Source organism: Danaus plexippus, chromosome 11 (assembly GCF_018135715.1).
Source record: "Danaus plexippus chromosome 11, MEX_DaPlex, whole genome shotgun sequence".
NCBI lineage: Eukaryota > Metazoa > Arthropoda > Insecta > Lepidoptera > Nymphalidae > Danaus > Danaus plexippus.
In genome coordinates this window covers 8,772,945-8,845,033 of record NC_083544.1, presented here as the reverse complement: position 1 = coordinate 8,845,033, position 72,089 = coordinate 8,772,945, and the positions used below count along the sequence as shown (strand labels likewise).

The 72,089-nt window shown below is 31.5% G+C and overlaps 1 protein-coding gene across 2 annotated transcripts; it reads left to right on the top strand.

Moving 5' to 3' along the window:
• The first annotated feature begins 30,941 nt into the window (after positions 1 to 30,941).
• LOC116765560 (netrin receptor UNC5B-like) lies at positions 30,942 to 65,044 on the top strand. 2 transcript variants are annotated; one of them, XM_032655069.2, is made up of 13 exons: positions 30,942 to 31,160; positions 37,120 to 37,205; positions 41,057 to 41,629; positions 45,749 to 45,948; positions 48,266 to 48,344; positions 52,913 to 53,083; positions 53,989 to 54,042; positions 56,363 to 56,515; positions 61,091 to 61,228; positions 61,331 to 61,478; positions 61,674 to 61,795; positions 62,070 to 62,303; positions 62,744 to 65,044. In XM_032655069.2, the coding sequence occupies exons 2-13, from the start codon at positions 37,145 to 37,147 to the stop codon at positions 63,913 to 63,915; spliced, it is 3,105 nt and encodes a 1,034-aa protein (XP_032510960.1). In that variant the 5' UTR covers positions 30,942 to 31,160; positions 37,120 to 37,144; the 3' UTR covers positions 63,916 to 65,044. The 2 variants fall into 2 exon arrangements, with proteins under 2 accessions (XP_032510960.1, XP_032510961.1); XM_032655070.2 differs by lacking the exon at positions 53,989 to 54,042.
• Positions 65,045 to 72,089: the final 7,045 nt, after the last annotated feature.

Sequence of the window (72,089 nt, the reverse complement as noted above, 5' to 3'; positions counted from 1 at the left end):
TCTAAAAATATAGTCATTAAAGACGTCGGACGAACCATAAAGCACTGGAACAATACTTTGGTTTTGGTTATCCTGACTCAGTTAAGGAAATCTTAAAGGAGTGAAGTACTTTTCAAAAAAACGTCTCTCTCTGTCTCTACTCTCTTATATGTTACTTCTTTATTTTACTGTAGTAATACGATCTTATGATTCAAATTAGAGCATATATATACTGAAAACCACAAGACGAGAAGCATAATAGTTATTTCTTCAGTAATTATTCCATTATAAAGAACTAAATTCATTGTATTGTAAGATAACGTTCATTTTATTAATAGTAACGTATGTTGGAACGGACATCGATCCTCAACCTTTGGCTCCAAGTCGCATACAAGGTGCTGCATTACTGTATAAGCGGACAGTTTACTTTAATATATGTTAATCAGTTGTACAGGTATAAGTACGTTTTTATAAACAGTAAAATACTTAATGTATTATATTTGTACACTGATATGTTGTATAAATTATATATAAACATGAACACTTCCAGCAGAGCCAGGCGAAAATATATAATATATGTATACTAACGTATCAATTTTGTATACAGACGCAGTATGAAAAATATTTATAAATGAGTAAGCCTGTTTTGTTTATAGACTTGAATGAATTTTTTAACCTACTCTATAATTTTTAAAACGCGAAATTATCCGGCGGTGAGTTTTATAAGTATAAGGTAATACGATAATTACCATATCATTTTGTATGTAATGTCGAAACAAATTTTATTCTTCTTGGGTATGATAATGCTGTAATAACAGTCATTGTATTATAATATGAAAGTGCTGTCACAACACGATTTTTGTTTTATTAGCCAAATCAGCTTTCGATTGCTGTAACTGCTGACGGTGCTGCTATGAAGGCACGTAAACATTGAGGCCTCATTACCAAGTAATTAACGAAGCTAGAACAATAGCCATTGTTGCATGATGACGTCATAAACGATAATTTGGTCTCAGCATTGAAACCCATTATATGAGCTAACATTACCGCTGACTTTGAATTTTTATCCCGTTCCCAAGCTGAAAATTTCATAAAAATTATTATTAAACTAACGAGATTTTCAACTCTCTATTCAACTACAGCGAGAGATTTCAGATACGAAATTGAAATTGATTCTAAAGTTGGATTGTAGTCAGTATTAAAGTTTAGAGATAAGCCCAGTAAAGTCTTAATGGAAGTTTCTTGATATGAAAAGGTCGTTAGGAAGTTTTACTTTTACCGATTCCATTTCATCTGAAGATTTAGTTTTTCTCTCGCAAAGATTATGACTTTAGTTTTTATTTCATATTTCCTTCATACAGTTAGAAGTTCAGTTATTTATTAATCTGGAAAATAGTGAACATTTCATATTAGTTTCTATGTGAATGAGTTATATGTGAAATGTATGTAATAGAATAATGAGGACGAATATAACAGAAACAGAAATTTCGGTTATAAAAAAGAGGGTCAAATTTAAAACAAAAGATGCGAGCGTAAATAAAACAATGCATGCAATCTATTGAATAAACAAACGTTTTTATATAATTAAAGAGCCAGATGCCGCGTGGACGGCGGAACAAAGAAATATTAAAATAAAAGCCTCATTAGCATGCGTGTATCGGAATCAATAAACACCTTTACCATTCAAACTGACTGATTAGCTGCCCTAGTATAATTGAAAGTGAAGAACTGGTGAGCTACAGTTGACTCAAGAAATGTTGCTAGTAAGAAATAAGAACCCATTTGAATGGCTTGCATAGATAAATGTTATTATTAAACAGTTTAGTTCTCGACGTCATATATTTCAACCGATAGTTCGTTGTGAGTTTGTGATAATCGATATTGTAATGTTGATAATAATTTCACCCACGGTTATATATTTGAAAAACATTATGCAAGCCTCATTATGAGTAAAATATGAGAAGGGAATTTAAACAGCGTCTAACCTATTAATGTAAATTAAACGTCGTTTAAATCACAGTGCTTAATAGATATAAATAAATACTCTACACTTATTGAGCCCTAGCCCCCCGCTGTGTGAGGGCTTTGCATATTAATAATTTTGCGTACAAATAACCTACAAGTCCACTTACCGTTTTCTTCCCACGACAATATTTTGAATCGGTTATAATTAGTTTAAATAACATAAGTATCAGAATAATGACGACAATTTTAAACTTGTCAAGAATATTGTATATATCTCTAAAGCATATTTTATATTTGTCAAAAATTTATAATACGATTTCTAACTCTTTATAAAGAAAAAACTAATATAACATAGTCCGCATTTCTCTGATTTTAATTATCGTCCCAGACTATTATTTCCCTAACCGCGTGTCAATAGGACTTGCTCCTGTAGAGTTATAATATTTGTTGAATACTATATAAGTCATATGCGTTTATATTTTTTAATTAGAATGAACGACAGTCTTTATAAATAGAGCAAAGATGAAAGAGACGAGGTAAGAAATATATTAGTATAAAGTTAAAAAACGATGTCTTTTGAGTATTTGCTTGTACATGGTAAGTGAATCAGATTTTTTATAATTTTATTTCTAACAGATAACATCTTTATATTATAACAATGGGTATGAAATGAATAAAAAGACACGTATTCGAAGTCTTTAAAGAAATTACCTTAAATGTGTACGATCAGTCTCCTTAAAATTTCTGTAATTTAAAATTAAAATATTTGTTGCAGAGCTCTATTATCAATCTTTTCCTATAAATATAGGGAATAAATATTTTAATAGTAATAGTAAAATTGTGTATTCTGAATTTGTATATGTGTTTAAGAGAGTACTTATCTACTTATGACTCTCTCAAGTAAAAACTAAGGCATGGACTTGTATGCATGTATGTACGTAATAATGCTAGCAACTTTTAAAAAGGGAAGCTTTAAACTTATTATCGAAGTAAAACTACAAGAATGTATGTACAATAAAAAGTTATAAATATAAGGATATTTCATATGTATAATCTTTATGTACACAAAGTGAAAATGTCTAAATTTGATGGGAAAAATTATAAGATAAATTCCCGTTGACGTAGAAGTGGTAAGAAGCTTATTTATATAACAATACCAGTTGATTTGAAATAGCCTTTACAACAATGATCATATTTTGTTTATTAAATTAAATAACCATTTCATTATTTATAATGACCAAGTTAGTTTTTCATCATCCCACGTATAACACCTACTCAGAAATTAATCTCTCGTCAAATTGTCAACCGATCATGTAGCTGTCACCGCTCACAGATACCGGGTTAGATTAAGACTATTCAATTTTTACCTTTACAACGTACGATTTATATTTTATACTTGTATTTTCTTTCGGTTTCGAATGCTTTGAAATATTTGTTACAAGTTCTCTATACACTATGAATATCTAACGTGCGTTATGATAAACAGATAACAATTACAACTAAAAATTTTCAATTTTTTTTTTCTAGTGATACGTAGATAATTGTCTAGTTTCTAATATTTAATTCACACAGTTTATAAAATACAATTATATTGCCTCGACATTCCCCACAGCGAGATTGTAGTTGTTCTCCATAAAATCGAATATTGTAAACGGAGTATCCATCACGTTTAAAATACACGACACATTCGTTGTCTGATGTCTATAGCATGTGTTTTATTTATGTTTCCTAAATAATGGATAAATATGTTTTCTTGTTTTTGAATTTTATTAATATTAAACACTGACGTCCAACATCGATTAAAGTATTTTTGATATTCAATTTAGACACATGTATATTATATATGTTGATATTACTTTATAAGTATTGTGTATATTAACAAGTATTCTAGAGATAATCTCATAGAATGTGCTGGTTTAATTGTATCATTGAGCGCGATCTTAATTAAAACTATATAAATACAGTTATAGTTAAGTTATGTTTAATTGGAAGTACACTATTAACAAGAACTTAATTAACTTAGCGTATTTAGATCTAGAATAATATCATAAAATTTGTGATAAAATAATATCGAGAGTAATTTAAATAGTACAAGATTTTAATTTTATATTATTATTATACAAAAGTAAGGCTACTGAGGCATTAGCACGCGAAGTTATGGCAACTTCCTCTTATATATATAAAAAAATACCGGATCAATAAAAATGAATACATTACCATTTTTCTTGTCATTGACTCACACAACTTGCAAATGAGTATTAAACATCTTCTATTACAATAAAGACTACCATATCAGCACAGGCCACAACGAGGACAGTGACCCAAGGAACGTGCGGTAAATAAAATAATAGCCAACATATATTATCCATTGAAACTAAAAGCCACGGCCATTTAATAGAGAGCCTCGGTGATTTCAATAAACGAATCGGTTTGCGAAGTGACTTGAAACATAGAAAGACCATCAAACAATAGCCAAACGAATATCCAGAATCGAACCTTCGATTTATAACGCTTCTGATCGATTCCTAGAACACAAATAGTTTAAGTCCATTTCGACATATATCTCATATTATATTCTCAGCGGATACGCAATTCAAATCGAAAATAATCAGATATCGATACGTGATATTGTTTTAAATCGTATTAATAAAATAAAATAGGCTTAATAACGATCTCTACAATCTCTGTTGGAATTTTGATGTATCGTATATTTTTCTATTAACTTACCATTTGTATGTTAAAACGCATCATATTACAGATATTCTTTTGAAAGTAATAAAATAAACAAATATTATGAATTTATATGAATGTCTTTTATCACATCAAATTACCCAAATTTTTAGAAGAATAATAATTTCGATGGTGACACGTTGTACCACAAACACTGTATAATATTATCAAAATGGCATTTGACCTTACTATCTGTCTAAGAGTGTCATTACACGCTGTTACACTATCTCGCAGAAATTGCAATTATTTTATGTGTAATACACTGCAGTGGCGCCTTGTCCTTAATTACGTCATTACAAACAAGGGTACCAGTGCACATGCATGCATAAGATAGAAATTTATTATCTGTTATTACAAAAATCATATAAACTGTGTGTTAAATATATTTACTTGAATATAATATTAGATATCATAAAAAAAAAAATTGTGTCGATAAGCGCTTGGACATTTTGGTAAAAATCCAACGTGTCTTGAATACTAGTGTCGTACTAATAAGTGAAACACATATATATTGATACAGATTCATGGATCAACAACGCAGAGCTGTTTAAGGCATTTGTAATATATTATAATAAAATTTTCAACTGCCCAGAATAGCATATAGAAATGTCTCTACAGGAAAAAATATAAATGACAGCAAATAAATGAGCATGTTCTCTCTGCGATTTACTTCACGGACGCGTTATCAAAACAGAACAATGTGTTTGTGATTAATTCCTGTTCCCTTTGTGTCGCTAATTTAATTATCTATACGAATATAAATCACCACAATTATTACCGTTTGATTTATCTAAACGCAGCCATTAGTGGTTGGAAGCGTAAATTTCGCCTATATAAGTCCGAGTTGATTTATACGTTTGAGTAGGACGCCAGCAACAGGTCGCGTTGTTTAGAACCAAATAATGTACATCAAAGATATATAATAATAAATTTAAATATATTTTATACATATTCAGTGGTTACGACACATTATCGTCCGTGTTTATTACATGGTTATAAAAAACACGTTACTGATTTATGTATTTTTATACTCTTAAAGTAATTATAAGGTATTGAGAATGTTACTAACAAAAGCCATGAATTAATATTAGATGACAACTGTGATATATAACATCAAAGGCGAAATACAATTGCCTTTAAAAGAACAAAACCTATAATTCTGAAGTATCAATCATAAATACAACTTTTACTCGACTTAGAGACCATTAGTTTTCCAAAGTTACGTAGTTAGGAACTTTTACAGATACATCTGACAATTTACTAGCTAAATGGCTCCTACAATTCTACGTCAACATTCGGATTGTTCAACTCGGTCTTTCGCCAAATGCCTTCCGACGGGATTTTTTTTATTATTATTTTCGGCTATTCTTTATAGCGGACCCCCTCGGCCCTACTACATATATGCATAAGGTGGATTTATACTCTTCTGAAATATTCCCAGCAGTTAACTAAAACGTTGTACACTGCTTTTGCTTTCAACCTTTATATTTTTGCAGATTCTTATTATTACCCAAGAATTCTGCTCATTATACGAGATATACTGATAATGGGTGAGCACTGACTTAGACAATCCTAGTTTGTTAGTTAGGCGCTGAGGGAGCCGCTAATCTGACAAGTAACAAAGCACAATACAGCCTGCGGCCGCAGGATTTATTAAGGGACCACTGTCACTCCGCCGAGTAACTTTCAATTAGGACCATCCTTCCAAATGGATTCACGAAAGGTTGCATTCAATGGCATTGAGCATAGACATCTCGTACATTACTGATTCTGAAACTAAGACCTTCCGATGTAAAGCTTTTCGAAGGGTCAATGGTGATCATATGAGTAGAGATATAGTAATCTTTGTGTTCCTAGTAAGGGGAGGACATGTAGAAGATACAATTAGAGCATGCTGAAATTAGCAAAATGGAAACAAAGAAGATATGTAAAAACAAGCACAATATTAGTTGTCTTTAGAAATATAAATAATTTTCTTCTCTTATAGATAAATATAATTGCTGATTACAACAAAATAATAATACATTCCAATACGATGAGCCGGCATTTTTACTGTGATATATAATAATAAATACTCCCCAAACAGTGTGAGATGTGAAATCAAATTAACAATGATCGTTTATCACACATTGTAAAACATATATACAAAGAAGCGCTCAACGTTTTTAATAAGAATATACTCGTGCTAGGAACGGAACAAATAATTCTTTCTCCGCTCGAAATTTTGGTTAAGAAAAAGTAAAGTTATAAATAACATCACCGATTTAAATAAACTTACGATGCTTTGGAAATAGACTTTCTTATCAGATCGGTGCATTGGAACAATTCGATTCTATGGCCTGGGAAGCTCGCTGTAATGCGTATAAATGTACTTCAGACTAAAAAAATAATCGTAAATAGATCTGAATAGATTTTAGATACCGCTGTGGTTCTTACATTGTTTTAGTTCGTTACTTCCATGCGATTGCATTAGCTAGCTATCTTTAAAAACATTTCAGGCCATTTTATATCTGTATTCGTAAAACCACAAAATTTTATATGAAGTTTGCTAGACTATCTGAGTAGCAAAATTTTGGGTACCAAAAATTATAATTATGAATTGACACTTTACTGTAAAATTTACATGTCAACAAAGGAACACGAACTGTCGAAATTGTTCATTATTTTAAATATTAAATAACGTAAATCAAGGTGAACAATACACGGTGGGCTTTAACCCATGGTTTTAATATTGTGTTTGTAGTCATGCAACTCGTCAATGTCCAAGTTAGCTAGGTTATTTATGTTTTAAATTGAAAAGTTTATCTGAAATTATATAATGCTGTAAATTATATAGATTTTAACCACTCTTTAATTTAAAAAGATACTCACAAATCACTTGACCAAAACGTTACTGATATATTCAATTACTTTTATTTTCATCAATATATTATGTTTAACAATAAGTCTTAATTGGGATAAGAAGAGAGATTTTCGAATATATATCGAACAACTCTCATTGTTTATACGTGAATAAAATAAAAGCTTCAAGATTTGTGTCTTATACAAAAAAATAGATATGTTTTATACGAATAGTTAAGATAAACATAAAATTAAATACAAATTCTCAGACTTACAAAACGCCTCATCTCGTTTCTACTCTGACTAGTTTTTACTTTACAACTTGTCCATCGAATAACAATATTGTTAAACATGTCTTCCTAAACGAACATGGATTTTCATTTAGGAATATTTGAATAACAGCCGTTATTTTTTCCTTAAACAAATTCTTTAGCGTTTTTTCTAAGAACAAAGAGGTTATAATATTTAAGAGTTCTCTTCAATTAAATATTTATTTTATACAAGCAATTTATTTTGTTTTTAGTGAAGAAAAACTTATGTTGGACAAAACATGTTACTAACATTAGTATGTCCTGTCTTCGGGATTTTAAAGAGGTTCGAAAATAACGAAATTTATTATAATAACGTACCTCCAATATCCATCAATTTATTCTTTCACGGTACAGAGGGAGGCATGCTCCAATCAACCAATTACAAAACTTGACGAAGAGGATTTAGCCCATTAGCTCATTGGAGGAAATTAACAATTGCTTGAACTCTAAATAAAGTCGTCAGGCTAATTCCGTCATGTCAGTTATCATTTGACTTGGTTTGCCGTTAAGAGGCTGAGTTGATTGACCTGCATCTGTAGCATCTAAAATATTTGATGCTTTGATAATTGTTGGCCAATCAGACAGCTGCATCAGCAGATTTGAGAGTTCAGATTGATTAATAAAGAGGTTTAAAAAGTAACAGCATTCAATGTTATATAATATGTTACTTTCAACATAATGTACCATACTAAATACATAATGTACTGTGCAATCGTATTTTTTTAAACTTTTTACTATCTTACATTCGAAAAATAACATTTTTTACCTTTCTGTTACATACCGTCATGGGTAACATTCTTTTGAAATAGCTTTAAAGCCACTTTGAACACACCGCGAATATTTTTTTCATGTCCACACGTAACTTGAAAGTTAAAAAAGATGCAAGCGCTCGAGACAGCCACCTGTGCTTTGATTGTGACTGTTCGAGACCAACTGTGAACGCTGACTTATGATTTGTCTGCATTGTTGAAAATATTTTTAAACAAAATTTCAATGTGTTAAATTATTATTATTCCCTGTATTTTAATAATATTATGAATTATAATTAGATCGCACGAATTATGGTTCGAATCATTAAAATTTTTTAATACAATTATAGCAACTACAATTACTCTGTAAAACTTTGAAATATGTTACTATTCTTAGAGTTGTCTATAAACTTTTGATAAGATTTCGAAGCGAAAACTTGAGTTGCCTGGCTGATAGCGTAATTCCTTTCTTAAGGCTACGGGAATTTAAAAGTAAGTAATTGGTAAAAGTTATTAAAATCACAGCCTGTTCCGAAATGTTTTCAAAACAAGCAAAATACGTAAATAAATGGAAGAGAGACCAAATTCATCTTAAACGGCCAGGGCTATATTTGAAGTGTGTGACAATCCACTTCGGCATTGTTTTTAAGACCATAATCATAAAAGGATTCCTTTAGACAATGTCAGATACATGTCCTATAGTTTATGGTTCCGCTGTATCGCATGAGGTATTTGAATTTCCATATAAATCGTCGTCAAGATAATTCTGCGAAGCAATGTCAACCTTTCGTAGAGCCTCTTCACATATTCCACGACCGCCGCGGACCGAAGGTCACCGTAATCTCCATAATAATTCACTTACTTAAAAGATTAACAATAGTAATGATTCCACCTTATCCAACAACTGTATTCATCTTTAATAAAATACTTGGCGGTGTATATTTTCATATGTTATATCTGGATGATAAATTCTCCGAAATTTTATTCTTCGTTGTCGGTATAATAACGAACAGAGCAAAAATTTCCATCTAAATATAAAGTTAAGCGTAACTCTGAAAAGCTATCATAGTAAGGTCACATGTTTTATGCATATAACTCGACCTAGCTCGAATACGAATCAATCCCGGAATGCTTGACACAACACGCGGGTGAAACAATATGAGGCTACCGAATCAAGGGTCGCATATTATTGATCTCTATTTTGATTTGGTAGAGTCATTTGTAGTCTTTCTGTAGGATGTTTTAGTTTTTATATCAAAACTCTGAACACAAAAAACTGTAACGGTTATAAACCATTAACGGCTTAACTATTGTATGAAAAAAATACTCAAACAGACTGTCTCACTTAAATTGTATTTATATCGACTGTTAGGTAAATATAATTTACAAAACTAAGCATAAAGTTTAGCATATACCCGCCATATTTGCTACACCGCTAGCTCTTCTTGTGGTTATTTCAAATAACAGTTTATGGTAATAGACAGGGAAATCGCAATGAATGCATTTACTTAAATGCCATTAGCATAAACATGTTTAGATATCCGATATAAACAAAAACTGCAACGAGTAAAAGAAATATTATAATAAAATTTATAAACAAGTTTACCAAAGCCAATTTAGAACCTGATTTTGATATGAGAAGTGTCGAGTGAAATATTATTAACATCAAATAAATCTGATGATGGCGATCTTGTTTCGCTTGCGCTTGGCAAATTGTGCTAATCTCCATGGATCCCTTCATCCGGATATGAGACCCTCATGGTATTATCCACTAAGCAATCTATGGGGAGAGACGATGCCACGATTAGCGAGTGCGCTTGCCGAAGCGTATACAAGGCCGATAAGGGTTTGATAAAGCCTAATGCAACGTTATCCAGTCCCTCATATCTATATATGCACATTCAATCAAAATAATCATTGAACTTCCTCAATGTTGTGCTGCATTTAATGTTACAATGGTCATTTAACGCACATACTTTTACTCTTTAGCACAGACTTAGTGAATGAAGTAGGTTTCATAAGCAAATTATAATTATCCCACTTTTATTGCAAAAATACAACAATACAATTTTAATAACAATTAAATTTTAAATGCTCTTTTTTATTCTCAACCAGAATTTGTTATTATTTAATATGAGATTTAAAAATATCAATCAATCAAAAATATTCATTTGACCAAAAAATTTGACAAAAAGACTTTATTGTCGTCAATGTTCTGTGTTTGCTAGGTGGTGCAAGTTTTTACTGTGCACATTGTTTGGGAAACAAAAACCCGAGTCACTAATTTTTGTTATTTGTTCGCGAAAACGTTAAAGTTTTTAATATATGTAAACTTTTCCATTAACACATTGGCTGTTAACTGAAAACTTTAGATTCATACCTCCGTGTTAAAATATTATACGCCCTTTTGAATTTCTATAAGCTTATATTTAACAAAATTAATGTATAAAATAATAGGCATAAAGGGTGAAGAGACGATTCCAACTAGCCATAAACCCTTGTAGATCATGAATACTTGGGAATAGTATCAATAAATTTGAGTAATTTATTGATACTTGTATTGTAACATGATTGTTAACTAATAAAAATATCAATTGAGCGAAATGATTATTTTAAAATGTATAATTGAATTTTGTATTTATATTTCAAAAGTTATCGTGAAAGAAATCTTAATATAATTGTTATAGGTTTCAGCGCAGACATGACAAATTACACACATGAAGATAATGACTAAAAGTGACTTGAAGTTACAAAGAATATAAGAATATAAGAGTTGTTTGTTCATTTTCAAGTATTTTGCTCAGTCTTTTATCTTGGCAGTTGAAAGTGCAATTCGACAACCTGCACTATATTTTATCTCTATTCTTTTACTAACAGATAAATGGTCGCTTACAGCGCACTGCGCGATAACTTTGATATTACAGACGGATAAATGTTTTTTCTTCGATGGGGGAAAACGAAATAATTTCCAAATCTTACTGCATCCAAATAGAAAACATTTATGTCTATATACATACGTATGTATTCACTTATTAATTTATGTCTTCAGTAATATTAACTTACTTGTTTTCAGAGAAGATTTCTTAACATTTGTGTCATACATTACGTCATTATTTAATCATAGTATTTTTTTATTTAAACGAGCAAATGTGACAAGTTGGAAATTTTTCAATGCGAACATAAAACAATAGTTTAGAGTATTATTGAACAGCAGTTTGTTATTATTTTAACGTATAAAATCATGTCTTTTGTTGTGGTTTGTGCCACAAGGTCCAATGTCATAAGAGAAAGCGTAGTGACTCTTAATAAATGATTTCTTTCAATGAAAACCATTTCCTACTGATCATCATGTAGTGTTTTCGTATAATATTTTTTACAAAAAGATGTAAATGTACAATTAAGTATATATTAATATGGTTAAACTAATGCACTGAATATTAAAAATATTTACTTTTATTTTTTCGTTTTATTCGTTGCGCTTTCTTTGGGTATTATATATTTTTTAATTTTCAAAACATGCTTAATTTAATTCAACATAATATTTTTACTAAATAAACACTCCATATATTGAGTACATTTCTTGAACCGTGAACTCTCATGCCTTGAGCTCATACATGTCCTTTGTTACAGCGAATTTCATTGTTAGCGATTCATTGAACGTTTTTTTAAACGTTTCGAAGTGTTGAGTGCTGAATGATTTATTTTAGGCTTTTGTTATGTTCTGTGATTTTTATTTACTGCCTGTTCTGTATTAAACTCTCGTTGTGTCATAACATTTCTAACGATTATTCCTATAGGCTTAGAGTATTAGTCTTGTGGTCCAAGTTTTTTCAAGCAACTACTTTTTAACTATGTGCTATTTAATCAATTTCTCTTTAATGCACAGGTTTTTTTGTATTCATTTGCTATATTATTTGAACAGTAATTAATGAATATTAAAGCAAAAAAAATCCGTAGTAAGATACAAAATATTATATTATGTAAGTAAAGAAAGTATTAAAATTATTGAACGATAACATTATTAAGGGAAAGGGCTTAGACTGATGCAATTGATCTTACAAAGAGTCAGTAGGGTCACCATCATGTTTTAAAGATATGTTTAAATTATTCTTAATATATTTTCTACTGAATTTATAAAAATGAAGATAGAAAAACATATGTTTTAAAGATAAGACAATTTTTATGTTCAGACATATTTGAGACTTCCACTTACCTTATTACATATCCTCTAAGTCGTCTCTACCATGGCAATCCTACTTTAAAGCCATTATCACGATACTAATCGATTTGAACCCTACTATTGTACCGATCAATCCATCCAACCGTTTTATTTCATTGTATGTACTTACCCACACATTTCATTTTGTATCAACCCTAACTATTTTAACTCGTTACATTTTAATAATGCACTTTATTAGGTCATCATAAGCTACAGTTTTGGACAATAGAGCATTTATAATAAAAGTTTATTAGGTTTGATTATGCAGTGTTTGTTAATTTAGAAAATTAAGTCATCGGTGTTCGTAAAATGTGTGGTCTATCCGCAGATAATTGTTATTGTTCATAATAATACATTCAATGTATGTTTACTATTATGAAAGTTAACATTTTCAAATATGATGCGATATAATAAACATTGTGAAGTCATTGTTCAATATTAGTACACCTAAAATTTACACGAGCAATTTAAGGTGTTATTATTTAATATATTTTTTTAATGCTTTACCCATTTCATACGATTTTAGGTTTAGTTTTTTTAAAATGTTCAATTAATCTAAGTCTTAACATAACTGATTGTATATGTTGAACGTTTGGGGGAGTGACAAAAATGTATGAACTTTTACATTGATAACTTTTTTGTAAAAAATGTATCCTTCTTTAATTATCCCAAAAATTTTAAAACATTTTTTGATAAATGACTCGCTGCTTGGTTTGGGTATCAAAGTAACTCAAAAAAATAAATTAAACCTTATTGAGTATTTAAAAACATTTCTTTCACTGAATAAGTATTTATTCGTGTGTGTTATCTGTTCCATTTGTCATATAACCATTTACCATTAAAAAACTAAGTAACAAAATGATATTTCAATTATATTGTTTTAACTAAGCGTAAACGTGTCAATTACTATAAAGTTTATTCATGTTCAAAAAATGTACTTAATATAAGATGTCAAGATAGAACCCTGACGTAAAATATAACCCTAGCAATTAGCCACACACAATTAAAACAGCCATAATGGACCACCCGAAGTGACTTTCACTATTGCGCTATTATTTTTATTCCGATAAAGACTAGGGCGTCATTGGCAGAAGAGAAGAGAAAAAAAATCCACCAATAATAAAATTATCGGGGAACCGACGGCTATTAAATGCAGACCGCCCGTGAAATACGGATGGCCGTTGTAAGATTGGCATTTCACTGTAAGGTAGAAGCGATTTTATAATAAAACAGACATAGTTGAACCTAAACCAGCACTATTTGAATAAGGAATTAATATTGCAAAGAACATTTCCCGCGATACATAAACATAACTGACGCAACCTTTACTTTATAAGGCTTAGGGAAACAGGATTTAAGCTATAAACAACTTGATAGACTCAAAGAGCTGTTATTCATAAACACCAGATAACATTAAAACGTCCATAAATCTGTGACCTCTCGCTCTCGCTCTGAGTCCATGTCCTTATCGATAAAACCCATGATATTTATGCTTACTTTATGCAGGAGGCTGAATATTCTCAACCGTGGAATTTCCGCGCTTAATTCATTTAGCGAATCAAAAACTAACCCCGGATATTATGATGTTTGTAGGAAAGGTTAAGTCTTAATGAAATGAGAATAAAGTTCAAAATATATTTTTGCACCCAAGTTTAAAATGGGCGTTGATATGAAAAAGTCCCATGGAATATGCAAATTAATGGCCCTCCGAATTATTCGTCTAACTTCAACTCACAAATAGTTCAGTAAACCTTGATTTTATTAATAGGTTTTTTAAGATTCTTTCAAGATGGTTTTAGAAAAAAAAATTGTAAATGCCAAAATAAAACACCGTTCACGTGTTTGGAATACATCTGTTGAAGGTTAAATATGTCTTATTATAAAGTGATTATTAAGAAAATATATTTTTGGTAGAACTTAAAGGTACGCGTTTGCAGATCTCTGAAAAAAAAACTAATTTTATTTTTAATAACAATGAGCATGAGTACCTAAATCTATAAATGAACTTTCTCTTACATATCAATCTATACTTTTTCAAACAATACGTATAGGGAGCACTATATCTATTGTACCTTCATTTGAACCCGTCATTAAATGTCATTTTTTAAATGAAAGAACACCCCAGTATCGTATGACATTTTATTTCTACGCCCTTGTATTTGTTCACACCACCCACGAACTAAATGATAAAGTGACTTTAATTAATTAGAATGAAACCCTAGAAACGTGAGAACTACTGAACACCTCAACCTAAATGTAAATATTTTAGAATATTCATAACAGCTTTCTATAAATGTCAGATACGTACGTTTGTATTCCACTAACAATGTATTATATTATTTAAGTTACACTAACAAACAAATACATTTTAGAAGTATTGAGACAGTGTCATCTCTTGTCTGCACCATCATTATCGTGATTGTTAACTAAATGTTCATATGGCTTAAGCATGCAACTTTATAACGAGCTCATTAGACGCTAAAGTCGTAGATAATATCTTATTGATTAAGCTTCGTAAAGATCTTACGTAATAGCTGGAATTGCTCAATCAATAGATAGTGAGAAGTTTTTAATTGCTTCTACTTCACTCTGAACGGAAAACTTGTACGGAAGTGTAAGAATTTCTTTGTTAAAATTTACGCTTCGGACTGATATTCTGAAATTGAATGACGTTCCAAGTTAGATAGTTGCATGTAACTTTGATTACATAAGGGAGAAAGATTTTATCAATAAAATAAATATTATCATTAAAATGTATAAATATAAGACATATTTATAACAAATTATAATAAAGAACCAGAAGAATACAATAATTTAAATTAATATATGAAATTTTAGCTTTTCACACGGGGACCTTGTTAACACGCCACGTGCGACTACGAACGTGACATTGTCGAGTATAAAATGATATTTTTCGTCCGTCAGATGCCTCGGGCCGTCAATTTATTTGCATTGAAATCATTTTATGCCACGTCGGCTTGTTTTAAGTCCTGTATGTGACACCTCGGGAACGTTTTTGCGGCACTGATACGATTCATGTATCTTAAGTAGATTTTTTTCGGTGTTTCGCTATGCATTTTAATAACATAAATTTATTATATATCAATAAATTATTATTGAAATGAAATTACTTTATTTGAGGATAAGAACAGAATTTCATAAAAAATTAATAATATTATTTATCACGTATACAAAAGATTGCCGACATTTTATTTAGGAATATAAAACAAACTATAACGCATATTATTTTAAGTAATAATTAAGAGTTATTATTCATAATCCACGCCATGTATCATTGTGAAATTTAATTCAAAAAAATGGTGCTAGCATAATCTAATACTAGCGTTACTGACAATAAAGTGTCACACAGCAAATCGAATTACAAACTTCACATCAGATAGGATACGAAACAAAAACGAATTCACTTGCAGTGCATAGTCGAAATTTTTTTGATAAACCGCATATCCTGTAGAGTTTATTACAATCACAAAAGGTTCCAAATGCAATGCTGGATTTCAAAATCTACTGGTCGAAATTAAAATCCTAGCTGGTATCAAACATAAATCTGGAGGCATACAGACGGTCAGACGTCCAAAACAAATACTACACTTTTATAGGGGGACACAAACTAATTTGCATATGGAAAAGCGTCACATGTATCAGAGCAGAGCGTGTTTGTAAAAATTCACACGATCAATACCAACAAAACACATCTGACTCCGTCATGGAAGTTCAGATATAAACAGTAATTCCAGAGACACCTACTAATAAATTTAAATGAGTGGCATTAAGCTTTCAAGAATACAAAAAGGTTTGTTACTTTAATTGTAAGCCCTTTACATATCAATAGTTCTTATGTCACATACTAATAAATATTAGTGTGACAATTTCCATAATTTTTTGTTGCTCACTTCTCAAATACATGTTAATAAGCCTCACGCCTAATATATTACCTAACGAATTTCAAATATCAACTATACCTATAATTACCACAAACAGTCTCAAACCCCATTCGTTATATCAAAGTCAAAATCATCAAGGGAACTTATAAAAGCAACACTTCATATTTGTTATTACGAGGACCGCGCGGGAGGGTCCCATTCATATTCAAATTACTTTCAAATCTACAACTATTATTATCCCTAAACCATTGTGTAGGTCCTTAGGGACCTATATCATTATTCCTCCGCGTCCTTCAAATCGTGCCCAATGTAAGAGCATTGTAACGCACTGCGCCTCGGACAGAGCGTGGGCCAAATAATTGTCACGAGGGTGATTCGGAACCGTTTTATTTCAATTTACAACCTATTTACCTTCCTATCCCATTCACAGCAATTGTTATAACTTTCACTGTTTGTGTTGAATGAAAATTATAGTTTGTATCCACAGGAATTTTAAACATTGATTTAGTGACACTAAAATTTTTAATTCCAACGTGAGAGGCGATGCCAATAAATTTTGGAAACAAAATTATAGAGTCTGCTAACATCCATTAGTAATAAAACATTAGTCGTAGACTCGAGAATTCATCGGCTTCTTTAGAGTATAATTTATGTGACGGTAAACATTTTTATGTTCCATTAATGTTTAATTCGATTGTGATATCGGTTTTTCTAATGCAAGTGGCGCCTCAATTCCGTATCAACGACGGATGTCCTCTACATAAAATTTTGTCCCGAACAAACACAAAATTTTGGCACCCACCCCGCCTGTTGTTTTTTAAATAAACAGCCTTTGTTATGTCAGGATTAACTTCGGGTAGTTCTAAAAACATTAACCCATTTTATCACTACTGGTTGGAATTTCTTAACTAAATAGTTATGTAAAGGGTTAGGTTATGTAACAGTTCGATACTGTGTTACATGTGATAATTGTCTAAAGTCCTAAAAATATATATAGAACAATTTTATAGCCATAATGAAATGTTTAACATTGTAATGGATATTAAATAAAAGATATCCAAGACTAATAGGTATTTATTACAAAAATAATGTTCGTCGAACAAGCTATCCAGCAGTTATGGAGTAAATCAACGATGATATCACATTACAAACTCATATCACCGTTTCCGCTGATGGTGTTAGAATGATAAATTCAGGATATGACAACACTATGGCTATTGTTTCAAAGGTAACAATGCAGACAGACAAACAAAAAACACGGGCGAGTGGAGAGAATAAATCTAAATCGCATTTAAGCTTCGAGAACTGGTCTAGCGACTTTTTTGTCGCTGCATCGGTTATCAAAACCACGGACCGTTTAGAGGGGCTGCGTCAGAATATTCTACTGCAACATTTCTTAGCGATGTTTTTCGGCTGACCCGAGCTAAAATTCCGCAGTTCAGTTTTATCTTCTATTCGGTTATTTCTGAGAACGTTTTAACAATTTTTTTTTGTATTTCCAGCCGACTTCATTCGTCAAATAAACTAATTTCAAAACTGTTCTTATTTTAATTAATCATGTCAGGATTACATAATCAGAAACAAGCGCGTAATTATATCATTGAAAAGTTTTAATTAAACAGATTATAGTCATATCTCTTTCAATATATATTTTTTGTCAAACTCGATACAGCCTTGTCAGATTAATTCTCATTTGACATATATATTTAATTATCGAAATAATATTGGATACAAGTTGATCAAAATTTTAATTAGAATTTGTACCAGGAATTATTAATTTTACTTAATAAATCATATGTACATATGATGATAATAACATTTTTGATTTATCTAATCAAGTTTCATGTCTTAGCGACTTATAACGAACAACTTTCAAAATTCATTTAATTAAAACTATCCACGTCAAAGTTTGATCCATCTGTGGCAAGTTGAATAACTCTCTTGGTAATAGCTTCATTTATTCAAAAACACTTAACAGTAATTTTAATTGAAATCGCGGGAGGAAGTTGAGTTTTAACACCCTACCAACGAACGTGCCTTATCTCAGGAAACTTCAAAATTGACGCTATCTCACAAACATCATCGCAAATGCGTACACCGGAGGTATAGCTCCATTATTAAATAAAATATTTTTCACTTATTACAATTACTAATAAAAAAACAAATATACGTCTTTATAAACTAATAAAATGAACGGAAACATGTTAATAATGCCTATTTTGTATACAGAATTCGTGATAATATAGTCGATATTATCATGTGTGAGACTAAATAAAAACAGATCGTAATATTTTTATTGGATACACTAATTTAAAAGAACGGCAATAATGTCGTCTAACTATGGACACAAACTCTAAACCACTTGCATTATAAAGTCGATGTCGACATTGGATGAAATTTGAACGTGAATATGTTTTAGGGTATGTGCCCTGTGTACTTGATTATTCGTGATTCAATGCACTTAAATAAATACAAAATGATTAAGAATATATATTTAAACAAACTGTCTGTTAGAATTAATAATGTTCACTGATAGTAAAAAAAATCCTAGGGAAATAAATAAAATATTTTTTCACACAACACACTTTAAATATATATATAATAAATAAATTTATTTACTATAGCATTGACAGTTTCAAAGTTAGTTAAAAACATTTGAAAGTTATCTGATAGGTGCACATTTCCGGGAATTTGTTATTAACACAGATGTTGTGCGGTTCATAGAACTGGGGCACTGAATTATGCTGATGAAATCACAATAAACCAATATATTTTGATATAAAGGCAAACAAAAACAGAGGAATATATAATAAAGTGATTATAATCTTATGTCAATAAATACTTCATGTCTCTTAATTTATAATATATATATATATATAGAGAGTAGAGTGTGTTAAAATAATTAAAATGGATCAATACTCTTGAGAATTGCCCACAAGCTTGATTGATGTTGGAATAAAGTGAGAGCAAGATGTAAAGGCATTTGAAACAATGACGGAGGATGTTGGTACAGATTGCTTCATCGTTTACAGAGCGCTTCAAACCGATCGCCCTTTAGCCATTGTCTGGCGTCGTTGACAACCAGCCGTGTATTTATTTTCACATCTTAATGAATATTTGTTACGTTTGTCGGATTATAGCCGTAATATATTGGGTTTAATTTTATAGCGGTTTAATATATATAAAAAGCACAAATATTGTGTATTATTTTCAACTTAGAATAACATACGTGTACATTAGTCATATAATTACAAATTTCAGGTAGTTAAATGGCTATTGGTTATGCTTGATTTTAAAATTATAATGAAGGTTATATATTTTGTAATGCAATATGTATGTATATATTTGTATGAAAAAAAGACAAAGACATTCAATTCAAAAAGATTATATAATCTTTTTGGAATATAATATTTGTAAACAGTAAGTAGTAGTGAGTATATTTTTTTCCTGCCAGGGATTATCAAAGTTATGGATAGTAACAACGCAGCAAGAATTATAATACATACGATTCATGACTCGACGTATACGAAGATAACTTTTATATGAAATGTAACATTTGTCTTCAAATAAATGTTGTTATTGGTAATGTGATCTGAAGGGAACTGCGGGTTAAGATATTTTACATATTTGATTAAGGCCCGCACTAAACTAGTTCCCATGAGAAAATTTTACTGATACATCAATATATTACTTGTTGGGATTCGATTAAGATACTATATTTTAACTGTCCAGTTTTGTAATACAATATATTTATTGCATATTAAATAAAGTTGAAATGATTGTAATATAACGCATGACTTGTTGTATCGGTGTTGGGTACTTAGAAACTTTTACATAAAGAAATAGATGAAGTGTAACGACATTAAATAGTTCAAGTTAAAGATCAATGAAATAAATCAAGGTTGTGGCAATTAAAATCGCTTATTTAAAATTAAACAATATATAAAAAGAAAATAATAATGGCGGTCGTGAGAGGGCTGTACTCATAAAAGTTACGATGCTCACAAATAGATGTGCTGATAACAAAATTATACTTGGTGAAGCTAGCTCAGGTATCGGAGATAAACCGCTGAAGCATGATTAAATTGCTTTTTGTGAACACTTAATTAAAATGCTTGCGATACGCCTATTTGAATTTGAAATATTAATAAAAATTTTAACTCGACTCGAACGTTAATTGGCGATGGATGGATGCGATAACGATCGTGTGTGTAAATGAAATAACCGTTGGTTCAGACGTTGCCACAGGATTTGATGTTTAAGTGAATACAGTTTTATAACTTTTATGTAATAGTAATAAAATATCAAATAAAGATAACAGATAAAATATTATGACGTCCTAAATAAAGTTTAGTGTGACGATTATAATACAGAGGTCGACGAATTCCTGAGTTTCCAAGATCTGAAAGTGTAATGAGCGATACACATGCCTGTGTTTTTCACAATCTTTCGACCGTCTATATTTGGCGGCTCGGTGTCAATTCGTGAATCCAAATTCATCACTAATGAAACTCAAAAGTAGACAACTTTTTGTTTTCAAATACAAGAATCGCTCATCACATTCCGAACTCGTGGCAGGTATAAAACGTAACAAAAACGATAAAAATCTCCAGACTTAATAAATATTCATTCTAAGGATCATGGTGCAAACCTTTAGGGGGCGTAAGTGCTGTATATATGGGGTTTGTCAAAGAGAAAAGTAATCATAATTTTTATGTAGAATGTTGGGTATGTCAGATATAAGTATCGGATACATTTACATGAATCTGATAAATGAACGGGGGAATAAATGAGAGCATCTCCTCTTAATGCCATAGCAGAATTCATTGCACTATCTTTTTATTCATTAATACGTGATGTAGCTGTTGACGAATATATGTTATTTTAAATGTTACTCAATTACTCTTAATAAGGATTTTACTATAAACATTTGTCAATATATAAATCTATGTAACCAAGAATTTCAAATATAGCTTTGGTTTGGGAGAAGTATAAAATAAAAATTTCTACTCACTCCACTCGGTACAAGATACATGATCCCAAGAAAGCTACAACAAATTAGCGTTTTGAAATGTAAGTTTCTGATCTAAAACGGGTGTCTAATTTGAAACTGAAATAGAATTTGAAACCAAAATCATTAATAGGTTCAAAACGAATCTTTGCCGCGGCTGGATACAAAAAACTTCCACACAAACAATTTTTTTTAATACCCCAAGTTTACGTGGGTCGTGTTATGGGCCCACCTTTTTTATTTTTGGGGACATTGATTGATTGAACCTTATGGTACGTCTATGAGAATCTTTGTAGGGTATTGTTTTTTCTGTGTAGTTTTTTATAATTTTGGTTTGAGTTGTGTCCCGTAATATATTGTATCTTCATTTAGATGTTGTTGATTTCATAGTCGCCGCGGGATTACGTTGATGGATTAAAAGATACTTAATTAAGATTGTTAGCATGCGATACTGTGTGAAATGTAATTTCTTATTTACAAAAACGTATATTTGGACACTGTGTAGTGTGAAAATTTAATAGTAAAACAAAAATACAACGTAAAGTTGCATACAAAAAAAAACAGCTTTTAACATACATTATGAATAAATATGATAAATAAAAATTATCATCGTAATAATTGAATAACTTCGTCATACATGACTGGACGTGTCCGTATTCAATATAATAAATGGATTCACGGACAAAATGATCGAATAGATATCGCAAACAAAACTGAGAGCAGTGCCGCGGGCCGCAAATTTACATAAAGATCTTCAACGCATTTTATATTCCAACAATAACATGCGAAAACAAAATATACAAACACGAATTGTGGTTAACCACGAAAGAAGAGCATTTAAATTTTCATAATATAGGAATTATAATTAATGTTGAAATTACAAAATCGCATTTTAAAAACGTACCGTAAGACTATTGTCTTTTTCTGTTTAAGTATTTGGTAGTGTTTTTTTATTATCATTGCTAATTTTACTCACAATTAATATTATGGACTCGTTTCCTTTCATATCTCTGCCTTATTCAAATATAATTGCCGCATACATATCAAAAAGAACTAAATAGGATTTTTAATAAACTATTCCATATATAATTTTAATGTCTCTACTAAAATGGTATTCCTCTCAGTACAAAGACCTTTCACAAAAGGCCATCAGAGCTCAGATGTAAAAGGAAGACAATTTCACAGGGCCATTAGCTCTAAGGGAAACGATATAAATCTACAACAATGAAAAATTGGAGCATAACGGGCACCTACGTGACGCTAACCAGTACTCAGGTCGACCGCTCCACCTTTTTCCTTAAGAAACTTGGATATTTCGCAATGTGACAGAAACTTACAATATATTTTCCACCGTTATTACGCCTTTTAAAAAAGTTATAATAATTTTATATTTATTTTCAAGCACTCTCAAAAATTTAAGTTACAAACAGCTTCGCGAACATTTTAAAATATATTTAACAAAAATTCATAAATGATGACTTGTTTTGATATTTACAGCTGTATTTTGATATTCCATTAATTGCATTAAAAATGTAACTTTACGTACATTATTAAAATTTAAATATATTGAATTTTTAGATGCTCTGTTTATCACTCCTGCAGACAGTTGTCTTATTTTTATTTATGCCCTTTATTGAACAAATAATATTATTAGTTGTAGCAAATTATACAGTAATCATTTTCAAGATTCTTTACATATAAATAGAATTAAAATATGTTGAAAATACTTAAAATATGAAGTCTAAGGATCTAAAGAATCTACTTATAGTTTTTCATATAACTTGCATGTATTAAATATCACTAGCATTTAGAGACAAATAAAGCGAATCCAAAACATAAATAACGGTTGCCTAAAAAACTCCGTTCAATTTTTTCGCGTATTTTCCTTATATTTCACAAGTTGTAAGCATTTGTTTCCTTTGTTAAATAAATCATAATATTTCCAGCCGCTGTCCTCCGGGATTAGCAGTGATGTTTTATTTGACGTTTGCCGTATTTTATTTTGATCACGAGAGTGCTAAATATAATGTTTAAAGCAGATTCCTTTTATGTTCACCATTTTATCTGTTTTGGTTTGATTCACGTCGGATTAATTTTATCCCTTTTCAATATTTATGAGTAGGTATCGCTAGGCATTCAGAAATATGAAATCAAAGATTGTAAAGTGAATCTTACACTGAGTGGCGTGGTTTATTTGTCCATCTATTCCATGTCGCATTACAGACTTCCTTGCAATAGAGGTAAAGTGAGAAGCGCTCGGCAAAGCAGCCGAGGCTAGTGTAGTAGCACTAATTATAGCTGACCTACAGGGTCCTTTTTATTCTCACCCGTTCATGCACATCATTATTTATTAACATTTTGATATTAACAAATATGTAGTACGATATTTTGTAATACATTTATGATCCGAAGTATTATTTGAAATAAATAAATTATTAAGTAAAGATTAAAAAGCAGTTGGATACCTTGAATAAAATAAATATGTGATAATTTCAATGAAATCTGTGTGAGAGATTTTCTTAATCATACCACATTTTTCTAAGCAATAAACTATGTTGATGGTACTTAAATATACGCGTAACCAAATTATATAATAACGTTTTTAAAATTAATTTGTTCTGTTTACCTTATTTTGTGCATATAATTTGCGACTGTATCATTATTTTGCATTCTCCTCCATCATTTCCTCATATTCCGCGCCATATAAACAAAATTGTAAGAGATACAAGCTGTAAAATATTAATACCATTTATCTTTGACGCTCCATGAGCCCTTAGCCGTCCTGTAGAGTGACGGTTTATGAGCACACCATAGTGCATACCATGAAACAATATCATTCATACGTAATAGTACAATCCATTTTAATCCCTATGCCGTAAATTATTTGGATTACTTTTCTCTGTAGTATTTTTTTTCTTAAGATCAAAGCTTCGAGTTTAAATACATCGTTGGGAGTTGTATGAAACTTATAATTAGCAGTTGATTACTACACGTACTTTGATTCTTGTATATTTTATGTTAATGATGGAAGTGTTGGCCGCTTTCGCTCAGACACCGTCATTATTATGACTACAAGGTATATTGAAATTTTATTTTATGCAATCATCTTGTATCTTATGATTTAAGTATCAATATCGTTTTATATCGTATGATTAAGTTGAGGGGTTTTCATTGACAAAATAAATACAAACTAAAACAATGGAATGGTATCAGTTTTAATCGCTCGACCCGTTCGCGAAATTGGCGCCCAAAGTCAGAGTTGCGTGACTGCAGCTGCAATCTGATAACAAAATAGGTCAAACTTAAAATAAATACGTTCAACGTGAACTGTTGCAAAGAAATTCTGTTAATGATATACAACCTAGCGTCGCCGTGGCGATGAGAATTCATCAAACGTCACGTATCGCAAGTGGAGGTAGATTTAAAACATTGTTTTAATCTTTTGATAACACAATTACATTCAAAATCTGAAGAGCTATTTATTCATAAGATGTCTAATTATATATTCAATATAAAAAAATATCTGCCTGAGCACATCAAGTTTCGCAATGTCAGCAGTTTATTAAACCACTCACCATTATCGTTCATAACAGAACAAATAATCCATTTGCAGCGGTTATGTTTATCAACGAGTCATGAGGCGGACATGCAAATGTCACTTCTAGATCGAATAACGACCGGTCAAGAGCGAGCCGTTTACTATACACGGTAAAGAATTTATAGCTGAAAGAATTTAGTTACTTAAACAACATAAGTTACTTTTTAATTTTTGTGAATGCAATATTTTATGTGATTTCAATAATCCTCCTCCTTCCTTATGTTAAAGTTTCTCAAACCAAAAATCATCAAACCGCAACAAAACAATATCAATAATAATACATCACAAATACAGCGTAATGCATCTGTTGAAATAAATTAAAATAAATGTATGTATAATGTAGTGACAGCGGAGCGGGACTCTAAAACTGTTGTAGCTAGTGTAATGTGGTGGTAGGGCGTGGATGCAAAATTGTCGAGCCTCAGGCGCTAGACAAATGGTATTCGTGATCCGACCTCACCAGTAGCACACGGCCCGCCGGCTTGACTTTAATATTCCAACCGGGAACATCGCCCTTTTGAAACTTTAAAGACGCTTCTATACATTTTCTTTCATCAATCTATGATGATTTTGATGATGGAAGTAGTGTTCAAGCGAACTCAGTCCCTTTCCAAACATAGTTCCCTTTACGAGCCATTGCGTTGAACACTATACGGTTTATTGAATGTTAATACAAAACAAAAATACTAACACCAGTTTAGATCTCAATAAATAAATTGTTCGCTGTCTCAGTACCTACAAGTTTCTAGTATAACGGTAAGGAATAAACCTCCCAGATCGTAATATTATCGAGTATCGAATTCAAATAAAATGCGAATAATAACTTCGGGAGACAGTTGGTTTATTACCTACATAAAACTGCAATAAGCCACCGTTAACGTTAGCCTTGTCACCTTCGCCTTGGAACTCTGTCTTCACACATTTTGATAATTGAATTGTAGGATTATTTTATTACTAATAAAATATTAATAAAATCCGAAGCAAGCAGAAATATAATTTCCTCAACATATAAATGAAACACAAGACTCGAATAATATTTTAAAACTTAAGCTTATTGCGATGTAAAGGTGCGTGAATATTCACGGAGATTTATCTCTTGTGAATGACAAAAAAATTGAAGTGTATTCAAGCCGTGTTTTTGTCATCACTTAGCAGCAAAAAAAGCGTGAAGATTAAAGATAGTAAACGACTTGGAGATAAATGATCTACAGGCAATTATTCCTATTAATATGTAACGGTATTTGTCTTTAACGTATATTAAACTTTAAAAAAAGGGTGAAGTTTATCTTATATTAAAGTTGTAACCTTATATTTAAACATAGTTTATATAGATAATAGCCTAGTCCAAATCCCAAACACGGAATTTCTTATAGAAACTTTTTATTCGTTATGTTAACGAAATACTAAAATTAAATTGCAAACGGAAAAGCATAACCGTAACGAAAGATCACTTTTTTAACAAAGGACAGTCGAGCGACAAAAAAGTCCCTAAAGGGCGTAATGGATTCTCGACATATTATCAACAAAGTCACGTAAAATATTAGATATTCAGTAATACTTGAAAATTTGCAAGAACATTCTGAAGCAATAATTAAAGTTGGTAGTGACCAACAAACTCTGCGTAGCGTAAGCAAGATTCAATAGCTCCTATTTCATCAATTTTGTGATTCTGGGTTTGAGTTTGGGCAACTAAAACGTCAGAGCGGAATTAATTTAAGCGCTCAATAATAATATTGATTGTCAAATGAATGAAGTAGATATGAAGGAGTGATTTAATTGAAGACAGTAACAAAACCATATTCATTATCGAAGTACATAATTAAGCTTCATTCATTGATTAGACGCAAACATTTTTTTTATTTGTTTGTTGAGTTAAAAATGCATAGAAAATTTGACAGACATAATCGTTGATCTAAATATATTGTATATAAATTTTTGTATGTATGTCCTTAATAGCTGACGCATTTAAGCCTCTGTTTAAAAAAGCTTGGCCACGTGTAAGTTTATAATGTTCAATGTTTGCCCGATTGACTTTGAGGGGAAGTAATTTAAAAGTTCTCACATAGTCAATACCGTCACTGAATATGACGGTTAATGAATGTGAGTTATGAAGAGTATGTTCAGTCTTCTGGGGCTTATTAAAAGACTTAAAACTATAACACTCATAATAGTGAATAAGGTAAAAAAGTTGATAAGATGATAGAGTACGTACAATGAACATACTTGTAGGTAATTTTTTTTATATGTAATGAAAAATAATTAACGTATGAAAATTTAAATTAAATAAATCACGGTCATTATATTCTAGTTTAGAGACTAACTAAATTAGATCTTGATAAGGTAAGAAATATCAAATCCTATTAGAACGGTCGTGAGACAGTCATTTTACAAACAACATTACTCTGTAGAATGACTTACCATCGGTCAATTGCGTACGCTTTCACGGATCCCTAATATTTTAATTTATAAAGCGTTTCAGTGCCATTGCATCACTACAGTCACGACTCGAGTCTTCTTGACCGTTAACCATTTGTGATTAAATACTAAGAAAAAGATAGTTTTAGAAAAAAAAATGTATTTGGAACAACTTTCTTTATTTATCTGCAACAAAAACTTATAACAGACGTATACTCATGATAATAACAAAACATGACATCGCCAATCATTTTTTAAGACTATCTTTCTTAAATAAAATTGGACTAAGAAATAAAATATTAAGTATATTATAAAACACACGAATAGAATAAAAAAGATCCGAAAATAGTAATACTTCCCTAAAATTAAAAAAAAAAAAACATTATGAAATAAATGTTCATTGTTTTTATAGGATTCTTATAAAGCCGATAATTCATAAAGTACTTTATACATTGAGAGTGCATTCTTGATAGGTGTACTGCATCGACACGCGACGGACGGATAGATGAGACGAGCCTTGCATGACAACTATATGCGGCACCAGCATACAGGAGTTAATGTTTCTAAGTTGAGGTAAATGTTAATAGGGAGAATTTCAGATCATCTCAGTTAATAAAACATTTTCGGCTTTAAGTCAATATTAAAATAAATAGCTGTTTCCTTCTCTGGTTTCACGAAAATAAAAATCTTAAGTTTTGTTTACATTTCTTATATTAAATTTTTGTACGTGGTGGTCAAAGGCAGACAAATTAGAGCCTACAATTTGTATAGATTAATTAACATGCCGAGAAGAAATTGGAAGCAATCAGCGAGGAGCTTTTTAATTATCTACGAATATTTCGGTTTTAAAACGTCAGGGGATCCGGTATGAGAAACATCGCTTGAATTATAACAAGTATTATATATTTTTTCATTAAATTCAATAGATTACCCGTAATCAAATTGTTTGGTAATGAGAAATGTTTGGGCAATTTACCATTTAGGTTAACGGTTATAAGAATGCAGATAGGTTTCTATTAAGATAATAAATATTTATATTACCTTTATTACATTAATCTTAAAATTTTACGAGAAGATATAAAAATATGTTGCGGTGAACGAAAAAACATAAGTCACTTAAAGTGAAGAAATAAATTTAGTCAGATTATAATAACAACATGAAGACATTACCATAAGAGAATTACATATGAGACAATTAACATGCCATTACGAGGAACTAAAAATTTTAATTGATTAAATCATGAGATATCGATTACATTACACATATTTTTATCGGTAAGAAGCATCGCTGAGCAGCAATCAGATAATTTAAACGTCTTATATTTATGGATGAGGGACCGTTAGTAAAAATTCTGAATCGTATTGTAACGAAGGATGCTTTTATGATATGTTAATAAAAGACATGTGACTTATATAAGGAAAGACAGAAATTCGAATTACTTTACAATATATCTATATGATCTGATGATACCTAAATTAAAAACAGATTTTATTTAAAAACTAAATCATTTTAATACTAACTCTACTTCAGTTATTAATTGGAAATTTAATATGATGTCACAATACTTGTAGATTACAAAAGATAAACATAATGGAATTACATATCAGCGTCGGTGATGAAAATTAACTGTATGGAGGTGATAAATTCCTTAAGGCCAAATCCGAGATTGCAATCGGAACGGGTGCACGCATATGGCGTGCAGTTGAGAAAGAACCGGCTGTTAAAATCATAAGTAAGGTAGTTACGACTGTAAAAAATACACCACCCAGAGATTACAAAAACTATGTCAAAGGGTTCAGTTCACTTGTTAGCAATAAACTTCAGTTATTGGAACTCGTATATTTATATCAAAATAACCAATTAAACTTCATAATTGCTTGAAATACTCGTCATGCTTTCACTCGTACAAGACAAACACCGAGAACCGTTATCTTAGTATTTCACACTAGATAAGTGTAGGAACGCGGAGTTTGAACGATGCCGCTAAGAGACAGCGCTGACAGATGACGAGTACCGCGGGGCGGCTGAGTAATGAACTCTCAACCATTACTCATTACAGTCAGTGACTATAGCTTAATACTAAACTACTGTTTGACTATCTCACTTGCGTGTGGTATCAAACAGCTTTTGTTATAGATGAGCTTTGAATATTTTAGGTTTTACTAATGCACTTGTGTGAATTGGACATTTATTTCTTTTTTAACTTTGTTGATAGGTTTTAAAAATACTCTTAAACAATATTTTAAGCTATTTCCTTATAATACTATCTTATAATAGGATTAACTTGACATTACATTACCTACCACGGTTAAGAAGATTATGGAAGTAGAACAGAGTTGAAACATAAGTATATAATACAAATAAATTCTAGTAAAAATTGTTTAATAGCATGTGTCATGTATCATAATATGCATACCGTGTTATTATTTGATGCTGCTTGAAAAACACGCCCACAATACATCTGCAGTGCAAAAATATATGAAAAAAAATCTCAAGATTATAATGGACTTCGTATTACATGAAAGTGAGAAAATCAGGGAACCGATAAACGATACGTTAATAACAGAAGCCTATCCATTCTTTTGTACTCTTTTGTTACACGCACAGTACAATGCAGTTGTAAATTTTTGGGTTCTTAACTCTACAATGTTCCCGTCATTAATCTATGGATCCGTTGTAACTTGAAGCGGGGTTGGGATCCTTTGTACCTGCTCTGTTCCTTAGCCTTTTGTCCTACCCCTGACATGTGCGAGCAGCGACAAAAACGGTCTTGTGCAATATCTGCCACGAGACGTCTGCGATGATGTGAAAATAATACGGAAGAATGTAGGTACCACGCAATATTCAAACTCCATCCAATATCGCACTGAGGAGATTTTAATCTCACCTAAAACGTTTCTGTCGTTCAGACATATTTTACTGCCAATCATTCCGACTGTTTGTCTCTAACTCAATTTGGGTTATTTTTAAAAATGTCACCCGCAACCTTCGCTTCACTTTTTCTAACACATCGTTTCCACTGAGCCCTTGACATGCATTAACACTTACGGCGTGCACTTTTTCTATCGAATATCCAGATGTGAGTGTGTCATTAAAACCTTCTATGTTACCAAAAAGATCAAAAGTTATCTCTTCTGGAGTCTCCCTATCCGCGGCGTCCCACCCCCCACCATTCCCGATTCCCCTCTGTTAGCAGCGGTTAAGGCAGTCGAATCGCGACATCGGCGGATGTCGGACGTGAAGATATCACGAGTTTTCTATTCTCGTTGCCGCGAATTTGTGGAAACTGTTTTCATTGGTGTCATTTGCATACGTGAAGTGAAACTTGATTTGTTACCCGAGTGATGTGAATAGAACTGTTTACCATAACTTAGTAACTCAAGATTCTGTGAATGTTTAATTCATAGTGCTTATTCGATTCGGATTTAATGTGTATGGTGTAAGTATTATTTGTTTATATCTATATAACAATTAATTTTCACGCCGATATTAATTATCCTTTCGTCAGACATTGTTAAGAATTTAACTATATTTAGCATTCGTATCATTATACTTAGTTACATACATTTTTTATCACGATGTGTATTTTCAAAAAGTAACAAAAATATCCTTATTTACTTTTAGGTCGGGTAAACTTAAGAAGGTATGATAACTAACTATTAATACTAATCAGTTACCCTTTTATGAATCGAAAACAAAAGAAAAATGTTTTTTAAAACATTTTCACTGCAAGTCAATATTTTTTTATATCTGTACTAGACTCTATTGGAAGTTTTATGTAATCCTTTGCGTTATGAAAGTTTTTTTTATCTATTTATTATTGCTATGTATTTGTATGAAATAAATAAATTGTTAATCATTTCATATTTTAATTGTTACTTATACATACATATTTCATTATAACATATTATTTAGATCATCATTTGTACATGTATATTATTTATTACATCAGAATATACGTTTTCCGTAGAAGTTAAAACTCATTATTTTTTTTCTTAGTTGTTCTCTACATAGAAATGCTTTTTTGCAGTGCTGGGAAATTTTACAGGTTTATTTATCTCTACGAAAATCCGAAACTCCCGCATTGTTTGTTTTCGTATCGAATGACTAAATAAAATTGGTATCTCGAATTACTAAAAACAAAGTTGTAGATAATCCAGTGTCTGGTAATACATTAATGTCACTTATATTATTTACTAGACTCGATCGTGGATAGTGACGTCATTGCGTAATCAAATATACTTATATTTTGATTTCTATGTTCTTCTCATAGGCAGTTAAAGTAAATGAAAAATATTTTAATAGTAACAATTACACAATTTCTACAGATCGCAGTATTCAAAGAACACTTATTTAGTTTTTTTTTTTATTTTCAAGTAATTTAATAAAACAACTGTACTCAGGAATTCAACTCCAATAGAGCTGTGAAACATTTGGAAAAATCAACGGATACAACCTCCTTAAGAATGTTCCCGAAAAAAAAACACAAAATTTTAATTTATACTTTTTTATATTAGCCATATTCGGATTTGTGATCGCCGCCGCTTAAAATTAGAGAACTAACTTTATGTACTAAAGAATCGCCACTAAGATTTATGTAGACACATATACTTCCTAATTAGACTTTATTGAAATATCATCGTATACTATAATGTGAATTACCTATTACGATCAATAAGTAACTTCAAAATGATTGCTTCCAATTGGCATTTTGGATACAGCGAATACTTATTGAATGAAGCAATGGTCAATGTTATATCTGTATTCATGGAACGCATTACATCTAAAAGCTTTAAATCAAAATCAGTAATTTATTTATTAATTGAATAGACATTTTAATAAAAGCTTAGGAACAATTAAATAATGGTTATAATACACATTTGTGAACTATTGTGAATATTTGTATATTTTTAAAACATATATAATATATACATAATTATATATTATAAATTAGTATAGTAGGAACGATTTCGTGTTTTCTTTAACAAATAAATCTTCACCGAACTTTTAAGTATGGAATGGCATACACCTAATCTTAAGCCGTTTACTTGAAAAACATATTTCCTCAAGCCTTTGTAATAGTTTGTGTAATGCGATGTTGTTCTTAGATCAATCGCGTCACTTGGAGTTGAACGTAAAAGCGGACGACAAAAAGTGAGTGAGATGCCTATTTGTCGGTTGAGCGAATTTCTCCTCTCAGAAGATAAGATGTTTTACATAAATACGTAGGTTCATAAAAAATGGTATGTGTTTACATTTTTTTTTTGGGAGTCAATCTTAATTTTATCTATCACGTTGATATTTCTTAAAATATTTTTTTTATCTTAATTTTTTTGTTTTGCCTGATTACTAAGAAATATGAGTCATCATTACTCTTGATAAAATAGAATTTATTGTTTTCTCCTTTGACACTGATAAGAAATTCGGTCGAACCTTATCAGGAATATGATTTGTTTTTGTTATTTCATGTCGCAACTGTTTTTACACTTGTTGTAATATAGGTCTAAAATATAAATCACAGCTAGTACAAAACACACTACTTGTATTTGTGTTTCTATCACGCAACAATCTTGACAAATATAAAACAAAAAACTTACTATAGCATTGAATAGAAAGACTATCTTTGTAAAATATCTAAGGGACATATAAACAAAAAGGCACTGACTAAGCTAGTCTTCTTAAACATAAACGAGCTCCATCAGAACATATAGGGTGATTCGAAAGACACCTTAGTTTTTTTTTCTTAAGAAAAGACAGAATTGTCTCGTTAATCTAAACTCTCCTTCGTATGCGACGTTTGTTGGGCGCTTCTTGGATCTGATAAAACTCACCATTATGCTTTTGTAAAAATAGGTTAATGCCGCCTCCATTACCATGCTTAGTCACGTGGTGATGGAAGATATGGATAATAAGGCGCCAGGATGACTATGATTCAAATGTAGGTGAAGCATCTGAAACACTAAAAAGATTCACTAAGCATAAATGGATATGGTATATTAATTAAACATAATTAACATTTGGAATAATTATCTCGATGACCTTATTGGATATAAAGGCGATATTGTGAAATTAATACGAGCCTTGGCTTATAGCCAAAACGATTTCTTAAAGTCCTATTATTTTCTATTACTCACATGTTAGCCGAAGGCTGTTTAAGCGTACGCAAGGCCCCATTTGTCAAGAACAAAGATTAATATCTTAACAATCGTGTTTACGTTCGACGATTACGATACGATTGCGTTACGATAACCGATTATTAACGGGTCTATCTTCGTGATATTAAGAATATTTATGAAAGCTATATCAAGATATCTAATAGTGAGTTCAGATCGAGTCTCCATTTGAACTGAATATTCAAACTTTGTATACGAAATCATTGAAGTCGTAATCTCTTCACGGCGGTGTCTCCAACGCCCACAGTTACATGTTACTTCAGATATGCCATCTCCTGTATTCTAACGACTTTCTTTATTGTTGTGGTACTTTATCTACAATATTTTAAGACTTATTTAAATTTTAGATTATTTATCTTTCAATTTTCTTGATTCTAAAAGATTTCAGGATATATCGATTACAATAATTCGGACCATTGAATTTCAGTAAGGAAAGTCTTAAAAATTATCGTACTGTGTAAACACTTTAACGATTGCGAGTTTTTTTGTTAGATCGATTAAAAAAGTTATAATACAACACTAATTAGGATTTTACGGCTGTTAGTTATCGTCTTATTGCCACGTCACGCAGCGTTCCTAACAAGCCCGTTTAGTTAGCGGATTTTTTTATATCAAATACTTATCACTTTACATGAACATTTAAGTTATTCTTATGCTTTGTTTTCACGACATAACATATTTATATGTCCTTTTTTTAATATTGACTGTTTCCAGGTCTTTCATTCAAAATTTATTGGATTTTATAATCCTGTAGAACTATTGGTATTCAATTAATAATGTACACTCAAATTTAGGTTATATGAATAAAAATAATAATATATAACTGGTTTTATTCCGTCTAAAAGGAAATAAATATCAACTTAAACTTCTATTTCGTTATAAAGTTGTATATTAAACCTTAAGACATTACTAATTTTAGAATCCATCAGGCGTTTAGGTTATCATATACGTACAATATACACGCTCTCCTTCGTTAAGTAAAATTAATTTCGAAGCTGAAACCCGACAAAATCACTTTAAGAATTTCCAGTACAACACAAGGTGATTATCTTACATTTCGTTCGTATAATATAATCCTTTGACAAACTTCAAACTAACAAGACTGAGAATACACCGAGAATAATCAGTTAGTATATTAATTTTAAAGAACTTAAAGTAATTCTTTTGTATATAATTCGAAATATAGTAAATGTGACAATATATTTTGTATAATTGTGCTACTTATCGTATAAGGACTGACGAAACGATTAAATCATGAACAACAACTATTAACGCCAGTCATATTGTATATTAATGATATAAATTCTCTCGAACAGAGAAATCTAGGAATGTTCATGAATTGAAGCATTTATAAATTAATAGTAACATTGAATCTATTAGAGTGAAGTCACATGAATATCGTTAAAGAGAAAAAGAAGCATCAAGTTACCGCTTGAGTAAGCTATTGTTTAAAAATGAAATATTATTTTTTATGGAGCCAAAAAACAATCTTCAATTAAAAACAAAATTCAATATGAAATAAAAATATTTTGTCAAGAAATATCTTTAAGGGATACAAAACACAATTACCCTTACTGCCCAATTGTAAGTATGAAACAAACAGCACTTGATTTACTTATGCGTCTCGTGGAAACACCAATAACAATTCAGAGGCATGTTCCATTACCGTTTATGATGTAATCGTATCATGACATATATGTTATAGCTCATTAGGTTCATCAGTGTAATACGAGACATCATTAAACATGCAAAAGCTCGCCGGAGGTTATTTACTCTGCGATAAGAGCGACGGAAGTACGTTATCTTAAATAAAACAGAGTTCCTTTGGGACGTGCTCTCGGATCTTATTATAGGGCAAAATAAGCAATATCATTCTATCAATTCGGGTTGACGAATTGGAGGTTTAGATTTTTAATTGTTCTCACATAGAATATAAGGACTTATATAGATGTACCCTTATAGATGTACTTCATTTAAACTGCTGAATCTCTAAAATATCGGTGACAAAAGCTAATGTAACCTCAGCCTTATTCGAAACTATCTTCCAACCGGAGTCAAAAGTAGTTACAACACTTGTAACTTCCCATTTTATTAGTAGATATTTTGAAATATCTCACTAACGACGAAGAAGTTATGTTCATTTAAAATTTAAGCGAACTCATACATTAGGTAAATTATTTCACAAAATTCATCAGTCACTCGATATTTGTTTGGAAGTTGGGAATCATTCCTAATTAATACAACTTTTCATTCAGTCGTCTTAATTTGGATATAAAATTTATCATTTTTGATTAGTGAGCCCTATGGATAAGTCGTTAATGGCAAATAAATCTTTAATTTTCTTTCTCGTGTGTCTAGATGTTGTGTTGCAAAAAATATTTATTATATATGTTTGCCTTATTTATGGTCAAAAACAAAATTATCAAATTTAATTCTAAGTATTCTTATTGTATTCTATTTCATGAAATATTTTCGTTTCTTATTGACATCCGTCGCTCATATGAATCATTTCTGAAGTAATGTCAATGTTTGCATCGTCGATCAGTATAATCTCTTCAACAGTGTTATCTCGGTCGTTATCACTCCGGTAATTATGAAAGCCTTTGCTAGGTGCTACTGTTTTATGCGCTTTATCAGATCCAAGTTACACACGCCCGCCCACGTTTGCTTGTCTTGCTTTAACTATATCACCTCAATTATGATAACGTTTTTTAAGTTAATATTGAACAGAATTTCAATATCAAGAACTCATTTTAGAACCATAAATTAATTTTAAACAAATTAATACAATGGCTTCAGTGCTAATGAATTTTATTATTGTTTTATTCTGCAACTAAAATAAGCCGTCCAATATTAAGGCAAAATGGTTCCCCAAAACGTAAAAAAGGGATCCAATTAGTTCCACTATGGTGTACGAATATTATAATAAAAGACCCGAATATAATAGCTAAGGTTTAAGTAATGTTACGGATATGAAGTTATTATGATAAATGATCAAAATTAACGTGGGAATGCCTTCATAACGCTCGGTTTTTTAATTAATTCATATATTTAGAATTAAAACACATAAATGCATCATTAAAATATAGTAAATACTAGTAAAATTAATGAATCATTAGCGTGCGTGCCCTTTTATAATGACAAATATCCTGCATTCCTAGTAACATAATATGTGTTCAAATATTGGTCCGCTTTCACGTCCTCAAACACGGTCTATTGTTTTAGGTGATGCGCGGGCGCATGTGAAAAGATGGCGCGCGGGAGCGTGCTCCTCCTGCTATGGGTGGTCGCCGTCTTAGCGGATAAACATGGTAAGTATATTAAGTAATAAAATACTTAAAATACTTTAATATTAAACTACATGTTAATAAGATATTTTATAATAAATTAAAATATACATATAAAACTGTACTCAATTGTCGTCATTGTATAACCAAACTACATACTTTTTGTGGATGTTTTTTATAACGTTACCTTAAAAAGCAAAAAGATTTAGAAAGGGCCAAAGCTGTTGCAATAAAAAAGTCTCTTAATCGTGACGACCTGCGGGCAACATCCGAACACGAATCTTGCATTAAAACCATCTATGGAAAGATAATAAGATAATCAACTTCCACCTTATTTATAATATTACGCCACCAAAAATTAACTAAAATATTGATTGCCAATCAATTTTAAATACGATACTATCTTAAAGTATCGTGTGTAAAAATAAAACGTTCTATAAAAAAGAAAGGAAATAAAATTCAATCTTTATTTAAATACCGCTCTTACTCCTAACTGTTGTACAAAGAAGTACTATTTAATACTACTTTGTAACATTTAACCTGTAGCTTCACTGTTGCAATGGTCGCCGGACTTCCTTTTAGTGAAATACGAGACTAAGATCACAGCTGCTCTGAACGAAACAGAAAATAATAGAAAACCCAGGAGATGCCATTATAACTCGTTTAACAAAGGGATTATCTTGTTTGGGAACCTCTTGACTGTCACTCGAATACTCTTTATATATCAAGTAACATTACCAACTTAAAGGTGGCCATTCAAGAAGTTTTTGTGGGTGTGGCTGGCTATTGAATTTTTTTTTTTTGCAACAAGGGCGAGAATTTGTCGGTTTTGACGAACAAAGAACGTACTTTAAGGTAATTCAAAACTTGAGTTTGCACCTTGTGGGTTCTAAGTGTACTAATCTTAAAACTAATCCAGTGTAGTGTGTTTGTGGGAATAATATATTTAGATACCAAGAACATGTCAAATATAACTTTTAATATTTATCAGCTATATGAAACAACGAGTTGGTATATGTTCTTAAAATAAAACAAAACAGCAAATCATAATATAAGTAACATAAGTTATTTACCGTCAACTGATACACTTTGAGTCATGACATCTTTCACCCAGAAATTTGATTTACAGAGCGCATATGAGCAAATCGCCGATCCCCATTAAGTTGTTTCTTTTTACGTCTCACAGTTAAGTGCATTTAGTAGTCGCTGCAAGTATTAAAGAACATCCTCGTCTGTTCCATTCTGAATGTTTTATGATGCTACTGTATTCGGATGTGTCTTAGAAAAACGACTGTAAAAACATGTTTCTTAAAACGTCTTGAAGAAAAAAAAAACCAAATTTATTTTCTTCAATATTATAGTTTGTGGACATGTAATTTTATACGTATAATGAAACTTCTGAATACTTAAGGAACATTAGGTCAATACATAGCAACACTATTTATATAATATAAAATCACGGCTGTTGATAACATTATAAGAAATAAAGATTTTATTCATGTTTCAGTCTATTACGTTAGTGTCAATTAGAAACATCAGTACGGTATGACGCTGATTTGTTTTATATTTATTGTGCTTTCAAGAGATAAAAATGCTACATTGCTATCGTAAGTTTAAAGTATTTATCAATGCACTTAAAAACAGACGAGAGTAACGTCCGATATCTATCATTAAACTGAGTTTTTATTCGTCTATATTTAGTTCAAGTATCATTCCCAACGCGTTACTACTTCTATGTGTTACGGTACTGATAGAAGTGTGAGTAAGCCATTAAAAAATTTAAATATCTATTACCCTATACTTGTTTGGAGATTTGATTAAGTGTTATGTTTGGAACTGTGATAAACATTAAGTGTTTTGTATCGTTTACATTAATCTAAATTTAAATCGAAAATATGTTAAGCCTTCCTTCCATACATCAATATATAATTCATTAAACCACAATTCAGAACGACCTCATGTGCTACATTGGGAACTAAGCATCATATACGTACATTCTTAACTGTGCAACACTACTGATGTTTGATAAAATCCAAAGTTCGATTGAAACGTGTCTCACAAATGGCGTTTCTTTGTATTAAGACATTTCTTCGGTTGGAGCGGATCGAAGTTGGAGAATGCTTTACCGACGCTGATTAAGTAGTTCACATCAATAAAGTCGTCTATCTAGAACATCGGTCAAGTGTTACATCAAAAGAGCTTTTATTGTATTGTTTACTTGATCGCTGTACCCATTTATTTTACATAAGTATTTAGTAAAAAAAATTCAATAGCTTCAAATACTTTCTGATATAAATAAATAATAGATTAAGTCAAATATTATTATCGCACCTATCTATTAAATACAAAACAAACTGCCTTAGATAATGCCGGCACCCAAATAACAGAGTTCTCGGTCTTAATTATTTGAATGCCGGGCCAAATGACAGACGGCGGCGCCTTTCAAGTCCTCGTCGACGGTGATCTGATGAGGTTTAGTTTGTTTTTAGATCTCGTTAGCAGCCATCAAGAATCCGAACATTCGTCAGACCTAACATATTTTGCTTCGTGTCACGGCGACAAAGAATTTATCCATTTGCATTCATTCTCTCGCTTATAGTTTTCTCATTTTAAAAGTATTTGAACGTTAAATAAACATCTCATTATGAAATTCATGATTGAACTTATAGCTATAAGTATCAGAAGCTTTGATAAGAAAATTTCTCGAAACAATTTTTTATTGTAATTATTTATCATAAATCAAATCGAATTGCGAGTTTATTATTTTTATTATATTAAAAGTCAATCGGACTATTATAGGTCAAATAGAATTTTGTGTTACGTTGAAGATAAACAAATATGTTTGATATTTATAACTAGAATTCAAACCATTCCATAAAAACTAATTTAAATTGATGAATTTAGACTATCGACGGATTGTCTGCACCTAAAACGACAAGATTTGAATAGAACGATACAAAATGTTCTCGATAGAATTCTTCGATATACCGCTCAAGAGAATATATAATTTATAGACGTCAGCATAAATAAGTACGTGACCTGAACTGAAATTACAGAAATATCTATATCGATTTTAACCATTAGATATTTATAAATAAAGCGATGCCGCATATAGCCTTTGTAAATATTTATGTGCCTTCTATTCTCGGTAGAAGATACCTTGATATTTTTGGTATGTAATATTATTTTATACAAGTTGTCCTAACCATTTTTATATCGCACCGTCTTTTAGTTTGTTTGAGATGTAACATCAGCTTATTTTAATAAAGGTGATACCAGCGTAATAAGAAAATAAGAAAAAAGGTGCTCTAAACAGATTCCATTAAAGAAAAATAGAATCGAGAAGGAAATAGCGTTCGGTCCCTACGAAAACGGAAATAGAAATATACAGAACGGAAGTGAAACTAATTAAGTTATCCTCGCTCCACTCGCATTGCGGTTTATTTTCGTGCTATAACATTCGTTTCAAATAATAATACAATCCTAGAGGCATTACTGTCAACACTGTTGTAAGAGTAACATACACTGATGTACTGATAACAATTCCTAAGCGAAATTTTGACGAGGGTGTTTAGGTTTCATCTGGTTGGATATTTAACTTTACAGCATCCACTTTAGGTTTATTTTGTAACAAATTCGTCGGGACCGGGAAAGTGGGGTATAGCATATCCAAATATCAGCTATGTTTTGCATGTAAACAGGAGCGAGTGAGGCGTCAAACCAGGTGTGGACTTGAGAGAAATCGATGAAAGCATTCGAGGGCCGCTTTATTATGACAGTTGCCAAATTTATTACGCAATCGAAATGGATTATAAACCAATTAAACACATTTTTATGTTTATAACGACCACTCTAAAATGTTTAATTTATTTCAGACGAACAAAGCTCCACTGAGCCTGAGCATACAACAAGTGCTCAAACACCGCCGATTCCATTGCGACCGGAGTATACACACCCAGCTGGCGTTGAAGCATTAGATCCATATAACTCAGAAAAGAATAATCCTGTACCTCACCATCGCGATTACTTGGAAGAAGATTATGATCACGAAACTCGAAAGGAAGATGAACATGAGAACAGGGAGGATGCAGACGAACTACCCTCTTTATCTGGAGATCACCTTCTTCACAGTTCAACAGATGATCTTCCTATGTTTCTATTGGAACCTCAAAACGCGTATGTGGTCCGTAATAAGCCGGCTATGTTGAGGTGTAGAGCGGCAAATGCTCTTCAAGTGTATTTTAAGTGTAATGAGGTGCGGTCAGTTGGGAGCACGCAATTTGAATTTGTGGACCCACAGAATGGTATTCGAATCGTAGAAGCCGAATGCAACGTGACAAGAGATCATTTAGAAGAATATTTTGGTGAGGACAGATTTTCATGCACGTGCCATGCTTGGAGTAGCCGCGGTGACATAAAAAGTCAGCCAGCTATAGTCGAGCTTGCTTGTGAGTATTTTATTCTTATATTAATTCCATTTTATTATTATACTTGTATTTTATTTCTACGTTCTACTTCATTTTGGAAAAGAAAAAAATACATATTATATCAAAACTATAAAATCATTAATGAAGTAATATTCAGTGATTGAAACAGTTTTAACGCTAGTATCCGGTGGAAACGAGCCGTGGTGCAACGTTTCGTTAAAACTCATAATTTGAGAGTTTCCGTTAGCTATTTTTGAGTAACCTACTTTATCGCTCACTTTTTTGATGGATTGAAGATACTAATATTTTCTGTTCTAAAAAATTGATTTCGTTTCAACCTTGTGAAACTCTGTAAGCAAAAGGTACATACTACTCATATGTATGACGTATGTATAAATTTATTGCAAAAATAACAATTGTTTTAGAGTAAGTTTTCAACTTAGTTTTATCACAGAATATATATATAATAAGTATGAATACGGTTAAAATCACAAATATTTTATCTCAGTAGTAGTAATATATATGTTTTGATGAAATATAATATTTTGTGAGTATTGAGTGAGTAAAACAACAGTTCCATATAAATCATTCGTGCCATCAAATAGAAACTTAAATAATGGTTGCATTAATGTGAATTTGAATTATAACATGGACGTTATTCATTCAATTTGTATGAAGCATTGGTCATACAGCATGTACATCTAAATATAAAAGTAATTAATAATTTACATATAAATACAATTATTCGTGATTTATTTTGACAAGACAAATGGTAACTAAACCTCGCTATTAACCGTGTTAGAGATGTATGACTTATAAAATCCATTACAGCGGTTCGATTAAATTCAATCCATAGTTGATGTAAATCTTTCGAGCCGTTAAATAAGTCAGTCAAAAATGCATTATAGATTTATTGGCCCGCGAGCTAATGAAATATGTTTCAACAACAAAATAGTTGGAATTTTTATTCAACACGCCTATCTAAAAACCACTCACATTTTTTTATTTGTCCAAAAGAATGTATACTATAAAAAAGTCAACAATTTGAATATTTTTGCACATTACGGTACAAAATAATTACGTGTCACGGTTTCCTTTAATCCTTGATTTATAGAGTCAGACTCGAGTATACCCCGACATAGTTATATGTTCGAATCTTATTCAGGAAATGAAACCGAGCCGTTGAATTTATAGCATTGCGCAAACTGCCAGTGTTACCCACTTATCACTTATACCCATCGGCGGGCTAACATTACGCCTTAAAGTTTTTAATGAAATTTTATTTCTTGGATGATTAAACTTTGTTTGGTTAAATTTTATCTCAATTTGTTTTTTCGAATTTAAGGGAAACTCGAAATAACCTTGGACGTTACGTTTTAATTTATATTTGTGATGTTAAGATTTAGTAGACTACGTTCTGCGATTTTATACATGCTTTTACGTTGCCGTATTTACGCTATCATTATAATAACTCTCTCAGAAGATTTTCTTATTGAGATTACACGTTGTCACTTACAATTTTACTGCTGAAATAGGACCTACAAGTTGTCATATAATACATACTGATAAATTTATTATAAGCTACACATATGTTACACCGTAAAATTTTATATGTAATTTAGATTGAGTAAAGTACGTGAAGCCCATATAAATCTTGAGCAGAGGGCTTAGCTGCGACACTCTTCTTTAGGTATCATCATTAATAGACACGGATACCACTTGGGAGTGTATTTAAAGCACTCACGAAACAATTAAAACTGTCGGGATGTAAATTTAGAGGCGTTTGTAATACACGTTGCTCTGCGCAATTAGAAACCGAATGGGAATATCTCACTTCTGTTACGGGTATATTTAGAGTTTATTAGTTCCTGTGCGTGCTTTTTCAGTAACGGTGTCAGTTAATCTATAATATTTGGATATTGCTCTAATATTGTACTGTAATTTGTTGTAATTAAATATGAAAAAAATACTTCCATGACCGTTATGTAAAACTCAAACAGTACATATTAATAATGGCAAAGATTTCTTACAAGTTCATTTAAAATTCATATGAGTAAAAAAGTAGACATAGTTTTCAAGCATTTGATATTGTAATGGTGGTATAAACAGTTCGATGACAAATTTTATGAAAAATGTCTATGTACAGACTTGATAACAACATTGTCTAATGCGGTTCATGTACTGCGATAACACTAACGAACAGATGGACTATCGTTTTGTACAGAAACAAAAGCAATAATTCAAAATTCGTATCTTTAACATTTAATTTAATTATTTCTTAACAACTTCTGTAAATAGAATACACAAAAACAACATTGTATCTTTAAGATAATCTGTACAATATGTCAAGGAGAATTAAGTATCGTCGAAAATTGTGGCAAATAATTTATAGTGTCATGGATTTATTTGTTTTGACTTAAATGCTTTTAATAAGTACATTTACAATTTACAACATCTGTCTCGCCTGTCGCTTACAACTGCGAACAAAATTACATTTTCTCATTAAGATACTATAAATAGTCTTTTGATCTTAAAAGTTTATAGCGTGACCTACAACATACTTGGCTATACCCAGCACCAGAGGTTTTCGGTATCTTTAATGTATATTACAGTTAAAACTCATCAACACTTCACATAAACAACACGTTTCCTTCGCTATTCTGAGCTTATAGATAAAAATCGTCAAATATATCTGCCGAGCATTTAGGAACCCGTGAAAAGCTCTAGTTGAAAATGCATAGATGGCAAACAATAGACTAAGCAAATCTCTTTTAAAACAACCGCAGTACAGGCCAGCTAAGCAAACACATCACACCGACGTATACATCAGGACGCGGGCAAGTAATGGAGCGTATACACCCCAGATTTATGGCTCCGCTCCGCTTAAAGCACTCAAGAGTTGAAACGTTCATTTTGCACAGAGTGTACGTGAACTAGAGAATATTAGTTTTGCTCGCAATCCTTTCAAAACAGACGATATTTATGTGGCATAACGTGAAACTGCTATAATAGTATTCTAAGAAATTATGTCGATATAGGTTCATTGAATAAAAGCTGGCGCACGTTACACTTTGTGTAACAATTTACAAAGTTTTATGAGCATTGATATGTCGATGTTACGTTAGAAATGAAGTTTTATTGAGAGCTTGTATTTGATAATGAGATATTAATAACAAGTAATAGTATCAAAACTGTAGTTTTTGAGACAAATGATAAGGTCGTTTTTTTCTCTATATGCTGCTAAGGCACCCAAATTCACACTAGTAACCTTATCACCAAATTAACAACCGAACAAGTTGAACGCAAAGTTAATTGTTTAATGAAAAGCAATTACCGTTTGTGGGACGAAATTCCTTCTATATTATACAATCGAGAGTCGATTTTTTGATTAGGATTGACGTGGGAAGACGTCCCATCATCGAACAATTAATAGACGGAAGCGGTAATTAAATTTTTATTGACTCCTAATGACATTTTTTAGAGCACGTAAAAATATCTTATCGCTTTTAAAAAGTTATACATAAAAATATTTAATATGTATATTTAAAATATAATATGTATATTTATTTTTAAAAAAATACAGAATATTATCCAATAAGTTACATGTTGTTCACCTTTACAATTCAGAATGATTTCTCCATCAAATTCTCTCGAGGCTTGCACCACAAAACGCCACTAGTGTTACTCAATACTAAGTCTATTGTACAAATAACAATTATTCAATTACTTTGAGCATATTGTTAAGATATCACGTGTCCTATAAATTAATATTGACGTTTGATCTCAATACAGTGTATTACTTTTGTTCGTTTGTGAGTTATTAATTCTGACGTATGCGGGCCGGGATCTAATTAGTTCTATAGCAGCGCGACAAACTTATAAACTAATATTATATACCTATTTACCATTGTATCATTGCCTATTCATATTTAATTCATATTAAAATTTACCGTAGAGCAAGATATTTTACGCCGTTTGAAATAGTTTTTTTTTTTCGGGTTAACATTAACATCGAAATACAAAAAAACAACATTTTGAAGTCAATTAATTAAATTTACATTGACAATTTTCCCGAGCAATCAACTAAAATCTATTTTCTAATTTTACGAAAATATTAATTTATTTTTAACGTATTAACAGATCTGAAAAAACAATTTGTGCTGTCACCGTCTCCAACATCTGTGGAGGCTGGGTCTGCAGCGTCACTGCGCTGTTCACCTCCGGCTGGGGCTCCGACTCCAAGGATCTCGTGGCTAAAGCACGGTATGCCGCTACAGCCTGACCACAACGTACTGATATCTGCCGAAGGAAACCTACTAATAACGAGGGCTACACAACAAGTAAGCAAAGAGTATACAATGCATGACAAATTAAATAGGTAGAGGTAAAATATGGTACAATTTAAGTCTTGTCTGTTGAAAGGCTATTGTACGGTAGTCAACGCATTTCATTGGATCGATGGAACAATTACTGATGATAAAGTAAACGATATGCGCATATTGTAACACTTTGCATGTACTTTGGTGGACTTTCTGGAAATTTAATTATTCCCATAATATTGAATTGCAAAACAACTAACAACCACGCATATTGAACTTGAGTTTCCGCTTAATACGAATAACATTTACATAAATGCATTTTAACTTACTATTTACGAAAAAAATGTCTGGAGTATTCATTTATCTTGAAGTACTATCTTCGTTTTCCTGGTCCATAACAAAAGACAAAATTATTTTAGAAACTAATGACAAAGGAGATTTTTTATCTTTACTTTAAAAATCTTTATGTAAAAACTGTAAAACTATGAACAACAAAATCTTTTTTTCCTAAAAGCCTTAAAACCTAACTTTTATTAAAGAATAAATGTTTTATTCATAGTATTTTGATGTCATTTTTCTATCGCGTTAATTCGCTCATATAACATTATGGTGTCGCTTTTGACAGTTTTATGTTTAAAATGTTATTGGTATGTAAATAAAGTAATTCATTAGTATTCTTAATTCAATATATCACTCAATAAATCTAATCTTTCGAAATATAACAAATCAAAATAATGCTTTATTTTATTTATTGCTCAATAAATTTACATGTTTAAAACATTTGTTTAAACAAAATTTTGTTTGATAAAACATACATATGCTATAATTTCTGTGAGTCGTCTTTGATATACGAGACAAGAATTCGCTTCATGCGAGGATGAGAAAGCTGAAAATCATAATTCAATAAAGTTCTTACATGTGCTTAGACATGAGTCACATGACATCCTTCCATTCAACTTTGTTTATAACTCTTGATTGTACGAATCAAAGTTGGACCGGATTTGATTTTTTTCTTTTTGTTCCCTCTTATGTGTATCACATTTTTAAGTCTCCGTTTCTTTATTCATTTTTAATATTTCTGATCCCTTATTTGACAAAAGATATATTTGAAACAACGCGTGACATGTTGAGCAATATTTTATCTTAGTCCTGCATCTGACAATGGTAACTTTATTAACTTGTTTAAATCAACATCTGACTTGCTTAATCATTAGAACTTGGCTAAGATTGAAATCAGATAACGCATTACAAAGCTCGGTGTTGGCGCGGACAATCACATCTTGTCGCGAAATGTTTCTTCGTCGACTGCGACTAATTAGTCGAGCGAGGCAGACATTTATTAATTGCGACACAAGTCTGTGTCGGATGGAATCGTCTTTTTGTCACGTTCTGCTACACTCCTTCAAAGCTGGACGTCGCTTGGTAAAATTCTGAAGGCTGGGTTAATTTAATTCCCCATTTCGTGGAAAAGGACATTCGTCTTGTGTAATTACATTACGAGGGAATATATTCAATCTCATTAATTTTTGTTATATTATAAATCTTGTTATAATAACGTGCGGTAACCCAAAAGTGTTTTATTTCGGTTGGTATTTAAATCATAAAATGTAGAAACTGGGATGTTTTCCCAAATAAATTATTTTGGTTGCGTTTTGTTTGCATGTTCCGATATAATGTTTATTATGAATTCGTAAAATACCAGAACATCGCCAAATACATGCGGATTACATAATTACAGCCACGGTCCAGTATCCACTAATCAAGTCTAGTCATGACAAAATTGCAAATAACTCACACCATCTCCAGTTTCCTACGCAGAGCACTCACTAATTAGCCTTTGCGGCGAGGCATGGATTAATTGCAACCAGTGTCACTCGCTCCGTAACATTATCTCTGTAGGTGTTGGAGCCATTTTCTTAATTAAATGTAATGTTTATAGTCATGCGTTTACATCGTTCAAAGCTATCTCAATCTAATGTTTCTGTTGATTCAACCCGGACTTCTCAATAAACGTATAGTTTTGGTTATCTCTTGAATACTTGGTAATTAAGATAGTAATTTTGGTTTGTTTTCTTTGGATTTCGTGTTTTTTGCTAATTATTTTGTTTCAAATTATCTCACCACACACATATATGTATATTTTTTTTTTTTTTGGACAGAATTATATTTTATGCATACTTAATTATTTGGTGAATCTGAATATATTCTTGGATTTGTGTCCGGATTTTCCAAAGAAGTATTATTCACTTTTATCTGCATAGTGGCAATGTGATAATTCAAATAAGATGTAAATATAGTATAACATTTTTTCCCTTTTTAAATTCACAATTCTTTCCAGGATATGGCAAACTACAGCTGTGTTGCGGAAAACATCGCCGGAAAAAGAGTATCGGAAGCTGCCACATTGACCGTTTATGGTAAGTTAGACAATAAAAGTATAAAAATTTTTCGTTTGTTTGTTTTTGTTTGTTTTTTGGTTGCTTTTAGAAGAATTTAAAATTATCACTTCTAATAAGATAATTGCAGGTAACTATTTCGCTTTACATTAAAGAAGTAACGGCTCTTTCTATGTTACTGTTAGTAATTAATTGTATATTCATGCTTAACTGTAATTATGAGGCGAGAATGTTTAAAATATGACCATGGATTTGGGTCATGTAGTACTGCAAATATGGAATTATAACTGTACTGCTAAATAAAATCCGTTTACGATTTCAATTTATTAGAAATTTCCTAGTGTTCATATACTAGATCCGATGTTAAAAACATAACTTTTGTATATATTTTTTCAATATTATTTTCCACATTGTTTACAAACACTAAATTTACGCTATAAAGAACGAAATGTTAAACAAATTTGTTTGCTATAAATTATACTACAACTTTAAACTCTCGGACATAAATTCACTTGCAAAGTTAATACGATTTCATAGATCCATACCGGTTTTCAACTTTACAACATTAATATGACTAAATCCTTCATGGCTGCTATAAAGCATATCATATAATGTGATCACCGTAAATAAGCTTTAGTGGCTTACCTAACTAGGCGTCTAACGTATTTTATTATTTCAGCGATAATTTATCTGACAACCGACTATTCTTGATGCTCTTTAACGCTCATTTCACCCTCTCTTATCTGTAATAACTATACTTTAGCAAGATCAAAGGGCACGCGCCGATGGCTTGCAATTATTGCAGCGCAAGCGCATGGGAGAGTCATTAGAGGAAGCACCCACGCCATCTTGAAAATATGGCGCCTAGTTAACCGATTGCAATCAGAACTTCTAACTTAGCATGTCCAAAATTGTATAATGCAAAGCTTCTATCATTTTATAGGACCCGTTTTGCTGTTTATTTTTCTTTGAACTCCTTTTTTTATGATATTCTTTTCTACAATTCGACATATGAAAAAAAGATATGCCAGTTTTTTTGTCGTCAAAGCTATCGTGTCGATAAAGTCTGTTCGTGACGACGGTACAACAGTTTAGATGTTGTTTTTAATATCAAATAAAAGAACATATATATGATATGGCCCGCATAAATATTAAAGAAAACAATGGCTTGGATTTTATCAAACAATATAATCCTCAAAGGTTATTTTAACGATAGTATTACAACTAGCGATAATGTTACACACATTACAATGATAGAAAATTATTGTTATTGTGAATTATTTAAACGATTGTATAAAAAACAAGAAGATCACATTAAATTATATTAATGATAAGAGAGGAAGCTTCATAAACGTCGCTGAGTAAACTACGTCCAAACTTCCAAACACCAACTACACACAACAAGTAGACAGTTGTTAACAAACCGTAAAAGCATTAGGTAGATAAGTTTACCCTCAGAATTTTCATTAATTTCCCTCCAGACACCAAACTCAAATAGTACACTTAGTGGTTACCTAGCGGGAAGTGACCGAATCCGCGGGAAATGATTGTTTACCGTGTAAATTCCGCTTTAGAAACGAAGGTTCTAATTGGAATTGTTGCTTCTATTTCAAGTATTTCAAGAAACTTGTATTGGATCATAAGCGTTTTAAACAAATTGATTCTCGATATAACAAACGGTTATCAAATAACAATATTCTTTTGCGTTAAGAAATGTCGATGTCATATTTAGTGATTCGATCATTTATAATATAGACACAGCTATTATTGACTTATTATTACACGCTCATTGTGTATGAAATATAATATAATCAATTAACCGAATGTTAAACATAGAGCTTAGTTATAAGATTAAAGACTGTAAACAATAGTAAACCTTTCTCGATCGCATGACGATCAATCACGCGCTCAAACTAAATACTCTTTGTTTACGTGTTGAATATTAAAATTCATAACTAAGTCGCCATGTTTGTCGGCAAGCCTTTTATACCCTGTTGTTCACAAAATTAATACATTGTTGTGAACTTGTTTGTTATTTCGTCACGCACAGGCTAATTGATGGATGGCTTACTTTAGGGAACAAAACTGTAGGACTCTTCATGTAATGAAAATTTATGTTATTCGAAATGAGATTGCAACCTTCATTTGATAGTTGATTGTGATGAACTTTAGAAGACTATCGTGTGATTGCTTAATAACTTGCTTCGTCGTTTCATATTTTAATAGAGCTATGATATTAACATTAATTAAGAATATTTTATAATTAACATACTTATGACCACATAACAATCTTGTCTGTAATTAATTTGAGTCTATCATATATTCATTACCTTTCTGTCCATTTAATACCAAGCCTAATAAAATTAATGGATTACCAAAAAAAAACTATAAGACCAATATCACTATTTATTAATACGCTTATAGCTATGCCGAGATGAAATGGGCAATCAACTTTTATAGTCGCATGAAAAAGAACATTCAAATCCATGGGTGGTCCCTAGCCCTATATAACATTTTGTAAACTTGACCTATACTAAAGTAATTTTTATTGTCAACCAAAAAAAATTTTATAAGCATAAAGACTAATTTGAATTTATGTCACATTGTGATCTCCTGACCATTCGTACTCCTGCACGAATATTAAATTTTATTCTATAACATTTTTTGATGATAAAAATAATATTATTGACATTATTCATAATGATATTGAGAACAAAATATCAAGTAATAGGCAAAAAAAGTTGAGCGTTTCCATGCGTAGATATTAAAAAGGGGTTGGTCAGACAGCTGTCTGTCTATAAATATATAATATATATAGGATTGAGAGGATAGAAGGGGAAATTTTCTTACGACAACCGGACAGGCGGAAATTACAAAATTATTAGGGCTTCTGCCAAAGCTCGAGAAAGGAATAGGGTTTTTCACATTATTAAATAATTCCTGTTAGTGATATTGAATTACCCGACGAAGCTTTGTTTTATATAAAGATTATAGCCCATTTTAAACACATTCGTCGGAATAATCATAACTAACAATATGACAGTTTTGATTTTGTTATACTGATATACCTATAATAATGAGCTATAGAGTATTTATAACTATTTGAAAGGTAGTTTTAGGATCTTATATGCAATATAGTTACTTAATTCTAAGACAAACTAAAGACATATTTCACGTAAGTATGAAATGAAGAAACTTCGCATATTTGAATCATGGATTCCCCTTGTAATACTGAACCGAATATAATTGTCATTCTGAGAATACGATTGTTGAAACATAACATATATCTAAGTTTAGAACAGTCCCTTATTATTTCCGATATTCATACAAAGGAAGGGGTTTTATTATGTAAATTCTAGCGGTCAGTTTTAATTTTCACTGTTATATCAAAATAAAACATGCGAGAAATATTTCCGACATATTTTCTGATTTCCACACTACAGTATCATATGGAAAAAAAATCCCAACCATTAATTTTAATTCTTGAGGAACACATGGTGTAGTGTGAAATCTGACAATTTATAACCGTTAAGATAATGTAACCCCATTATACGTAATTTGGGGAAGTATCAGCTATTACAGTGCGTTTTAGGAAAGCTTCCTTCGATGGAAATCGTGGTAATGTTACTCTAGAGCAATTTTTGTAATGATCTTCTGGATTTGTTAACATTTTTATCTCATCATTTGATCTGTTTGAAACCCTTTTAATGTTTTATTAAACGCGATATCTAAATCGTATTTTAATATATGTAAAAGTGTCGAAATCCAGCTCAATTTGAATAAATTATTTAGAAAGTTTACATAGCTCACAAATTATTTAGTTTCGAATGGTGATTAGTGCAGAAACCAGTTTAAAAATACAGCGAAACGAATTACAAATTGTGCTTAAGAGACCATTTAAAAATACTATTATCGATGTTTTGCGCCTAGGTGACCTAGGCACGCCACCTAGCATGTCTGTGTGGCATGTACGATCTCAAAAAAGATAGAGAACTCGGATCGAGTACGCATTGCGTGTTTTATTTATTTATATTACAATGGCTGTTTAATTAAGATTCATTAAACTTCAACAACTATTAAGCGATAATTAAAAAGAAGTTGTTTTATGATACCTGCATTGTAATTTGATTATTTCGATATAATATTATATATCGTGTAAAGTGTTAACCAGGTCGTGTTTTGTGTGTAATATAAAACGTATAAGTAACCTACTTCAAGCTCAAACTTTTCAAGGCGAATATAATAGTTTCCACAATCCGAGCAAAATTCAAATGTATTTTTCCTTCCTCGAATACCAAAAATAACTTGAAATATTATACCGCACTTGCACTTTTCCTGTCTGGAATAAAGTTGTTGAAATTTGTTTTCCCATATAATTGAAATGAAATTTATATTTCGCTATGTCAATTGCAGAAAAATTATAGTAATTTTTAATACACGACATAATATCTTTATGCCTTTATTGTATTTTGAAAACTAGGGTAAAAACCAGTTATTTATAAAGGTAGGTGTTAATATTGTATGTATGAAAACTAATAGTTATTCATTTGCAAACAATATTAATTAAAATGCTTGTTTTTGGGTGACAGTTAATGGCGGTTGGAGTTCATGGGGCCCGTGGACACAATGTCGCTGTAACGGTCACATAGCTGGCCAGCGACGCACGAGATCTTGTACGGAACCCCATCCCCTCAATGGCGGTGCACCCTGCCAAGGTCAAAGTGTACAAAAAACTGCCGACTGCGTTCTATGCCAGAGCGGTGAGTATTCATAATTTGCAACAAATTACAATATGTATGGCATAAAGGTTACCAATTTATAGTACAATTAACCGGTAATTAATAATGCAATTTATTTTAAAGCAGTTAAATAATAAACGTTTATAATCATACATCAATTAAATTTCATGATGAACTATTACGGATAGCCGGCCGACACGCACCAAAAGAATTCTCCTTACTTTTGATTTGAGGCCAAAGACCTATAATGTTTCAATTAAATTAAATTTTACCTTTTGCTTTAATGTCTTCATAATGTTTGATGTTGTGGACGAAAGTTATCATTAGAACAAAGTATTATTCGTAATAGCTTCATACAACCAATATTCCTTTGTAGTAAAGTATTTTATATAAGATTATTATTGAGTAAGGCTTTGTTAAAGTCTTGATAGGCATTCATTGTTACTCAATAATTGCTAAATGAATTTTCATCTCAATCCGTGACTAATGTCAGCATATGCAATCAACAGAATCCTTCATATTTTCTTTAACTGAAAGCAATAATTCAGACCATAATAAAATATGAGGCAATCAAACTTAACATTGAAGTAATAAGTCCAAGAGTCGAAGTGACTTATTAAGTCAGTTCCTTTGATGGCGACGTACAAAGACTGTAATTAGTACAAGTCCGCTTTATGTGCCGTGTATGATTTATGAATATATGTAGAATGTTAATGTAATTACCAGATAAGATCAAAGGTGTCATGATCATGAGGGTGTAAGTTGGATTTTCATAATGATCTTGCAATAGTTATCCTCGAATTTCTAAACTACGTTCACTTTAGACTTATAAACATTACAATTTTTTGGTAATATAGTGTTATCACTCAATTTTGTTTTTATAATAATATTTATATATATTATTTTATTTTTAACGCTTACTGAAGATGGATTCAATGTGGATCTTCAAGTGTACGATAATACACAACAACTTCTTATCGGTAAGTGAATGTAGCGAGAAAATACTGTTAAAAAATTATACCCGCAGCAGATTACATAACGCATAGAACTAAGTAGAATGGAAATAAAAGAGGCATATAAAGCATTTAAAGGCATTTCGTTAGCTTCTGTAGCGATAAAACAACGTGCTATAACGTCAAACAAGAAGCCAGACGGTCCAATTAAACAAAGAAAACAGGAACCACCCACTTACGCACCATAAAAAGCACGTGCCCAAAAATCTTTACAATCCCACCATATCTTCCATCTGAACTATAAAATCCCGCAGTTTAATACGTAAAGCTATAAACCAGAATGCGGTGGTCACATCAAAGGCTAAGTGTTTCATAGCGATAGTAAAATTACTTGAGCGGAGCTAAAGGATTTTGTATAATACAAGCCGACGTATCTGGGAGCATTATATTTCAAGTTAAATTTTGAATGGTTATAACGTCTTCTGATATGCCTCTCGCAAGATGTTCTTATAAGAAGTTGAGACGGTTTTATTTTTAACAAAATTATTAGTTATATAGGTTGGATTCGATTCAAATATTTGTGTACTTTAAAAGAGTGAAAACAATAGTATATTATTAGCATTGAATGGGTCACATGTCAAACAAAACTTCCTGGTGTGCATCCAACTAGACCAATCGGACACAATAAAATATAATGAAGCACATCTCTAAGCCCTTGTTTATTGTTTTAATTGCTTACATATGTCACTACTACGAGAAACTTTACGTTATAAATTACGGGCTATAGTTAAATGTGTTCCAATAGATTACACATAGATGTAAAAAAAAAAAAAAATAATAATATTATATCCATTCGCTATTTTCATATGTCATTTGATACTTATGTTTTATTTTATTTAATAAATCAAAATTACCAAATAAATATTACCTTATTTTGATTCTGAATCGCCTTATCTTAAATACATGACAACTACACAAATACACTTAATTTAGTATGTTAAAAAATGTCCAGGGGTAAGGATGTGAAAGTCCTCACTGTTTCTCGTCTAACGAACCCTGACTGATTTATGTTTGTGCATTAATTAATGAGAAATGATGCTCACATACGTAATTTTGTATGCGGGGTCTTTAAAGTGACTTATTGATTGGGTCATATCAAAGGCTGATTGCGATAATGCATTACGTCAATAGCATACTTATAATTACCGTACATGTTGTGCATTTGCATACAATATTGTTATTTGTTTTCCTTAAGTCGAAGAGAACACAATTCAAACACAAGCCCCTCTATAACTTTCAAAGCTTACTTATTCAAGGATAACTCTCGCTAACTTTTATAACTTGTGACATTCAACTCAGAACGAATTCTCAACTCTATTATTTCTTTTGTAAAAAACACATGTGATTTATTCCTCTCTGTGTGAGCGTCTTGGCGCACTTTAATTTCAATTTATAGAGCAATACTTTATGGGAACCGTGCTTGTATTATTAGATACAATTAATAACTTGACAAAGATATATTTTAAAATGGCCTTTATGAAATGTGTTGTACATTTAAATGTTAATAAGAAATAAAACATGTTCTTAGACATTGGAAAAATGCTTTATTTTTTGATTTGCTTCATTTTTACCACATTTTGCCATTCTTCTGTAAGAAATAAGAAACATATACATTAATATATAATTGTTAATATATTGGCGATGTAATATTAGAGGCAGTATTCCATTATTAGCCTGTATCGAATTTGCAAATGGCCAGATCGCATGCTCCAATGTATTAATAATATTGCATGGTCTACCTAACATATCAATTTCATAATAGATATTATACACGTAGTTGTTACGTGCTCCGCAAAATTATTGTTATGTATCGAAAGAGAAATATACATGACAAGGGATACCAGGGCAGCTTGTGAATTTTATATTAGTTGAAAGACCATTCAGAAAACAATTTATTTTATCCAAGCAAATAAACTTCTTATTCCCATTTCGTGTAATGTATTCATACTTAAATAGTACAAACACTAAAATAAAGTGCTGCGTATTTCCTTCGACTTCACCGACTGTATGAATATTAAAGAAGTCTCAATTGATTAAGCGACTCAATTAACATTACCTCACTGATTAATATGCAGTTCTGTGATATATTCTGGCATAATTGTTGGAGTTAATTCTCCAGAGCACTTAATATTATAGTGTTATTGACTTCTCTCTTAGAATAATAAACAATTTATTAGTTAATTAAGAATAAGACTATAATTTTAGTCTCAATATTTCTCAATTAGCCCACAGAGGTTTGATTCAATTGCTATGTAGCTATTACTTATAACTCGTGTTTTTGTGCCAGCATCACCTGGTCGCTGGGGAGTTTGGACGGAATGGTCAGTCTGTGGTTCAGACTGTAGACAAACTAGAAGAAGATCTTGTGCTGGAGACGCTTGCTCCGGTGCTCAGGTACAACATGCTGACTGCGTCGGCGACTACTGCGGAGTTCACGGAGGTGAGTGACAAATAAAAAAACATACAAGGAACTAATTAAATAAACTCTATTTATGTAATAATTCTTGTGATATAATTCTAAGAAGATTGTAATTTAATAAACCTTAGAATTTTATTATGATGTCAGTTCCGACATTCTACTGACGTTTGTTTATATTGCGACCCAAATGAATGAGCAAATATCAGATAAATATTGGACTGATGACTATGATCCGCTGTCACGCTCTCCAGTTATGAAACCATTTCTCTAGGGGCATGTTAATTAAGACGCTTCTATGAAAAGCAAATGGTTACGTCAAACCAGATGCCATAAGACTAAAAATATACTTCCTTTTCCGCGCGTTCATAACTATGAATGTTATACAGTCTGGTCTCTTTATAAAACAGGCTATCGGTAACCCTCACCTACCAGTGTAGTTTGATCCGTCATACCTTCCCCGTATCTCGGAAATTTTATGATCTAAACAAGTAGATAAGAAGCATAAAAGTTCAACTATGTGTGGTCACGTTAAAAATTCGAGTGATACTAAAATCGGGTACCGTGACCATCTGGGCCGTATCGTCGTCTTAATATAGTATGGGACCTAAAAGTTCATTGTGTTATTACATAACGTTGACTTTAACATTCGTGTCTTTATACTTTCAACTAAAAATAGAATGACTGACAATAACTGTTTCTTCTTTAATTTCTAACTTAGTAATTAGTGTGTGTTACTGTATTTTGTGTAGGACATTAATCTCAACACTTTTTAAATGAATCCTTACAATTGGAATTTAGAAAAATAAGTAAAAATAACACAGTCTGCGGTGTATTCGTAATTTTATCTATTTTTGTGCTCTGCTCATTCCACTTGTCCAGTCCTTAATTTGCTGTCAGCCCTCATCGCTTTTAAACAGTTATGACGTTTTTTTTTCAGGTTTATAGGAACGCATAAAATTTTATCAATTCGTTTGAAAGCCTTTTAATGTTTAATGATCGGTGGAATTTTTATTATGAATTTTTTACCAGCCGACGTAATTCCCATGGTAGGCCCAATCCAATATACCAAATGGAATATGATCAGTCTATATTTTGTTTATAATGGCAATAAATCACTTTCGCGGTCCCGCCTGACGCTGTTTCAATTTCCTATACTGTTTATCGTGAATTTTGATAAATAGCCCACGGCAACCGATGTTTGGTTAAACCCCACACAACCTGATTTCTTTTGCGCTAAATAAATTTACAATTTGACATATTCGCCTGTAAATCGCTTGTAACTTTTGTATTTACATATTCGATATTGATCATTTACTGATACAGCTACTGTTCTAAACCTGTTTTAAAATTTATTATATGTTGAAAATTAATTATACGGACTGTTAGCACGCCTTAATTAATGTTAATTTAATACATGTGGAAATTAAATTGAATAAACGACTAAATTGAGCAACTTATTATACTTTGTTTATTGAATAGTAAAATCCGGTTTTCATATAATTCTATTCCAACCAGAGCGGTCAATATAACTCTAATTTGACTAGAGTTAGAACATCACTAAATTGCGGACATGAAAAGTGAACTATTCAATACAAGACCATGAAAAAGACTCATTCATTTGCACCGAGTGCGCCCTCTTCATTAGCCTAATTGCGTATACACAAAGGGGAAAATGGGTAAATTTTATAGCCACTTTTCATTCTTTTGCAACTCCAACAGCTGAATAGTTCAATTGTTACACAAATCATGAATCATGTTTTATATCAGATTTATTATGTCTCTAAATATTTAAATAGCTTGTTTTCTTAATACCATCTGTTAATTCGTCAGTGATTTATAGAAGTTGTTTATGACTTGTGCATTTCTTTTATAAAAATTAAAGGCCAGTAATCTCTGTGTAAATTTTATATTTAAATGTTTAGTAATGTGATAATCATTTATAAAACTATAACAAGGTATTACTTAGATGAAATGTAAACAATTAAAACATCGCCTTTAGACGTGTTTGTTTATTATATACCGAGAGGTAATGTTAAATCTGGTCATACTAATTTAACTGAACTCATGAGATTTAATTCAATATAAATTCAATCGCGGCACATACTCGCAAACAAAAAATATGCAAAGGGATGTAGGATGCAGTTCTCATTACTGGAGGTGGGCTCCGTAAATGATTTGTTGTGATTTCACCGAGAGAGCTCAGCGGGTGATCGCAAACTGCATGCACGTATCCCTTACCGATACTACACCATAGTGATCATTATATCCGATACCAATAGGACTACATTTCTCTGCAACTGAAATGGAAAATTTAATTCAGGATGGCCTCCTACCACGTTATAGCAAGCGACAAGGGTTCATGGATTTCGATTGGATTCAGTATCTCAAATCTCTTTGCAACGACTCGGATATACGACTGGCACTGACAAATGTTTACACAGTGTACAAATTTCAACATAACCCTTAGATAGCCAGCGGGGTGCATCGGACCCAGCGGTTTTATTTTGTTATTAACTTTTTATTATCGTTTTAACAGACAGCGTTTCAAATTGATTTAGCTCTGTAGTCGGTTTATAATTTAATAATATCAATAACAAATAACGTAAATTTAAAAACTAAACGACTTCATAAATACAAAAGAATAAAAATATAAAGACACATTTTAAACATACTCAAGTCAGTATTGGCCACACGATTACAGTATACAAATAAATCAACATTATTGGACGATTTTTCTTCAAAGTAATTTAACATTTAATAAAGTAATTTATCAGTAATTAGTGTAAGGTTATTCGGATAAAAACGTATCACAGAAAAATTTATTCTAAACCCAATTTTTTTTACGATATTTCAGTCAACGAATGGATTCTAGGAGCGGATGTTTTTTTATTCAAACAGATAACTATAAAATTGAGAACCGTCCTTCAGATTTATAGACTATAATTTTTGACTCATAAAAACAAATATAAAACTTTTGGCATAATCTGACAAACGATTCTTTAATTAAATAAATGTAATATAATGATTACTCAGATAAATGTTAAGTGTCGCATCGCTAGATTCGATTCGTAGTAAAATGTATTATTAAACTGACGCTATCTTGCTTTTGACCTGAAGCTTGAATTTTCTAGGAACCAGTCCAGTGTAAATAATTTATTTCTCAGTATAATTGAATTGCACTTAAAGCTAATGATATTTTAAAAAAAACTGTCGTTCGTACTATCGATTTATCAACGTTCACCTCAGCATCCCGACTGTATTGAGAATTGTAGATTAGAAAACCTGAGTGATTTTTCTTATCTCAGACATCTTTTCTTCTAATAAAAAATATTTTAGTAGATTTGTTCTTGGAAACTCATTAACAAATTTTAATTCTATGCTTTGCATTTGAATATCTTTTTCTTGACATTACACAGCTTAGAAAAAAATGTCTGTAATAAAGAAGAAATATTTAATACATTCTACGGAGGAGTAAGAGAAAATTAAAAATTGCATTAAACATAGTTTTAATCTTTAGTAGCAAACTTAGCCATATAAAATGTGGGCCAAACGTGGCCTGGGTGACAATACTCCTATCTATCGAGTAGATTAAATGAGAGTGCCTAGACTTGTAGAGACCTAATAAATAAATGTCGCAAGTAGCTGGGATCGTGTAGTTAATTTAAAGAGATAGAGGAATTAAGTGCAAGCTATATTGTATTCAGAATAATTCTCCGGCCCACGTACGACATAATCATTGACTTTATCTACTCTAATACTGATTCATCCCATCCAATTATTGGAAAACATTTTATTTAATAATATTAGTTATGGTTACTAAACGATCACCATTAAACACTCTATCATTATTTGCATATATCAATTTCTATTAAAAATATCTCCATAAAATAATTTCTATTCCATTAAAAATACTTATCGCTTTTTTAACACGTTTAATAGACGGATAAAGATACTATCAAAACTTTTTACTAATCCGTGCGCTGAATACAAAATCCTTTTCAAAGCGACCACAGAATCCGAAAGTGATCTAAGTAATGTCCTCTATCAACGTAATGGTTAACTAAAAACATCCCTAATTCTCTCCCATTCACGGCCCCAAAATACCACAAAAACAACTTGTTAGAATGCGCCGCGAGACCGACCATAAACTGTGGGACACGATGACATAAATAATATCCAAACCCATTGCCAGAAATTCGATGCCTTTTTCATTTGTAAGCAATAAAAACATACGCTAAGAATAACTCCATAAAATGGTTCTCAACTAAATTGCACCTTAAATTATAGGAGAAGCGATGGTTTCCGTTGTGCCGACCGCGATCGTTATGTTGGTCAAGCATAATTCACATTTAATATCCAAACTCGTGAGCCGTTAAAAGTTCGTCATACACCTGTACCTTCCTATTATATTTTCCAATATCGTTTTGGGGTAGCTCGTTTTCGTTGTTTCGTGTATTGCCTTTTAAGTTAACCGCAGTAGTTAAATGACTGGATTTTTGAATATTTTAATTTGAATATAAAAATATGTTAAAAATGGCTGTTTTATAGTATATATACCCTAAAATGTAAAATTCTTAAAAGCACATTTGTCACCAGTCGCGGCGCACAGTGACATCCCTCTGTACATTGGTATAGCGGTGGCTGTGGTGGTATTCCTTGCGGGAGCGGCTGTCGTCTACAAACTCTTACAGAGAAAAACTCGGGACCATTCTCTGTACACTATGACAAGAACTGGTAAGTTTTAAAATATTTCTTAGTACTAACGTCCTACCTTACAAAAATACTACTATAGATTTTTTACCTAAAAATCACCCATCACCGTTCTTTTGTCCAAAGATTTCCAACCAGAAATTTACCCGACAGTAGAGAAGCAATCTCTATCCCTAGCGCCAGACCTAATGCAGCATAGACCACCTCGTTATGAACACCCTCAGCCGGATCCAAGAACCGAACATCATTACGATGTGCCACATCTGACCAATAGGTAAATGATGCTCATGAACTTCGAACTCATTTAAAAGTAAATTATTTTCAAGAAAAAATTGTAGTTTAAATTTCATACGTTGAATAAATAAATAAAAAATGCGCATCCATCAACAACACATGTTCGCAGGATCGGTAATATGTATTATTATATCACACACCGAGAAAGCATGTTAATATAATGACTGCCCTACAGTTACGCGTCGCCTGTCGACCATCAAGTGACTCCATGCGCCTCAAGCAAGGGCCAGAGCGATGAATATGACAGCAAACCATACACTGAATCCGAACATTCAGCCTCCAGTTGTTTTACTAGTTGTGAGTTTTTTATTTCGTTATTATATTTTTGTTTACATTTTATTTTATTCTCATATTTTGCTATTGAAAATTAACAACTGTGGTTATATAACCTTTACAAAACTTCAATAATTTAACGGGATTGCTAAATATCTTTTTTCATATCAATCATTGCTTAAAATATGATTTTTAATTAGTTTTCCAGATATTAAATACATTTCAAATAATCAGTGACAGAAAAAAATCTATAAGTATTTTCATCTCGAGCGAATCTTTTATGACAACTTTGTTTCAGCTGGTTCGATGTACGATGCAGCGAACGAATCAGTGACGCTGCAACTAGCGGAACTCGTATCAAACTCACCAATATCTCAGTCACTTTCCGTATCGAGTTCCGGGGCAAGACTGGCTTTACCCGCTGCCGGTGTCGCTTTATCGATACCAGAAGGTGCAGTTAGTAGGGGACGACGTGAACAAATTTATGTAGCCGTAGTCAAAGACGACAGATATAGATCGAGGCTCGGTAAAGGTAAATATTTGTGCGATTGTATCAAACGCCATGTTTAATTTATAGCTTAACACAACAATTATTATAAAATAATATTTAATATAATTAAATATCTCTACTAAATAAATCATACTTCGTTTTTTACCTTGTATGTAATAATAGACGTTATGCTAAAAATTATTTGCCTTTAATTACGATGTACGAACGAGTTTTTAGTATAATATACATACAAATAACAGTTTTATTACCACAGAACATCGCTTATTGCTATTGATAAAATCTTTCATTAAAACAAGAACGGATCTACATCAAACTATAAAGAAGTCGAAACGCTACGAGTCCTATGTAATTACACTAAGAAATCGAAAGGAATAATTTATGCAAAGTAATATAAAACCAGCCTTAGGCGGACATCGGTAACATCGTTGAACATTTTGTTAAAAACAATTTTTTGCCCGCAGGTATCACGCAACTCAGTCCAGTAGTTAAATGCGGCCCGCCTCGTCTTCAGCTTAATAAGTCAGTTATCCTTCAAATACCTCACTGCGCTAGTCTTAAACACGGCTTCTGGAATCTTGCCCTGTACGCCATAGATCATAATAATGCGAAAGCCGACACACACCCCCAATGGAAGAAGGTCGTTAGTCTCGGACAAGAAACTATAAATACACCAGTTTTCACTCAATTGGACAGCGAAAAGATATACCTCGTTACGGACATGCTTTCAACATTTGTCCTTGTCGGTGAAAGTTTTAATGGGAAGGCAGTTAAAACACTACAATTAGCTATTTACGCACCTGCTATGATAACGGATTCTTGTACGGAATTTAATATACGTCTGTATATTTTCGAAGACACTCCATGTGCTCCTTACTACTGTCAGGAACAAGAAAAGAAATTGGGCGGAGTTTTACTCGAACGACCGAAAACTCTTTTATTCCAAGACGGAGGTTCGAATTTGTGTTTGAATTTAGAACATTTGAGTCCCGGCTGGAAAGCTAAACCGGGAATCGGATACCAGGAAATCCCTTTCAACCATGTATGGGGATCGAATTACAATGCACTGCACTGTAGTTTTGCATTAGAAAGGACTTACGACTGCGATAACATCGACTTTACAATCTCCGCTTGTCAAAGAACCAATCCATCTTATAAACAGACGTTCCGAATATTAATAGACGATCTACGTAGCCGCTCACCCCGCGGTCGTTCGCCCCGTGAATCTCAAAGGAGTTTTAATATTACTGAAAATCTTCTAGAGGCTAGAATGTGCCGAAGTGATGAAGGCAGCGATGGCAATCTCAAAAGGAATGTGACCGTCAATGAAACGGGTGTAAACGAGTGCGCTGAAAGTCCATTCAAATTAAGTGTAAGGGTCAAACGTCAGTTATGCGCTATATTAGACCCTCCGAATGCGCGTGGCAACGACTGGCGCGCGCTTGCGGCTCGCCTCGGAGTCGATCGCTACACGACATGGTTTGCCACTAAGAGCTCACCCACTGAGGCTATCCTGGAACTATGGGAGTGCAGAGAACGCGGTCCCGGCGCAACGGCTTCCCTCGCCGCCGCACTGCGTCAGATGGAACGACACGACGCAGCTGACCTACTACACGGAAGACCTTCTTGGTTATGAATACCTGCTATATGTATATTTGAGGGAATATAGAAATTAATATAATGGAATTCAAATCGCAGGCTTGACACCGCTAAGTATTGGATGAAGAGCCATGAAGTCACCTACTTTTTTCCATTAATACCTACTATGTTATAAAATCATAGTCCATGAGTGAATGTGGATCACGTATTTGTTGGTAATTTGTGTAGTTTAAATGTTATTTAGAGATGATAGTGACGAGGTCTTTGGCCTAATTTGTAAAGTCGTGGTAGATTATTTTGTATAGAGCGTTATGCTGTAGATAAGCGATGGAGGTATAAATTATATTATAGTAGCAATAATAGTGCCTAATGTCTTATAAAGAAAAAAAACCGATGATTTATAGTTGGTTGGTACTCGGTTGGTTATTTTGTTATTTTTATAAGTGTTTGAGTGTTCATTATAACGAAATTTATATTGGAATAGCTTGGTTCTTGTTTATTTTGCTTTGTAATTTTAATGTTTTGAGTTTATTATAATGTGCCAAAATTTAAACGTCACTGCATTGCTGAGCAAATAGTAAACAATATTATCTTACGTAAATCATTCCTCTTACTTAATATGGCAAAATTCTGTCGTTTGACAGCTCCTAGCTTCTTTCGATATTAAATTCACATATACTATGCTGAGCTTAATATGATAAAAAATACACGTAGCGTTATTTCTATTGTTGATATAAAGACTTAATTCAATGCATTTTTAAGATTCTTGTTCGCGTAAATGTTCACTGCCTGTTCCTCGCCAAAACTTTGTCGTCAACATTATAAGTTCCTACGTTAAATTTAATTTATAAAACATTTTAAAAAGAAATAATACAGCGATCGTTTGTGATCTTTCACGAAAATAATCTGTAAATGAGTAAAGATTAGTGACTTCAAAGTTTTGCTCGAGTTCTTATGTAACCATTTTCCTATTTACCCGTCTGTATATAAGGAAACAGATTGTAAATAGTCGTATAAACGTGTAGACAGTACTATATCATACAACAACGATATTTCAAATGAAATACATCACCACTGTAGACTATATTTTTGTTAACGTGACTATTAAAATAAATGGATCTGTGATAATTAAAATAATATGAAATAAATTATGTTTAACTGTGCAATATTATCTTTTACTCGACATCTCCTCCGAACTGTCTCACTAAAAAGTTCTTAAGTAACTAACAAAAGGGACAAGTATCACTAACACTACCGCAAAACTTTAAAAGGGTACAAAAAATAGAACCATTCTTTTATAAAACCTTATACACATACCTGAGCATCAACTTAAAACTCATACATGTGACAGGCGAAGAAATTTCAAATTAACTGTGACTCGTCTTTAGAAATATTTAAACTACATTCCCAATGTAATAACCAGTCAGTTTGAAGACAGACAAGTTTAAGATACATTTAGAGAGATCTTTTATTAAACTGAACTTATGTTAGACGTACGTTCGTAGTTACGACTACCATCCGTGATGATCACAGTATAACGGATAGTATACACTTAAAACTATTGTTTTTATAAGAATATAATAATTTTCATAGTTTTTCTATGAAGCTTCGTGAGATTTTATCGTCTTTGATATCGTTTAGTTTCAAGACGCTTTTTATTTCTAATAAAGTTTCTTTATTATTAGCGACGTTACTTAATAATGCAAACAGCATTTATATAGCTGCTACTGAGCAGGTGTGTCGGTCTCCTTGTGTAAGTTCACACGTCAGAGCAATGACTAATTATCAACGGTGGGGCGGAGGTAACGACGGGTTATGTAAGAACGGTTTGTCGAATGCCTACAATATAGATAGTCAAATTATACTAGTTTAATTACTATATATATATATATATATATATATATCGCAGAGGCTGTTATTTGAATATTGTATTAAAGCCATTGATCATATTACAACAAAGTAATCACCGACGATAAGTCCCGAATTCAAACAGAGGTTTGATTTGATTTAATTTCCAGTAACTTCTAAATAAATATTGTCTAGTGCTATTGAATAATGGACTACTGGTAATATATTATCATTGAAATGTTTCTTCAGTTTTCTATTGGATTCAAAATTAAATTATTTATAATTATATTTTCTTTCTATTTACATTTTTTTTTTTAAATAAATCTAACTAAATCTTAGGTATACAAATTTAAAGTTTTTTAAACAGCAAATATGATTAAAAAGGAACTCTAACATAAAAATTCAAATTTAAATCTTCAAAAAGGTTAAATACAAAAAGTATAACCTTAATTCTACAGTTTAGCTGCTCGGACAAACTATGTATAAATTTGTCTTATTTAAATATTGATACAAATAAATTTAAATTTTTAATTTGCGTGAGCATAAAAAATATTATACGTACAAGTGGCACCACACCTCTATGGCTATTTCGGGGCATACATTTGAATAAATTATTATAATGATAATTCGAATTTGTGAGGGCTGTAAATAAGAATGCAGGTGTCAATGAAAAAAAACTAAACGACCATATGCTACTGCCCTTTGAACATATGGTAATTTGGACAGTAATTTGTAACCTAAATAATAAAAAGGATGGCTTGGTAAATATATGAATATACATATACATATATTTAGAACAACATTTTTCTTATTTAATCCAAATATAGTAAATAAAATAAAATAAAAGAAAAACTTTGATACGATCTGTTGAAATAATATTTTGTTTGCTCTCTTAATGTACTTATTTTTCAAACATAAAACTCTTTTTTTGTTAATATTTTAAACAAAAACTTCTATAAAACATTATTACCTTGTAACTATGTTCAATATGTAAAAAACATTTTCTTAGTTTTGCCATTAGACGAGGCCATTTAAACACACTAACATAAAGTCTAAAAAGAACCGTTTGTTTTTACTTTGTAGCAAATCTGATCAACATCCACTTATTTACATGCACCGATAAATTGGTAGACCGCTAATCACAAAATGTGAAATAAATTCTAAGGTTACTATTCTATTGTTTGCACAATACGAATAGAAAAGGTTGATATGTAATATAAATACACTTGTATGTATCAGTATCCTTCATGACAGGTCCTTTATGCATTCACCGCAAACGAAGGGTCGGCTATGCATTATGCGGCTTCTTCAAGACGCCATATAAATGAATGGTCCCAAAATGTCAGCTAATCAATCGCAAAGGGCAGGAGCCCTTATCGACAAAGGGCTAAGAAGGGTAATTCATCAATAAAGGTCAGGGGAAACTTCAGCCCTTTTTGTAGGTGGAAAATTAATTACGGTGTCAAATTCGCATTCATGTAACGTAACGTGGCGACACTTTCAGAACTTATTACAAAAAATCTTCAACGAATTTGATTAGAGGAAAAAGTAAGAATGATTTGTAAAAATAATTAATATAATACAGTTACTCTATAATTGCAAGTATGTGATTCTATAATAATGATATGTAAAGATCAAAAATGTATTTTATAACATATTTTAACGTGCGTAATTTACAAAATTCATTAAGCTGAAAATAATTTTAATGCAACGTTAGACAGTCCAATAGCGTTCAAAGGTCCAGAGGTCGAATGGAAAACGGGAACGATATTATCAAATGTCGGTTTTGGCTCGGTGGCCGATCGTGACTTACCTTACACGTTCAGCATCACACTCAAGTTAACAGTGACCGCGATTTTGACACTCCCAAAACTTTGAATATAATATTGTTGATCGTTATATGGAAAACGTCAAAGCTTTTGCTTGCGATTTCCATGGATCCCAAGTCAGAATTATTATTAATTCACCACAAACAATACGAAAAGTTTTTATTAATATCCCCCAAAATAAAAGTAGTGCTGTTACAACAAAAAACTTAGATATCAATTGGGAAGTTTGAGAGACCACACTCATTTAGAATCCTTGGATGAGATCATTACGATAAGATAAATATCTCTTGGCACTGTACTTAAAAAAATCCTAGCCTTTTCATCAGGATAGTAACAATTAACGTTCAAGAATTTTTACTGGACCATTTTATATTTAACATTTTATTGAAAAAAAAAGAAAATCAGTAAATATTAAATATTAAAATTAAGTTTTATTTTTAATAATCAATATTTAAATACTAATATAAAAAAAAATATTAATAAATGACATAAAATATGTCTTTAAATTTCTCTTCACAAAATAATTAGACAAGCATGATAAAATAAATGAATGTTAGTTTTTAACTTATACCAGTAGTCTAAATATCTCGAACAAAGGAGTGGGCGAAGAATGATGCGAACGGTTCTACAATTGTTAATTTAAGTATGGATACTGTTTGTTTTGAGTTTAATGAGTGCATAGATATGGATCTTGATTGAAAATTCAATGCGCATATGCTTAGAACTAGAGCTAATAGACAATACGAAACATAGGCGAATATACCTATTGCGTTATATTAGTACTGAGAAATGACTGCATGAATTGTATTGAACGACCAAATATAATAATAATCACTAAAAATCCAAAATAAAAACTATGCAATATAAAAAAAAATGCTTAGAATTACAAACATTAAGATTTTAATTTTCTTCAAGAATAAAAAGCTTATATTTACTCTAACAGAATAAAATTTAAATAATTACTTTTACTACATCAAATGTGCCACAGTTAACGAGTACGTCAATATCCATACCGTTAGTTATTGAAAAGCAGATGTGATGTATGCTTTGAGAAATCAGTAACAGCTTGTGCATGTTTGTATCGGTGTAAAGACACACAAAGCTAGCCGGAATGTTTACGATCGTACCCCATCTGATGTAATAGAGATAAAACGCAAGATTTTTACCAAGCCGCATAATGAAACATGCCCTAATGATCGAAAAACGATCTCACAGATAAGGGCCACCAACAGAGCACCGATAATATAATGCTCTATGTACACTATGATGGCATTTTATAATCTTTGAGCTCACTGATTATATACCGTAATAGATAATTTAGTATGAATAAAAGGGAGTTAAGTGAAATTACTATTTACAGGAAGCTGGATAGTACAGTTGCTATATTACATATTATGATGAATTTATTAAAGAAAATTAAAGACAATGCCGAGAAGAAACAGAAGCAAGAAATCCTTATCGGTGCCTACACGACCCACGACTGCTCGCGTGAGTCATGCGGCGACAACCGTAGATATATAAATATAGCTGTATTTGTTGGCTTATAACTGTTAATTATGAAATAAAATGTCTTGAATTACGGCTAAGAAACAATTCCAAATCATCGTCTATTCTATATTCGCTATTTATGATAAAAGCAATCTTGATTATGACTTATGGATACTATAAAACGTTTATAGCTGGATTCATTAAAGAAAGATCTAGTGGGCTCTTATATGCATCCAATCAAAAATATTTTGATATAAACCATTTGTCTTAGAATTGTGACATACAATCTGGGCGCGATCGTGGGAGGAAATAGCGATATTTATTTGTTCAAATCTTTTGATCGCGGCAGGAAGCCGACCAACTTTATAGCTTCGTTTTCCGCCTATTAAGGACTTTGGAATTGAATACATAAAATGATTTCATATACATTTTTTCTATGATTATAAAAACAAAGATCGGTTTAATGTTTAAGCATTATTAAATTAATATACATACAAGCTAAAAATATTTTAAAATGAAATTCCTCCAGCTTGGAAATTCAAAACTTTGTGTGTTATACTTAATAAATACTTATGCCTTGTAAATGTTAACAACCTGATCATAAAATGATATTGCATGTAAAATCTTTTCGTGTTCGTTGTATAGGCAGTGATTTTTTTTGTTTGACACGTTTAAATAATGCGTACATTGTTTTCATAGGGCCAACGCAACATCTTGGAGCAAGTTATATTTCCTTTGTAATTCTTTGATCTTCCCGAATTATAATCATTGATATAGCACGCTGTTTTACGAGCACAAACAAAGGAACAATATCATAAAACACATGGTCCCTAGGTATCACGACGACAGGTGAATCAGATAACGTTCAATAGATTTATAATACAAAAACTCGACATTATTAAATTGATTATCTCTTACCTGCGAGTGAGAAGCGTTCAATTTACTGTACAAAGCTCTCCTACTATTTCTGACAAAATCTGGTATATAACGTATATATGAATATAATTGACACGAAACAAAATTTTTTACGTTAACACTCAATTGTTTTGACGTATTTATTTATATAAATTTATATAAAAATGTATGCAAGCTGTCTTATAAAGTATTATTGAAATGAAATAACTTGAAGAAAAATCGCATTCCCTTGTTAAAATAGTTACATCGGAATCTATAAACGGTTCGAATACTTGTAATTAATTTGCGGTTTACTGTATCATTGAACGCCTTTGCCTTAGCCTTAGCTTTGTCCCTCTGTATTATGTAGTATGATATCTCATATAATCTAAACAACAAACAACATCTCGATAGGTTGACCCTAAACCTTTAAGTCTAATCGTTATTTACATCCGATTTAATCTGCGTTGTTTAAGATGACAGGATAACACGGCTTTACATTTTCATAATCTATCTTATAAAAAATTATTTATATATATAAAATTATTTATGATATTAAGTGTAATAGGTTAATTTGAGTTTAACTGAAACATTAAACAGTGCTTGTGTATTTTAATTACGGCATATTCAACTACCGTATGTATTGACAAATCTATTGAACAGTTCATACTCGTAGATCTTTGAAAGATTTAATCAGTGATGTTTCTAATACTGCCGCTCCCCTCAACTTCTCCCACACAACCGAATGCAATAGCTAAGTTAACAAATATGCCTATAAATCTTAGCCTTTCTACTATTAGGTTATGTAAGTTGGATTATAGTTAGGGTAAAAGTTCATGCATATAATTAAATTGGGGTTTTCATACTTTACTAACACACCTACAGTTGTAACGTGTATTAAACATCGATAATTAAGTATTTAAAAGGGAAACGTCGGGATTATGTAGTTTTTAAATAATAAAATCCGCGTAGTAAATCCGAATAATACTAGTTTCATTTAAATGAATACTCGCGAAAATCTTAGATCTCATTAAAGTAAGTGTATTTTATCGTAAACCTAAATGCATATGGTTAGACTGAATATTATAGAAGAAAAAATATTTCAAAAAAATCGATATGAGCAAGTCTTCTCTTATGACATTCTGTACTGTTTGTATAAAACTTCATAAATATTCAATCAATTCACATTTCACTGGTCGAAAACATTTAACGTATTAATTAAAGCTCTTTAATGAACACTGTAACAGATCTTGAATATTGATGAGGTTATAAAAGAAACTCGAAAATAATTACTCTACCAACTATTAATGATTTCCGTTAAGATGTAGAAAAATTTATTCTTAAGAAAATTATTTTAGAATATAAATAATATTTACAATCCAATTTAAATTTATAGTACCATGTATTATAAATCGGGTTTCTGTTTTTATTTATGTAAGATTTTGTTACCCTCAGGGCGTTCTCTAAAACAGATTATAAAAAAATTTTAATGCTTACTTACAAAAGATCTTAGTGAAACGTATGTGTTAAAATCAATATAATTATTTGTAATTACGTACCAAATCAATGATAAAATTTCACCCACTTCAATAGAGGTAAATCCATATAGAACTTTTAATTACAACCAATGTCCCGTCGCATAGTCGAGTGTGTAATTAAAACAGAATTTACGATCACAAAGATGTTATTACTTAGAATGAAACTATAACAAAAGCCATTGATGTTTTGTTGTTTCTATTTATTAATATCGTAAACTAAACGGTTCCGTGATAGGGTCAAGACCAAACATAACTTATGTCAATGACTTTTGTGTTATCCGGAACTTATATTTGTATTACTATGACAAAGACCAATAATATTTCGTGAGCAGATTTACCCACTCATAAACAAACTGAATGGAATTGCATATACCTTAGGTGGATGTCGAAAATAACACAATGGTAGTGCTTTATTAGAACGGACAAGTCGGCGTTATAAAGTTCTATCTAAATACTTAATTGTACGTGGGAAGAGAACACTGCCATCTTCACCTTAACAAAGCCTATTTATCGAGTTACGGGCTAAGGGAGCACTTTTAGTCATAGACGAAGCGGGAGAACGCTTTAATATCTTATAAATAAAAAAAAATTTCTCTACACAAACCATGTAATAA

What these genes read in the sequence shown, in the direction of transcription:
- LOC116765560 (XM_032655069.2), top strand. Translation starts at nt 37,145, where the DNA reads ATGGCGCGCGGGAGCGTGCTCCTCCTGCTATGGGTGGTCGCCGTCTTA. An exon ending in CTACTGCGGAGTTCACGGAG is followed by an intron (nt 56,516 to 61,090) that starts GTGAGTGACAAA and finishes ATTTGTCACCAG; the next exon opens with TCGCGGCGCACAGTGACATC. An exon ending in TAGATCGAGGCTCGGTAAAG is followed by an intron (nt 62,304 to 62,743) that starts GTAAATATTTGT and finishes TTTTGCCCGCAG; the next exon opens with GTATCACGCAACTCAGTCCA.